We start from the raw sequence: 72,089 nt of genomic DNA, 5'->3' as shown, positions 1-72,089 counted from the left end.
CATTTGTAGTGTGACGTGGGTATTAACACTGTGTTGGCTCCCTCCACCTCTCTATTCTCAGCCCCATTCCCAGCACAGATATTGAGCCTGGGGGCAGAGCCTGGGAGAAGGGAGTTTCCTGTTCCTGCCTTCAACAGCAGCCAGTTTGACTTGGGTTGGTCCTCTGTTGGTTGACCCATGGAAGATGGGCTGCCTACTGGTTCCAGAGTTGGGCTCTCCTCTGGGATCTTGGATTGGTTCTTTGGCTGGTGGAGGTAGAAAGAGGATGAGTCTGAATCACCTTTTCTCACTGCACAGTGTGGGTCCACTCCTCAGCCTTTTGCCACTCTGACCGCTTATCCTTTTTTTTTTTTTTAAGAAGAGATTTTTTATTATTTTTAAAGCTTTTATTTATTTATTATTTGACACAGAGAGAAAAAGAGAAAGAGAGAGAGCACACACACGCACAAGTAAGGAGAGCAGCAGGCAGAAGGAGAGGGAGAAGCAAGTGTCCCGCTGAGCAAGGAGGCTGATGCAGGGCTCAATCCCAGATCATGACCTGAGCTGAAGGTGGATGCTTAACCAACTAAGCCACCCAGCTGCCCCTGGTCTCTTATTCTTGATGTGAGGACTTAGAAGGGGCCATATCAGGATGGCCAAGTCCCAGCTCACCAATTGACTGACCCATATTAGGGAAGTTACTGTCTTTGTTTCTGAACAGGGTGGTAGAAAATCAGACTGTCTCTATCCCTTCCCTGCCTCCTCAACCCACCTTCTTTCCATGCTGTTCTTTCTAGTCCACCTTCTCCCATACTGTGGCATCACCAGGCACACCTGCCAGTTTAGTGGGAGGATGAAAGAAGATGAGGGAGACATGTTGGAAGCTCTTGATTGCATAGAAAGGGAATAAGAAGCCCCCCAAAGTGAACTCTCTATTCTTTTCTCTTGCCTTCTTAATGAAGATGAGTGGAAAGTTATCATAAAGGTTTTGTTGGCTTGCTTCCTCTTAGAAACCCTATGGTGGGATATAGACCCTTCTGTTCTTAGCTGTAAGCTATCTGTCCAGCCTTACACTGGGTTTCTTTGGGGGCAGGGTGCCCAATCCATATGGAAAAGCCAAAACCCAAATCCAGGCTTATGTGGCTCCAAAGCCCATGCTCTAGCCTCTACATGATGTTACCTTCACTGTGTACCATATTTTATTTAGAGTGGGAATATGCTTTGAAAAAAAAAAATCCCAAACCAAGAAAAAGAACATAGATATGTGTGTTGTGTGATAAAGAGTGGAGGTGGATTCCTATTTTTTAAGTCCTTGCACAAAATCTAGGTAGAAGAAACTAAATGGGGTGAATTTGAAGGAGCTAAAGTGAAAATAGTTGAATTGCTGATACGAACACTAGGTGCTTTGCCCAGGGGGCCTTGGGCTGACCATACATAAGTGGAATAGAAACTAGCCCCATCCTACTTCCACTTATGGTAGATGGCTCCAATATGTGCTTTCTTCTTGACTAAGCATGCCTATAAGTGCGGAATTGCAGGGAGAAGGCAGACATCTATGCAAGACTGCTGAAGGAATGTCACTGCCAGAACTTGAAGCCATGTTGAACTGATAGTGTTCAAGTCACAGATCTCTAACTACCACACTGGTAATACAAGAGAATGGAGGTTTTGATTCTAAAAGCAGACATGGGACAGAGTGGTGTTAGTGATGGGGAAAGGAGACAGTGACAAGATAGAGGAGCTTCCACTGACAGAAGTGAGAGCACCATTCAAGGATCCATTAGATTCTTTTCTCATCCTTGTCATTAAATATTGTCCCATCTGGGACACCCAATTCACTCTTATCTGATACATCAGACTGATGCGCTTAGATTCTTTTTTTTTTAAATTAAATCATTTTTTAAATTTATTTTCAGCATAACAGTATTCATTGTTTTTGTACCACACCCAGTGCTCCATGCAATCCGTGTCCTCTATAATACCCACCACCTGGTTCCCCCAACCTCCCACCCCCCCACCACTTCAAACCCCTCAGAATGTTTTTCAGAGTCCATAGTCTCTCATGGTTCACCTCCCCTTCCAATTTCCCCCAACTCCCTTCTCCTAACTCCCCATGTCCTCCATGCTATTTGTTATGCTCCACAAATAAGTGAAACCATATGATAATTGACTCTCTCTGCTTGGCTTATTTCACTCAGCATAATCTCTTCCAGTCCCGTCCATGTTGCTACAAACAAAAGTTGGGTATTCATCCTTTCTGATGGAGGCATAATACTCCTTAGTGTATATGGACCACATTTTCCTTATCCATTTGTCCGTTGAAGGGCATCTTGGTTCTTTCCACAGTTTGGCAACCGTGGCCATTGCTGCTATAAACATTGGGGTACAGATGGCCCTTCTTTTCACTACATCTGTATCTTTGGGGTAAATACCCAGTAGTGCAATTGCAGGGTCATAGGGAAGTTCTAAAGGTATCCAAATTGGCAATGAAGAAGTCAAACTCTCTCTCTTTGCAGATGACATGATTCTTTATATGGAAAACCCAAAAGACTCCACCCCCACACTACTAGAACTCATACAGCAATTCAGTAACATGGCAGGATACAAAGTCAATGTACAGAAATCAGTGGCTTTCTTATACACTAACAATGAAAATACAGAAAGGGAAATTAGAGAATCGATTCCATTTACTATAGCATCAAGAACCATAAGATACCTGGGAATAAACCTGACCAAGGAGGTAAAGGATCTGTACTTGAGAAACTACAGAACACTCATGAAAGAAATTCAAGAAGACACAAAAAGATGGAAGACCATTCCATGCTCTTGAATAAACATTAAAGAATAAACATTGTTAAAATGTCTATACAGCCTAGAGCAATCTATACTTTTAATGCCATTCCGATCAAAATTCCACCGGTATTCTTCAAATAATCCAAAAATTTGTATGGAACCAGAAGAGACCCTGAATCGCTAAGGAAATGTTGAAAAATAAAAATAAAACTGGGGGCATCACGTTACCTGATTTCAAGCTTTACTACAAAGCTGTGATCACCAAGACAGCATGGTACTGTCATAAAAACAGACACATAGACCAGTGGAACAGAGTAGAAAGCCCAGATAAGGACCCTCAATTCTATGGTCAAATAATCTTCGACAAAACAGGAAAAAATACACAGTGGAAAAAAGACAGTCTCTTCAATAAATGGTGCTGGGAAAACTGAGCAGCTATATGTAGAAGAATGAAACTCGACCATTCTCTTACACTGTACACAAAGATAAACTCAAAATGGATAAAAGACCTCAACATGAGACAGGAATCCATCAGAATCCTAGAGGAGAACATAGGCAGTAATCTCTTCAATATCAGCCACAGCAACTTCTTTCAAGATATGTCTCCAAAGGCAAAGGAAACAAAAGCCAAACTAAACTTCTGGGACTTCATCAAAATCAAAAGCTTCTGCACAGCAAAGGAAACAGTCAAGAAAACAAAGAGGAAACCCACGGAATGGGAGAAGATATTTGCAAATGACAGTACAGACAAAAGGTTGATATCCAGGATCTATAAAGAACTCCTCAAACTCAACACACACAAAATGGATAATCGTATCAAAAAATGGGCAGAAGATATGAACAGACACTTCTCCAATAAACACATACAAATGGCTATTAGACACATGAAAAAATGTTCATCATCACTAGCCATCAAGGAAATTCAAATTAAAACCACATTGAGATGTCACCTTACACCAGTTAGAATGGCCACAGGAAACAACATGTGTTGGAGGGGATGTGGAGAAAGGGGAACCCTCTTACACTGATGGGGGGAATGCAAGTTGATGTGCTTAGATTCTTTACCAATTCTTCTTAGAGGCTGAATGGTTTCCTCTAAGTCTGTCAACTGATGAGAGTAAGTTATGTGATCTGAGTAAATATATGTTGAGTCAGAGTGTGAGCTAAAGTTGACTCACTGGGGTTATACGTTAAGGCAATCTGACTGTACATTACCAGGAAGTGCAGAGGCCCACCCTATCTTATTTTAATCAGATTGGGCCTTTAAATCTATGGCTGATTCATTCATTCAATTAGTTAAAAGAGTCCTTTCCAGAGACTTTATCTGCTTTATTTCTATCCATTTTCTGCCTATTCCTTAGGACTCTTTAGTGATGACAGGATTTCCTACTGCCATGGAGATTTCCTACTACAATGGTGATTTCCTACTGTCATAGAGAAGGACAATGAGGCAGAGAAGATTGTACATATGTAACACAAGATGACAGTGACTTGAAAAATTGAGTCATGAGAATTTAGCTAATCTTTCTAGGGTAAGATGACGATGATGATAATGCTGAAGACTACTGACACTATTGTTTGCTTTGTGCAGGACACTGTGATAAGTGTTTTACATGTTGAGTAGGATCACAACTTGCGAGGTGGAGCAATAGCATTCTAGGCAGAAGGACCAACATGAACAAAGGCATGAAGAGAAGGCTCAGCACACATGTACAAATAGAGCAATGTGGCCAGAATGTAGCATATGTGAAGGGGAATAGGGGTAACAAGGCAGACAATGTAGCTGGTATGTGGAAGATCTTTTTCCTATAGGTGATGAGTAGCTATGGATTTTGAGTGATTTCTATGATTGCCCCCCTATCAGCTTGTAGAATTTGCATTTTTTCCCTTGTGCCATTGTACCTTGTACAGTTTGTAGAAGCATCTGTAGTTTTTGTATGTTTCCAGGTATGCCCCTTTGCTTAGTTAGAATCTTCCTTGAGAGCAGTGGCTGGTGAAAAATAAGCTCTTCTGTGTTGGCCGAGGGAGTCAACATGCTATCAAGCCAACTCTGGCTACAGTGAATAGAAAGAACAGAGGAGGAAGCAGCCCAAGGGCAAAGAGACCAACAAGACACAACATGGACAAAGAAGGGTGGACTGGGATAGTGGTAACTTGAATTGAGAGAGGGAAGCCTATAACCTGTGAGAGGCATTTTGAAAATTAATGTTGGCAAGATACAGCAACTTTGATTTGAACTACGTTGGGTCTGGGATAGAGTGAGGCTAAGTCAAGGGATTATTAAAGGCTCCCAGAGGATATATTGCCAAGGTAGGCCAAAAGAATCCTACTTAAGGAGGACAGGACACTTGGGACGCCTGGGTGGCTCAGTTGGTTAAGCAGCTGCCTTCGGCTCAGGTCATGATCCCAGCGTCCTGGGATCGAGTCCCACATCGGGCTCCTTGCTCGGCAGGGAGCCTGCTTCTCCCTCTGCCTCTGCCTGCCATTCTGTTTGCTTGTGCTTGCTTTCTCCACCCCCCCTCTCTCTGATAAATAAATAAAATCTTAAAAAAAAAAAAAGGAGGATGGGACACTAACCAAGAAGAGTGATGTCTTGTTCAGCAGCTTCCTTCACCTAAAATTTCCCCCACTCTTCCTAAGCCCTCAAATCATTACTATCCTTCAGGATCATCTCAAAAGCTTCTGTTCTTCTATATACCCCCAAACTTCTCTGTCTCTAGGTATGATCATTCCCTCCTTTCAATGCTTATAGCATTCTGCATTTCTCATTTGGCATTTCAGTTTTGTGTTATACTTACTGTTTTTCTTACCTCTCCCTAACAGAATATATACTCCCTTTTTTCTGTACTCATACAAATTTATTCATTTGAGTGGAACAAATACCCTGATTCTAGAGTTTTAACTTTAGATCCAGAGAAGAGAGGAAGAAGTCAAGAATGACTCCCAAGTTTTGCCTCAACAATCACAAGGGCAGAGTTGCCATTAACTGAGATGGGGAAAACTAAGGATACAGCATGATTGGTAGGAAAGATCAAGAGGTCAACTTTGGACAAGATATGTTTGGAATTTCTATTAGACAACTGATTAGAAATGTTGAGAGGGCAGTTTGACATAAGAATTTAGAACAGAGGAAAGAGTTACAAGCTAGAGGCATACATTTGGGAGTTATCAGCTCATAAATGACATTTAAAGTCTTGAAACTAGATGAAATCATCAATGAATTGCATGTGCCTAGGAAAGGGAGGACATCCAAGGAACTCTGGGTTACTCTAGAGTTTGGGGATAAAAGGAAGAATTAGCAAAGGAGACTGAAAAATGGCTGATGAGAAAGAACAAAAACAAGGAAAATGTGGAGTCCTGAATGCCAAGGGTTAAAAGGATTTCATGGAGAAGGGAATGATCTACTACACCTCATTCTGCTAAAATGCCAAGATGGTGACTGAGAGTTAACAATGTAGAGGTTACTGGTGACCTGGAAAACAGTGGTTGTGGAAGAATGGTGAGGACAAAGGTTTGATTGGACTATGCATAAGAAAGGGGGACTGGGAGGCCGAAACTTTCAGAAGTTTTCTGTAAAGAAAACAGAAAAGTGAAGCAGTAGATGAATAGGAAGAGGAATTGAGGCTTTTTTAAGATAGGAGAAATAACTATATTTATACCCATAGGAGTAGTCCAGAAAGAAGAGGACTTAATGCAGGAGATGGAGAGAGAATTATTGGAGTGATGTCATTGAATAACTGAAACGGAATGGGAGCTGGTGACAAGGTAGAGGGACTGGCCTTACAGACACAGATGGTTTATTCATAGTAATAGGAGGAAAGGTGGAGGAGAGTTGCTTGTAGGTAAGTAGATGTGCAATGGAAGTTTGTGTAAGTTCTCTTGTGTCTGATTTAATTTTCAAGAAGGAATGAGAATTACCTGGGTGCCAAAAATAAAGAGAAAATTCAAACCCTAGGAAAACAAGCTTGTGTGTTAATGCTGCAGCCAGTGTGGGGAGGTAATGGGAGTCACTCAGGTACTGTCTTGCATTGGATTTTAATGGCTATGCAGGGACAGAGACAAGATTATGGTCTGGCACAGAAGTGGCATATCTGCTTAACACCCAAACTCTTAAAGGGTATCAGTGAAAGTTTGGACTACAAAGCAGTCACTTAGTGGGCTAGGGAGATCACAGGGAAGCTCATCTAGCTCTGTTGAGGTTCTGAGTGAATAAAAGCACTCTGAAAAATGGAAATCCCTGGATTGAGCACCTAGCAAATTAGTAGCTCAAAATATGCAAACACCATGGTACAGATGCTCCAAAGCCAGAGCGAGTGATGCCTATGAGACATCTGCAGAAGCAAAAGAAGAGAAAATTACCCCTATTTCCCTTCATATCCCCCTGGAGGATTTCTCCCACAATCAAGGCTGCAGGGAATTCTCACAGAAAACAATTCCCGCTAATGATGAACTCACAGTAGAAAGTTATAAAACACAGGAAGTTAAAAAAAAAATCCAACATGAGTGAGAACAAGAGGACCCAGCTAATAGTACTGCAGGCTCAAATACCTCAGATAATAGAACAATTGCCTAGAGACTTCCAAATAAGTGGATTTAAATGATTAAAGTGGATTCCAAATAAGTGGATTATCAAAGAAAAAATCAGAAGTATAAAAAAAGAACAAAACAATGAAAATAGAATTTCTGAAAGCAAAAATTAATATAAAATTATTAATATTAACATAAAATTATTAATATTAAATGTTAATATTACTAATATTGATATTTAGGTATTTCCATCTATCTATAGCTGTATAGCTTCTGGCTACCACCTTCATAGATCTTCAAGAAATTAGGACCTAGACTTTGGTTAATTCTGAAGATAGTTTTCTTCTCAATAAACAAATGAAATAGCAGATTAGATCTGGATGAAGAGAAATCAACAAATGAAAAGACATATTTGAGGTGAATTAACATTGAAAAATAAAGAAACCCAAACTATGAAATAGACATGAAAAGCATGGGGGAGAAAATAAGATGCTTAACCTGTACCTAATAGGAGTTTAAGAAGAGGAAAAGGACATTTTATTTAAAACCAAAAATACCCTAATGAGTGGGAATTTCCATAACTGATGACATGGCATAAGAAGTACAGGGAGTCCCAAAGAGGATAAAGTCAGATTAACATCTAGATGCCTCAGGGAACATCAATAAGAAAAAGAAGCTCTTGAAAGAAACTTGATATGAGACATTCATATATAAAAAAGGGAATATTTAGACTTATAAGAGACATCTTACCAGCCACAATAGAGACCAGATGACAGTGGAGTCATACATCATTGTACTGAACAAAACAAAAACCTTACTAGAATTCTACAGCTAGCTAAATTGTCACACAAGAAGGAGGAGAAAATTTTGACATTTTTGACAAAAACTCTGAGTTTATTATTTGAGGTATTGCTGAAAGAACTACTAAAGGATATGCTCCAAAAGGAAGGTAAGGTGTAAAAGAAGCAATGTTGTCTGTTTTATTAGTTTTGGGATATTTCTATTATGTTTCCAAAATGAAATAAAAATTCCTTATCTACTTAGGTATCTCCATCTATCTATAGCTGTATAACTTCTGGCTACCACCTTCATAGATCTTCAAAAAATTAGGTCCTAGACTTTGGCCAATTCTGAAGATAGTTTTCTTACTTCACTGAGACTGTTCTTTTTTTAAGAAGAAGGAAAGAAAGAGGAAAAGCAGAACCTAGGAATCAATCCCTTGAGAATTACTCAGTTCAAAATCTGTGAGTCTCAAAACTTTTGAAAGATGTGATTCCAGAGGCAACCTCTGGCTGAAAACCAAAGACTATTACCAAAAAATTACTGAAATTGTCCACAAGCAGGTGAATCATTCATTTAGAAGGCAGCCGAAGGCTCAGGAGACCTGGCTAATGCAGATGAATGAGTTGAAAAGAATGCTAAGCCTTTGGTTCACATATTTTATTTTTCTGACTAGATACTTCTCTGGGGGTAGTGGGAAGTGGCTTTCTGGGACAGTTAGAGTTTGTAAACATGAAATTCATGGGACATTCCTGAGGAAAGTGTAAGAGAACATTTTTGTGTGTGGAAAGTGGAAGAGGGTTTGTAAAAATGATGGATGTTGGGAAACTGAAGTTTAAAAACCTGTAAGGGATATAAAGGTACCAATAAAGAGAACAGTACCATACTGGGAGATGAAATGTGGCAATAAAAACCTCTATTCGGGAAAGGAGCTTTCCAAGGAGTCTGTAATTCTATCATTTGGCAAGGGTTGGAGCCCTCTCTTGGGTTGCCAGGAAAGATGCTTAAATCACAATTTTTATAGTTTCCTTCAATGGAACTTCAGGAAAATAGCCAAATATGCATGACTGAATATGGATTCAAATCTGATGGGCTGAGTCGTGCACTATATTGGGACTTGGATTCTCAAGTTGGCTCCTTCCTTAGGTTCTTGGGTCATCTTTCATCCAGGGAAGATTTATTAAGTCTGATTCTGGGCCAGACAGTATGCAAGGTGGCCAGCGGTCCTATTTCATTGCTCTGGGCCATGATTCTCCTTAGCTATCATTTCACAATTCTTCTCACTCTACTATCTTCCAATACTTTATCCATTCTGTTCTCTCACAGCTAATGCCCTTTCTCCTCATCTCTCTGAGAAAGGAGTTAGTAGAAGAGAACTTTCACCATTTCTGCCAACTATATCTACACAACCATGCTCAGCCTGCTTTCTGGTTACAATGAATTAACTGTCTGGGATCCTTTGTGGAACCAAACCCTCCATAGGATCAATGGATTCCTTCTCCTCTCTTAAACTCATGGATATGCATCCAGCCACTGTCCTGTCTCTCCTGCATTTTCCGTACAGGGACCATTTCGGACATACCCAAGTATCTCCCTTGATTCCGTGTGTACTTCCAGTTCCAATTTCTCTGTTCTTCTATAATCTTCTTCCCCTTCTTCCCCTTCTTCTCTTCCTCCTCTTCCTTCCTTTCTTCCTTCCTCATCTCTGTCCTCCTCCTCCTCCTCCTCTTCTTCTTCTTCTCCTCCTTCTTCTACAAAGAATTATCTGCATGTATAGTCACCACTTGCTTTTCTCCTATTCTTCCTTGAAAACTTTCAATCAGGCTTTTAGCATCACAGCTCTATCAGGACAGCTCTTGCCAGATACACTGATGACTGTCATTCTGGCAAGTCTATGGTCAAATCTCAGTCCTCATCATTTGATCTAGTTCATCACTCTTTTCTTTTTGAAACAGCTTTTTTCACTTAGCTCCTAGTTCACTACTCCTCTTGGTTCTTCTTCCTATTTCAGTTAATTACTTTCTCATTGTCCTTTGCTTTATAGAGTTCTTCATATTCCTAATCTCTAGCTTCTGGAATGCCCAGGATTTGGTCCTGGGAATTCTTCTGTAAAAATGATCCCTCCAAGGTTATTTTATATAGTCCCAAGAATATAAATACCATCTCTCCATTGATAATTTCCAAATTTATAAATCCAACCTGTCCTTCCTCTTGAACTCCAGATTTAATCCAGTTTCCCACTTGACATCTACACATAAATATCCAATATGAATGTTGAACTACATTTCCAAATACCATATTTTTATTCCTACCCCTACCCCCAATCACCTTCTCCCTCAATTCTCCCCACTTCTTTTAACAGAGGTTCATTTCTATGTGCTCTTTGGTCAAAAGCCTTAAAGTCATCTCTGACTCCTTCCCGCCTCTCAACCCACTTCCAGTTTGTGACAAATTCTATTAGTTTTCCTGCTAAATATATCCCAAATCTGACAACTTCTTATCACTTCCAGTACTCCTACTCTATCATAATTACCATCAACACTTGACTTCTAACTGGTTCTCTCTGAACACCTTCTCCCCTATAGATTGTACTCCACAGAGCCATCAGATTTTTCTAAAATGTAAATCAGACCACTTTCCTGTTTTGCTCAAAACCCTACATGACTGTTAGCTCATCTAGGTAAAGTATCCAATACTTACTGAGATCCTACTTCTCCTGGTATGTAAGAGGATGTTACGACTGACCTCATGTTCTCCCTCTCTTCCTTTCTTCTCCATGGCAGCCAGGATGGCCTGAGTATGCCCCCAGCTTTGCCTTCATCTTCACTGTTCTCTCTGCCTGAATTCTGTTTCCTGGATACTTGCAGAGTATCTCTTCTTTCAAGTCTCTACTTAAATGTCACCCCCACCCAAGAGACCTTTGCAGATCATCCTGTGTAAATGGCACCCACTCCCTGTCACTCTCTATCACTTACCATGTTATACTGGAATGTCTTGAGAGTATAAAATTTTCTTTGAATTTCAAGATAGTCCTTACTCTCAATTAATTAAAAATTTAAAAACAATTTAGGTTTCATTGATTTGGAACTCTGATAATTTCAGATGGAATTAACATCTTATATATTTGCATCACTTCTCTTTATATTTTTTCCTCTAAGTAAGTGCAAACAAGATGTGAGGGGCTGTGGTGTGCGATGGAAGGACAACTGGACTGAGATTTAGATGGTCTGGATTCTAGTCTGAGGTCCACCACCCAAGACTGTGTGCTTATGGGCCTGTTGGCTGACCTCTCTCATCCACTGACTTCTCCCCTTCCCATTCCTTCCTCTGTAAAATGAGGATGTGCAGTTGTGCTGCCACTAGGAAATGGTGCTCTAAGTAAGCACCATTTACAATGAACTCAGTTCCATTCCATCCCATAAATATACGTCAAATATCTACCATGCCCAAGGAATTATGTTAATGACAATGAGAAAAAAGGTACCCTTTATCCTTATAACATAACTCATAATGAAGACATTGCATATTAAAATTGAAGTAAATATATTGTTAAAAATGATGTAGCAGGGTTTTATTCCCTATCTTCATTTATTTATTTGAGAGAGAGAGAGAGAGTGAGTGGGGTGGGGGGAGTGTGGAAGAGGCAGAGGAAGAAAGAGAGAGAATTTTAAATAGACTCCCAGCTGAGTACAGACTCCAACATGGGGCTCGATCTCATGACCCTGAGATCATGACCTGAGCCAAAACTAGAAGTTGGACACTTAATTGACTGAGTACCCCCTTAATTGACCCAAGTACCCCCTTTCCCACATCTTTATTTTTTTATTTTTATTATTTTATTTATTTTTATTTTTATTATTAAAAAAAGATTTTCACTTATTTATTTGACAGACAGAGATCACAAGTAGGCAGAGAGAGAGAGAGGAGGAAGCAGGCTCCCCGCTGAGCAGAGACACCCCCCCACCATGCGGGGCTCGATTCCAGGATCCTAGGATCATGACCTGAGCCGAAGGCAGAGGCTTTAACCTGCTGAGCGACCAGGTGTGCCCCCCTGCCCCACATCTTTAGATGAAGAAACTGAACTGATGTTCAGAGAAATAGTTTATTCAAGAATACACAGCAAGTAGTAGGATTGGGGCTTTCCAAAGAGGTCAACAAGTTTCTTAATTTCAAAGACAGAATTCAGTTTGTTCCTTAATATTAGCCACTTAAAAATATCAGAATATAGATTCCAAAGCTGAATGCTTCTTTTCTATTTTGATAACCTGTAAGAAGCAGTAGGAGAGGTCTCTTTGGGAGAAGATCCTTATATTTTTGCAGCTTGATAATCTATCTCTACTAATATGTAATAGTAGGCAGGATTTAAATGCCTAAAGATGACTATCCTGTCACCTGTGTACACAGTTCAGTGTTTGGACAGGATGAGCTATGAGTAATTTAAATCAATAACTGTAAAACAAGCCCACCACCACTCCACCCATCCCAGAAGAGAGGATCATGAAATTCACAAAAGACACCTGAAACAGCCCATAAAAAACAGTCATAGTTAATGCCTGGGTCAACACAATTCACCTTTGGTTTAATTTATAAAAACTATGAGAAAGAAAGCCATAGGGGTCTTGACACGCCCATCCTAACTATGAACGCATTTCCTCCAGACAATCAGGAAACACTTTTCTAAGGAATTCAGTTCCTTGAGCTTGACCTTGCGTAGTGACTTTAGAGTGAAGTAGAAAATGACTGCCAGATTGAAAGAGAAATCCTTTGATTTTTTGGCCAGACTCTGATCAGCAGAGAAATAAGATAATAATGCCTGTTGAGTGAGTACCCCTGAGGAGCCTTCCCTCATCTCTAGCTGTGGGAAAGGGGGAGTAGCCACGTGGAGCGGCTGGGCTGCTGGAGACTTTGCAAGGCCGGTCTCTAGGAAATGAGGTCACTGCCTCCGAAAATGTCTTAGCTAAAAGGGACCTGCATCACCACCTGTGGACTCCTTTGCTTCATAAATATGTTCTCCAGCTTAAAAAGCACCGGCCCGGCATTATCACATTGAGCTGGAGGGTCACGTAGGCAGAGGTATTTCCATTTTAGATGAGAAAATGAACTCAGAGAAGGTTCAATGACTCATCCAAGGTCATACACAGCTAGTCTGTCAACAAGAAGGTGCCTGAACTAGGGCTGTATTCTCTGAGTCTGGTAACGGGCCATTGCTAACCTTACAAACTAGAGCCTGAAGCTCATCAGGATAAGGTAACTTCCCACTATCACCTGGGGAATGAGCACCAGGGCTTCCAATTATTGCGCAAAGCTGAGGTGAGCAGTCCTCGTCCATTCCATGGACAAAGATCTCCCAGGACAACATCTTACTTCCTTCCTTCCTGTCCTAGGAAATGTCTATGAGATTTGCCCGCCTGTCTTTTCTACTCCTACCACCTGTTTTCCCACTTGAAGTCTGATGAAGAAAATGCCTCAGAACCTTGACATACACACACTCCCTTCCTCCCCTTATTCTGAGAATCAGGAAACCCTTTCAGTTCAGGGAGTTTTGTTTGGTTTTCAAATTTAAAAAACCATGTGGAAAAATAGGTCAAGTTAATGAGGCACCAAAGCTTTCAGTTACTAGAAAATTTTAAAATAATGGTAATCATTTTCCTAGGATAACCATCCCAAGGGCTTAGCATAGGGCCTGACCTTCTAGGTGCTCAGTCAATGGTAGATATCTTCTTCCTTATTCTAATTACTCTTAGCCATTCAGCAATTAGAATCATAAACAGTCTTCAGACTCCTTGCAAAGTGCTCTATTATAGTTGCTTCCCTAGGTTGTGACGCTTGAACTAGGCAGGGGCAAGAGAAAGGTTGTGAACTTAGAGGAAGGGTCTATGAGGCTACAAATGAGGCAACAACAGTTTACCAGCTACTCAGGGCCTCTAGGAAGGGTTCAGCTCAAGTGAGAGGTATATATTGCTTGGCTCCTCAACAGGACTGGAAAAGCTGAAGGGTTTATTTAGCTAGAAAGGAAAGGATTGATGAGACTGGGGCAGAAACTACCCCTTGTGCTGTCTGCTCTGCCAGGTGCAAACCTTTTCCCCTTTGGGTGAAGAGTAAAAGGAGGACATAGTAAGAAAGGAAGATCTGGGCAGTCTGGAGGGGATTAGAGGTTGGAGGAAAGGAAAAGTTGCCTTCCATAGCTCTGGTCTGTTTCTAGAGTCTACCTCATCGTATACTGGCCAAGAAGTCGTCCCACTTCCCCCAACCATGCCCTCCTCCCTGCTCCAATGCACATTGCCCCCACACCCTCCAATTTATCCCCATCTCTGTCCCAGATGGCTGCAAAGCCCTGTGATTCCACATTTCCCTCGGCTTCTCCCCTCCAAGCCTTTTCCAGTCCTCCCCTCCCCAGGGATGCCCCACCCTCCCCCAGGCTGGCCATGTGGAGTCTGTCTTTTTCCTCCCATCTCTTTACACTTGTGTATTTGGTCTTTGACGCAGGGGCTGACCCCACATGTTATATTACTGTGTGCAGAGAACATTCTGCGGGCGAATGACTTACAGCACATGCTTTGTCTTCTGTTCTTTCTATTAGGGGCGTGATTTAGAAGATGAATGTTTATAACATGACCTAAGGAATTTCATCCTCCTCTGGAAAACTGTGTAGGAGAGAATCCTAATGGATAAAGAGTAATGTCTTCTGGGCTCCTGCCAAACGTTTGGACTTGTGAAAAGCCTCTGCATTCACCTTTTACTGTTTATTGTAAACTCGCTACTTCACCATAGTTGCTGGCTCTTTCTGAAGGGAGTGGTCACAAGTAAGTGAGCATCTCACTGGTTCTCACAGAGAAACAAATGGTAACGGCTGAGATGGTGTATTAATTCTGTACTAAGTGCCTTCTTGACCAGGCACCTTAAAAGGCCGTGCAGCTCTCCACTCCTGCATCTCACTGGTGGTGGAGGTGCGACTGGGATAGGAGTAGCGGGGCAAATCTGAAAGACTAATCACATGGAAGTGTTGGGGATATGGAAGAACAGCTCTGGGAAAGAGGAAAGCAACTCAGCAGTGTTTCCCTCCTGCAGGCCCTTGGGAGGAGGGCTGGCATGATGGAAAGGCACAGGGCTTGCTGCTAATCCTGGTTCAGTCACTTGGGAAAGTGAGGTACCCACTCTGAATACCTCATTTGCAAATGAGGGTAATAATAAGCACTCCTCAGGGCTATTGCAAGGACTAGATAAAATAAAGTATCTGTAAAGAGAATAATAATAATAATAATAATAATAATAATAATACTTCCTGTTGTGTTTTCCTTTGACAGATTTCTTGCCTCACTATGACTCTGGGGAAGGAAGACAGTGGATGCTGCCTCAGGAAGGAGAAGAGCGTTATGTGGGAGAATCCATGTCAGAGAGGAAGGGGAATTGAAACTCCCAAAAGGAGTCTAAGAAATAAAATAACTTTAAGGGAGTCCTAGTGAAGATAGGTTTCCCTGAAAAGACTGAGGAAATGCTAAGTCTCTTTGAAGAATTCCTATATCAAACATGACATCTCTCAAGTGATGGATTAGAAAAGGTAAAGTGTTAGCATAACGATCTGGAATGAGGCATAGATTTTCTCCAGAAATGAGGCTAACATGTGTGAACTCCCAGATTTCCCAGAGCTGAGAGAAGATTGTACATGCCCTAAGTGAAGCTATTCCATGGGGAAAAAGCCCATACAATGGCTATGGAGTAGACTCAGTCTAGGTGTGGGGGAGAGAGAAGGTCATGCCTCCATAGTGCCGGGAAGCTATGTAGTAGACACTTAGCTACTTGTTCAAAAACAAGTGAACATAGTACATGATAGAGCCGACAGTTAGGTGCCACCAACACCCAAAACCAGACCATTTGAGGGACCCAGAACTAGAGGCAGTAATCAACAGACCAAGAGTTTCACCAACCATGGACTTTAGTCACAGATATCACACAAGTGCCCAGGGAACAGCCCTGGCTAACCACACTGGGTCAGAGACCCAGCTGGTACACCATCTTCCTCATCACCTTGAGGACACTGGGCATCCCTCTTCAGTCAAATGACATTTTGGTTGAGGGAGGTGGGAAACCTCGGTGGTAAAACGTTTTTCCAAAGATGGGCATGCACCTTGAAGAATCTCTTTAAATTTTAAGATACTGTTTTGAATCCAAAGACTCCTGAAAATGGAAAAATTTCTATCCCCTGTTGGTCCCTTCCACCAATGGGCCCAGCAGGATGGGGACTTATGGGGATTTGTTGCAGTGATTAGATACAGAGAAATAAACAGGCCTAATAAATTTGTATACTATATATTTAAACCCTTGTCTGAATTTAATAGCATCACAGATAGGAGACACTCAGTGCAGTTAAGTTCCCTTAAATACATCTGAAAAGATACATTTCTTAACTAAAGTTACTTTCAAAGAAGCTCATCATTTCTGGTGTGCTAAGTGCACCTAATACCCATTAGGAAGAAAGCTTGTACATTTTTGTTGGTCAAGAGATGATTTAACTTATTATAACACTGAAAGAAAAAAAATGGAAATACTTCCTAATGTATTTTATTTTATTTTATTATTTTTTGAGGATGTAGTGAGGGACAAAGGAAGAGCATCTTAAGTGGGCTCTGTAGTGGGTGTGGACGCAAGGCTTGAGATGATGAGCTGAGCCAAAATCAAGAGTCAAATGCTTGACCAACTGAGCCACCCAGAAGCCCATTTGTTAGTTTAGTTTTTATATTGAACATAGTTCAGATGTTTTTCTGTTGCTCCCTAAGTTTGAAGGGGGTGAAAACATTATAGTAATGTTCCCTTTTCCAGCGCAGTGAGATTTCCACCTCAGCTCTCTCCTTTCTAACACTCCAGATTTGGGACCATTCACCTCAGCCAAATGCCTATAATTTTTGCTACTGTCTCTTTCCACCTTTATCCAGACTCCTTCCTATTATTTTGTTATCCATCTTCACTTCATTATTCCAAATGTCTTCTGTGAAAGTATCTCTCTATTGCAGATAAGGAAACAATGAATCAATAGAGTTAAGATATTCCTAAATACTTATAGTATATCCAATGATGAGAAGTTTGGTATGAGCCCCCAAATCTTGTGAAAATGTGATTCTTAAAGGAGGCCTGACAGTCACAAACTATAATCTGGGAGGTGAAGGTAGATGTCATTGAGCTCTACCTGTCATGGAGCTCTAGGAATCGGGCTGAGATATGGTGGAGACCGAAAATGTGTTTACCCAACCTACACTTTCTCCTTCAGAAATTTCCCCAAAGAAGATCACCAATTAAGGCCAGTCAGTGACCCATTTTTAGATCACAGACTTTCATCTCTGAGAAAGAAAACCACAAACAGTGTCTTTTTCAAGACACAGAATAGCTACATCCCCCTTCCCATCACCAAAATAGAAGATGAGGATTGAAGTGAACTTCCACAAAGGTGAAGGAACTTCCCCATAGCCTGAAGTAAATCACAAACCTGCAACACTGCTTAGAAGGTGACCTTCAAATTCTCAGGTTCGTGCCAGATCTGAGCTCCATCTCCAGCTATGTCCGAAGGCTTGACAGGATTGTGGTGGTGATGGTGCGGTTACTCTCCCTTCACACCAGGGCTGTTGAGAGTTTTAATCATATTAGTGCCAAATTTATCAATTAAAAAATCTAATATGAGGGGTACCTGGGTGGCTCAGTGGGTTAGGCCTCTGCCTCAGGTCATGATTTCAGGATCCTGGGATCAAGCCCCACATTGGGTTCTCTGCTCAGCAGGGGGCCTGCTTCCCCCTCTCTGCCCACTGCTCTGCCTACTTGCGATCTCTCTCTGTAAGAGAAATAAATAAAATCTTTAAAAAAAAATTGAATATGGGATCATCTTCAATCCATTTCACCCAGAAATCCATTTCATAAGAGGAAACATGGAAGTGATTGTATTCCCTACCACTCTGAAGTGAGCAGAGAACGGCTTAATGGTGTTTAAATATCCCCCCCCCCAAAGGAAATATTACAGGGAAGTTCCATACATACAATAGTTAAGGGCCAGCAACTGGAAGGGCTGACAGGAGCCCCACCCTCTGTTCTCGCTGTTTCTGTCCTTCCCATACATCCCTGAGACATCCCTTCTGAACCCCATGTGTTCCACAGAGCGTAGTTTGGAAATCACTGCATATATAAAAAATGTAAGCAAGAAAACCGCACATGAAGAATTATTACTGAGGGTTCCCATAAGTGTCATGCTTTTACTTTGGGGAATTGTGATTCATTAACCAAATAAGAACTTACTGCCATTTTTCCAAGGGTACTTCATCCAGAAATACCATGTACACAGAATAGATGTATTGCCTTGCTATGGTGGTCATTTTAAATTTTAGTAAATACTGCCCCTTTGATTTGGTTCTGCTTAAATATGCAAATTAGGCACATTTTTGTTGACCCAGACACTATGGTAGACTCAATAGGAATCATTAAATTGTTCAGACACAGATGTGTCTCAGACAACTCCTGATACAGACAGTCTGAAAAAAACAAAAATCAATAAGAAGTGTAATAACAATGAAAAAATTAATGATTCAAGATAAATGAAGAGCTATCGTAGGACATGTGATTAAAAGCCAAAGTTATTGCCCAGGAAATAACCACTATACACACTCAGTGCTAAAATTACCTTGGATCAGAGTGGCATCTTGAATACAGTATCCAGGAAAACAAAAAGGTCAGCTTCCACTCTAGTTGGCTCTGGTCATGTGTTATCTCGAATGTTGACTTAGTTCTGGGTATCACGCTTTGCTTTCAGAGGAGCATGGTCCAAGGGTAATGAATGGGCTCCAAGGTGAATTCCTCTTCTGTGAAGAAGTGTTGATAGAATTGCAGCTGTTTCGCCTGGAGAAAGTAGGGCATCAGTGTGATCTTTTACATCACTAGGGATTTTGGTCGGGGGGGGGGGGGGTAGATACACACACACACACACACACACACACACACACACACAATCTCTCTACAACCATTCTTCCCCTCCATCCTTGCCAGTCTCCTCTCCCACAGGGCTAGCTAGCACCAGGGGGGGCAATTTACACAGATTACAATGTCAAGGGAGCCCCTCAGAGCCATGCCATGTGATGCCCCAGTCACCATCACAGAAAGGGTTGCCATTTTTTAAACTGTGGTTCCAAAAACATAGCTGGAAATGAAAAGACAGAAGAGAATGGGAGTGAAACTCTGGTTCAGAATGAAGACATTCTAACAGTGGGAGAAGACAGAATGGCAGCTCTGGATGGGAGCATTTGGAAAGGGGTCTTGCAAAGGGGAGCCCTGGCTTCTAAGATTGATAGTAATGACAGCAGTCAGTTCACTGGACTTTAATGACATGACTGGTCTTGTGGCATTTGACTTTTTTTTTTTTTTTCACAAATGTTCTCCTTCTCATTCATCACGACAATACTCCCAGGCAGGAATACAATGATCTTTATTTTATAATGAAAGAAATGAAGCTAAGACAAATAGCTTTACTTTTCTAAGGCTAGACAGAGAACTAGTAACAGAATTGGCATTTGAGCTCAGGTCTCTGACTCCAGAATGTACACTCTTAGCCTTTATCCACACTGACTCTCAACAATGAGTTAACAAAACCCCTTCTTCCTTCATGCGTTCGTCTGCTCGATTGTAGCTATACTTGATCTATGTGAATAAAACTGGATCTGGACATTGCACATCGAAGAATAAAATAATTTCTGTAGAACAAAGGTAGGTGAGATGGATCTGCCTTGCTCTCACGAGTCACCAGTATCTGCATCTTGGACTCTGGGGCAAGCCACACACCTGGGCCCCAGATGGGGAAAGCCATCTTGCACACAGCCTAGGTAGGCTTCCAGACCCGATCCCATCACAGCAGGCCCCTCCTGCGCTCACGCTGCATATTTTGATCATTTCCCAAATGCCCTCTCCAAAAATAACACCTCAAGGAGGCAAGGTGTAGCCTCAGAGGATATTTCAGAGCCTCTGATGAGAACTGAAGGGAGTGGCACCCATCAGAGCCCCCTCAATGGCCACTGTCATTTGGGAAATGCTGAGATGAAAGGGAGAGCCGGAGCCCTTCGCTCCGTGTGCACCGACAGCTGTCACTCTTCCATCACCAGAGCTGCATCCGCCAGGAAGCCCAGGGGAGGCCTCACTGAGGCCTGTTAGCACTACAACAGATGCTCCTTCCACACACACATCTAAGATGGCCCCTTCCACGGGGTGGAAAAGGATAATCTAAACCTTCCTGCTCTTGCCAAGATAACCATGTGTGGGTCTTTGTTCTGCTAGTCTCTGGAACACACAGATAGATTTCCAAGCAGTGGGAACCTCCTGTTCTGTTCAGTCTTTGGACAAACTCTTGTTCTGCCCATTTCACCCCAGTTTCCTGAAACTCTGGCTGTAGGGCTCCAGTGGCTGGAGCCCATGAGAGGTTCCTTTGTAAGGAGAGTGCTCACAGCCAAAGCCATCAAGGCAGGCAGCGAGGGACATCAGGTTCTAAGCCAATGACAGCTGTGACAGGTATTGGCTTGGCTTTCCTGGGCTGAGAGGTCACCCCCTGAAGGTCTGCTTGCCTCATCTGGCTCCTTTCCAGGAAGGAAGGTGGTAGAACCACTGCCCATGGGCTGCAGTGGGCACTGCCTAGCTGGGGGAAGGATGGCAGAGGACCAAACTGTTGCTGATCTAAATGTTTAGGGTTTCTTTTATCCCTTAAGCTGATGGAGAGAAGCTGTGGAGCAAGAAAGCTAATCCTTCCTTGCAAATAATCCAAACACAGAAGCCAGAATTCTATGTTCAAACCTTTCCTCCATTTTCCTTCTTTGTGAATTTAGGGTATTTGCCAAAGAGAATAAAAAAATGGAATGAGATGGATTTAGAAAAGAGAAAGAAGCCAGTTAGAGAGTTGTGTGGAGAGGCAATGTGATAAAATAAAATGAAAAATAGCCTTGGAGTGAGAAAACTCAGATTTGGCTCTCATCTCTGAGCCCGGGTGGCCCTAAGCAACTTGCCTTTCAGCTCCTGGATCTGGGTCTCTAAGGTCTCTTTCAGCTGTAAGACTGAGACCTAAGAGTTCTTGGTTATATAAAGAGAATTCTTCCAAGACCATAATTATTCCCATAATCAAGAACTATTTACTAAGTAATTCATGTTTGATTTTCTGGAGATGAGAGCAAGACATGGTCCTTACAGGCTAGATAACTGTGACAAAACCAACAACTAAGCATGTGAGAGTCTAAAAATTCAACTAGTTCATAGTAAAGAGTTAATAACATTAATACCGTATTTTCCCCAACCCCTGGCTTATCCACAGTTTTGCTTTGTGTAGGTCCAGCTACCTATGGTCAACCATGTGGTCTGGAAGCAGATGGGTCCTCCTTTTGAGGTAGCCATAGGTCAGTGGTAGCCTAAAGCCACATCACAAAGTCTACCTCATGCACCTCATTTCATCGCATCACACGGGCACTTTCTTGTCTCACATCCTCACAAGAAGTATAAGAGTGAATACAGTAGAGTAAGATGTTTGGGAAAGAGAGATCACATTTGCATGGCTTTTATTACAGTATAGTATAAAAATCGTTCTATTTTATTATTGTTTTTAATCTCTTACTATGTATAATTTATAAATTAAACTTTATCACATGCATGTATAGGAAAACATATCTTTATCTATGCATGTAGAGGAAAACAGAATATAAAAGATTTGGTACTATCTGTGGTTTCGGGCATTCACTGGGGACCTGGAAACATCTGCCCACAGATAAGGGGAGACTACTGTATTAAGAATTTGATAAGCCATGGTATCCCTTGGTGGGAGGTTTATATTTTCTGAGACTGCCCATGTATGAGGCAATACTTCCTAACTCTAGGCATACGTCCTAGCTGTTCTCATTAACCAAGGTGATATTTGGACCCCCTCTTTTGCCTTATTTCTTGACTATCTCTCAAATAGTTCAGAATTTAGATGGGGAGAAAGAGGTATACATTGATTTCTTAAATAAATCCCATCAGTTCTCTTTAGGGGTGTTTCAGTTAAGCGTCTGCCTTCAGTTCAGGTCATGATCTCAGGATCCTGGGATAGACCCCTGCATTGGGCTCCCTGCTCAGTGGAGAACCTGCTTCTCCTTTTCCCTCTGCCTCTCCCCCCATTCATGCACACATGCTCTCTCTGTCTCTCTCTTTTACTCTATCTCAAATAAATAAACAAATCTTTAAAAAAAATCCCATCAGTTCTATTTGAAAATGGCATTTCCCCCTAGTTGGGTCTGCACAAAGCAAAAGAAACAAGAAAACACTACCAATTCTCTTCCTACCCATACTATCCCAATGTTCTACTACAACCCTCATTATAATGCATTAGCTTTTTAGTGAAATAGTAATTACCAAACCATTTGTAATCCATATGCTTCTACCCAGGACTGGCAACCAGAACTTGAGGATTAATGGGAAGAGCTACAAAGAAGCCTTTGGACATTTACCCCGAGAGCCTCCATGAGTAACACCAAGACGAGTAGTCATGGCAAGCTTCCGCGCATGATTCCCACTGCCGTGTCCGGGTATGACACCTTCTTTCCAAACTAGAGGCCAAGAGAAAAGGCTTTTTGGGTCTTCCAGAGTATGTATGACATGAAAAGCTCATTCTAGTAAAGAGAACCAAAGCCTTGTCATCTGACACTAATGAGGTGCCCTTCCCTTGGCTTACAGGGATGTGGAGGAGGACGAGCAGATAACCTTCAGCCTAAATAAGTTATACCATCACCTCTCTGGAATCTCTCTGAAGCATGCCGGGTTACAATGAGGAATTCCACAGGGCATGTGTCCCTCTTGGACTCCTTCCAAAGGAGTAAGTTATCAGAAGGACCTCATTCTAACATGGGCCCCAGGGACAGTGTTAATTGGCCAAGCTTCAGGGTAGCTGGGAAAATTCTGGTGCTAGTCAGTTAATCACCTCATGTCTGTTCATACAGTCGAGCCTCAGACACTTCGAGAAACACCGGCCCAGCCTGCCACTCCCCTATCCCTCACTCCTTTGTTGCCCAGCGACCTTCTAGCTTGTCCATGGGGCACCTCTAAGTGTCTGACAAAATAACCCTTTTGCTCAAAATGCTTAATCCAGAGGATTTTCTCATGATCTGTTGCTTTCTGTTACCTGTCCTTCTGCTTTCTACCATTCTCTGTGCCCACTGAAGTCGCGTGAAGGGCACGAGGATCCTGCCGATGGACTCGGCCCTCCCACAAGGGTCAAGACACCCAAGGCAATGTCACCACAGTGAAAAGAAGAGCTCAGATGGCCAAGCTCAGGTGGTAAAAGGCCTTCAGAATCTGCCTTGAGGCTCACGCTGGCTTTAGACTGGAGACCATCTTGGCCCCATCCACCAGGGTAAGCGATTTAATGACAGCTTGAACAGCCCTGAATTTAAACAGAAAGATGAGCACAAGACAGGAATTTGGACTCCAGAAGAACTGCCTAAGCATGGATTATTTTTCTATGGTCTTTGATGAGAACAAACGAAGCTGAGGATTTCCCTTTTGTTCCTCTGGCATTGTTTACTTTCTTTTTATTATGCTGAAGAGCACTTAGAGCTCTGGCAGGGTTTCTGTCCTAAAATCTTATCATCAGAAGTTTATTTTTCCGCTGTTTCAAATCATATCTGATGGAGTGAGTTCTTTGCCTGGGCTCATCGCTTTACCTCAGAAGAAATACAGTTCACCCTTTTAAATGACAATACTGGTAGTCTACAGCTTTACGTTTTCTACACTTAAACTGCCGGCTTCATTTAAAAATCTGTTTTCCCTCATCAAAAAGGAGCTATGATAGAACTCCTCACTCTGCTGGTGTCTTGGTAATGACCTAACATGGTATTTTGGCCTCTCTCTGTGTTATGTCAAATTTTCACTGCATGTGGAGTAATTCTTTGTCAAAGGAGGTTTTGTCAACTGTGGTTTTGAGGCAATGGGGTTTTATGCTTGTGCTTGAAGTTTTAAAAATATACAAGCTTTTAACATGGGCAAAGTTTAGTTCAGTTCTCTTTAAAAAGTAGCCTAATTTGCTGTTATTCCTCCCCCTCTGTCTGGGCACGTGTGGGACAGCGTAGTAGCGTTGATGCACTGCCCTTCTGGAACGTGGACAGAATATCAGCACGGAGAAATCATCCCTTCAGCCTGGTGATGATTTGTGAAAAGCTCAGATTAATTTAGCAGGCATTTTCCTGACACCTGTGGAAAGTCCGCGTGTGTGAGGGGTGCTACAGAATGGAGATGAGGCCACCATCTGGAGCAAGACTGCCTGATCGAATCCCAGCTGCTTAGCTATAGTGGAATGAATGGTGACACTGACATACCTGCCTAACCCCCTGGAAACTGTGGATATGACCTTACTTAGGAAAAGTATTTTTGCTGATGTCAACCAAGAAGGATCTCTACATGACAGCATCCTGGATTATGGTGGTGGGAGGAGTGTCCTACATCCAATGACAAGTGTCCTCATGAGAGACAGAACAGAAAACAAACTCAGAGGAGGAGAAGACCACGTAAAGACTCAGCCAGACATTGGAACAATGCAGCCACAAGCCAAGGAACGACCAGAGCATCAGAAGCTGAAAGAGGCAAGGCCAAGAGTCTCTGTCAGAGCCTTTGGGGGCAAGCGTGACTCTGGTGATACCTTCACTTTGGACTTCCAATCCCAGAACTGTGAGAGAATAAATTTCTGTTGTCTGAAGCCACTCAGTTTGTGGCCATTTGTTACAGCACCCCTAGGAAATGAATACATCACTTCATGTCAGCTGAGTGACCTTAGACAAGTTATTTGACCTCCATAAATCAGTTCCTTCAAAAGAAAACTTTTGTCCCAGGCCTGTTGTAAGGATAAAATGCTTTCACCCAGCTGACTGCCTCAGAACAGTGCCATACCTAGCCTGCTCTAGCTGAGTGTTACTTCTGTCTAGTAGGATCCAGTAAGTGCTGGTTGAAAGAATCACCATGAGGAAAATAGAAAACTTCCAGAGGCCGCTTCCACTGATCTCAGTGCCTCTGCCATAGCTCTCAAAGAATATGAAAAAAGGCACAAGGAGCCCTAAAAGAGCCATGATTTAAATGCCTCTAAATCTAAGGGGTTTGGGAGAAGTAGGACTTCTGGAAGGTTCGTGCTAAGAGTTTACATGTATGCCTGTTAACAGACCATGTGTATAATTCCTCCGACCTTCTGCGCCAAAAGGTTTGAGCCTCCAGCATTGGTGGCTGTGAGGACTCCAGCTCAGAAGCAAGGGATGGCTGCTGCCCCTTAGCCTGGAGCCAGGAACAGTGGTGGGGATTTGTGAGGGCCCCAGGGAGTGGCCCGGGGGCTCAGAGGCTGCACTTCCCGTCTACAACCCCCAATACCCTCCAACCCTCCCCACTGTCCAATTCCCAGCATCGCAGCTCTGTTTTGCTATGAATCCTGGTCTCAGTCCATTCGGGCTACTGTAACAAAATAGCACAAACAGGCTTCCTTATACACAACAGAAATTTACTTCTTACAGTTCTGGAAGGTGGGAAGTCCAAGATCAGGGCGCTGGCAGATTTGGTGTCTTGTGAGTGTCCTTTTCCCAGGCGGCTGCCTTTTTACTCTAACCTCACCTGGTGGAATGGCTGAGCTAGCTTTCCTGGCATCTTTTATAAGGCACTAATCCCAATTATGAGGGCTCCACCACCAGGCCTCTAGGGGGGATCTAATACCATCCCCCTGGGGGATAACATTTCAAAATACTAATCTGGGGGAAACACAACCATTCAGACCATAGCACCTGGGAAGGCATGATTCTAAAATGAGAGCATCTTCTAAGAAGAAATCCTAGATATAAAACCCCATGTCAGGGGAGACTCAGGAGGTTTTAGAGCTCAGAAGATCATTGCTCAGATGTTCATTATGTTCAACTCATTTCGAACAACATTCTCATTTCACAGATGAGGAAAGTGGCTCTCAGCCAGCACAAAAGCGGACCCCACAGGCTCTGGCAGCAGAAGGCAGCTCTCTGTCCGACACCCCACTTCAGGGATGTTTGTTCTATGAAGCAGACCTAGGTGGGAAAGCCGTGAGGGACCAGAGCAAACATTAGGACTTGGATATTTATTTCTGCTAGCCCTGCAGCTTAGTCGGAGCATTGTACAAACCTGCACTTAGTTCTGTTACAAAGTGGGCCAACTCTCAGCTCTTCCAGCATCTCCCTGACCAGTTAGGCTCTCTAGAACACAGCCTGGGTCGGTGGAAGTAGGCATGTGAAATTCAGCCCTGAATCTCTGTATCTCTGAACATGTTTTCTAAAAGCAGCAGCAACACTACTTTCCTTTCAGGGTAATTGGGGGAAAGTAGAGGACCTACGCCTAGGACAGCACCTGTTGTATAGTGGGTGGGAGACCCATATTAGCTATTGTTCTTTTTATTTCTACTCACTATGGCTTTGCTTTGATCGAACTCAGCACTATAAAGTAAAGGTCGTAAAAATGGTCTACCAGAATAGAAGTCATGAGCATGAACTCAGGAACCAGACTGCCTGAGTTCAAATCTCAATGGTGTCCTTATAAGCTGTATAGCTTTAGGTACACTGTTTGATTTCCCTGTGCCTCGGTTTCTTCACCTATAAAGAAAAAAATAGCAAGATAACAGTAGTTTGTGGCATATGGAGTAGCAAGGAGTGACTGAATGAATACATGTAAAGTTCTTAAAAGGGTGCTTGGCAGATAGTATGTGTTCAATTAAGTGCTTACCATATGACTTTGACTTATCCCCCAGGATGGTGTGGTGAGACTCAAAGGAGAGGCTTATTTAGAAGCCTCTAGTGTATTCAACTGTTAATCATCACTATCACTATCATCATCATCATTGTCAGATGACTGAACCTCTCCCCCGCCATGGTCTGCCCTTGTATTTAATAGCTAATGCTTACTGAAACGAATTACTGATGCATTTGTGGAAAGCAGTGTGCAAAATCTGTTTACTTAGAACAATACTGCGCTGGAAGCTAGGGTTTTCAGGAGTTTTCTTAGGCAGCTTCTATCCTGTTGCTGGTGAGTCATTTAAGGTGAGACTAGCACCCTGGAGGGACACATCTATGGAAGACGCTAAGTGGAATGGCTCTGTGGTCCCCAGGGTTTCCACTTTATTGGAAGTGGACTCAATGCATAGTGTTTGCAATCCAGGGGCCATGTCTGTCTAACATGGTCCTATCCCCTGGCTGGTGCTGACCCACTCTGTGATGGGCCCCGACCCACTCTGTGATAGGCCCCAAACATCTCCCCAGTCCTGGATCTGAGGAAACAGGATCAGTCCACTTCCAGTGGCATAGTTGTGCAATGTGAAGTGGGGAGTCTTCAGCTGCCAAGTTTCCTGCCCAGTCTACAGTAGGAAAGAAAGAGATTGATATGCAGGAAGAAACAGAGTGAGCACATAGAGAGGGCCCTAAGAACATTCAAAGCCATGGGACTTCATTTATCTTTGTTCTTCCCAAGTAATGTGAGAAAGCCTATATCCTTCCAATACAACCCCTGTTTGGCCTAAGTGGTATTTCTGCTGCTTGCAACCAGAAAAATCTTCCTCTTCCTCTTCCTCCTAGAACCAGACCAAGTAGCTACAGTTCTACAAAAATTTTTCTGACCTCCTCCCCCACTAAGCCTAGTCTGGGCTCCAGCGTCTTGTACCTCCCTCCCCATGGCACTCCTTAGGGCACCAAGATTTTTAAGGACAGCGTCTAGATCTTCTTTGTCCCAAGTTTCCATCACCTGACCCAGTACTGGGGCCCAATAATAACTTGACCTTGTTTTTAAGTGAATATGTGAATGAGGGCATACAAATGACCTCTGAATGACAGGCCAGATTATCTCTATGATCTTCCCCAAATGAGACTCTGTGAGGTCATCCTAAATTCTTTGTAAAGGGAGACTCTGAAGGGGCTCAATGGAAGGTTCTAAAACTCCAGAGGTTAACAGTCTCCATTTTATGCTATTCAAACTGTACTTCCACTTCAACATCTTTCTGTTTCCTTGCCCCAGGTTGTCTCCAGCACCACTCAGGTGGTTTGGCATTATGAATCACTAGCGTCTCCCTTAGATTTACCAATGGAGTAAGAAGAGTTGAAGAAGGGAGAGAGATGCTGAAATGGAGAGAGGACTTCAAGAAGAGCTAAGAGGAAACTTATGCTGCATATGTGTGAGAAAGAAATCTCCAGAAGAGGAAGTGGACTGAACTACAAGCTATGAAAGTCAGGAGAGGAACTGGTACCTGAAAGAATGACGTCTGATCAATCAACTCAGTGAAACAACTAAATTGACCAAAGCTCTAAGATGTTAGAGTTCTCTGTTCCCAGCAACCTAAAGTTACTTTCATCTGCTTAGCTTGATCCAGGGAACAGACTGGCCAGGAACAACCTGGGTGCAAAGGGGCATGGATGACTAAGTCTACTCCACTCAGGGGGAGAGACATGGGGCTTTAGGCAATTTCTTTGAAGTCCCTCTAGAGGCTTCTAAAGATTGTTAGTGGCATCTGGTCTTTAATCCTGGACATCAAGCCTCGGACCATCTGTTTCTCAGCTTTGCATGAAACCTTTCCTTTGTGACAAGAAGGGAAAGAAATACTGTATTTTTTATTTCTTTCTGTTTTGCCTTTCATCCCAGTCACACCATTAGAAAGGGAGAGTTTACTTGCCTGCTGATGCTCTGAAAGATTAGACACAAAGTACTGACTTCAGTACATATAGGACATTTCCTCTGTCCTTCAGGCTGTGATGAAAAGTCAGGGAGACTGAGTGCATTCTTGTGACCATTTAATGTCTGTGCAAATAGCACTGTTTGCACTACTTGGAACCCATAGTTGTGAGGAGAGTGACTCTGGGACCTGTCTACCTATTTGGATTCTGACTGAGCCCTTTCCTAAGCAAGTTCATGGACAAGTTAGCTAACCCCTCAGCTCCTAGCTGACTAAGTGGGATAATGAGAGCACCTACCTCGCCCAGGCATTATGGAGGTCTGCCACTTGGCAAATTCCCATGCACATTAGTTATCATTGTTATCTAATATAGTAATAGTATTTCTGATATTAAAGTGGGAGTAAGCTTTGCACTTGCCAGAGAATTTGCGACCAGAAGGATGCTGGGTAGTCAAGCATGCTTTTCCTTGAATTTATCCCACTCCAAAGAATTTGGTGTGGATGTTTCCAAACTACTTCCAAACTGCTGAATGTTTTAGGGACTTTTCCTCCATAGCAATGGTTGTGCCCTCAGTTTTTAGTCACCAAGGTCATTCCAAACGATTCAGGAGTCGGTGGGGTGGGGGTGGGGGATATTGTTCTATGGTAAACCCAGTGCCACCCTGATCCAAGCTTCTCCAATTCTACAAACCCTAGTGGGAAGTGGGACAGTTGATGCAGGCTTTCTTGGCAAATGCTTGCTGGACATGTAGACATTCCCCTTCAAGGGGGCTACAGATAACCACTCTGGACACCAGAATGAAGGCTGTACTAATGGAGCCACTATTCTGGACAAAATGGCAGCTCTCTCATTTAAGATGTTAGGAAACTGATTTTTATTTTTCTCTTTGCAACCACTATTTATTGCATGAGATTTTAGAAGATGTAGCAAGTTTATAGAGACATCGTGATATTGTATAAATAAAATGAAGTCATATCTGGGACAGAAATACCAAAGAAAATTGAACCCAAAATGTCTAAATTGCAGTTCCTATTTGGCCAAGAGTCCTATTGAATTAAAGCACAGACTGCATAACTATGTACACAAAATGCCTTTAAAGTTCTTCCATAAATTTAGGGAAAAGTAATAGTCTGTTTAGAGCTACTAAAGCAAAATTCCTTACTGCGGATTTATAGGCACTAGTACAAGTGGTCCCTAAACACCCTTTTTAATTTTTTTAATTATAAATAAGAAAGAACAGATTGTACCCTCACAACTTCCACCCTAGTGCTTACAGCCTTCAGGCATGAAGGGCAGAGTTCTTGGAAATAAGGAAGTCTGAATTCCAGGCCTCTGATAGCAAAGTTATAGTCTAACTGAACATTAATTACATTTTAAATCCACTACAGAGCTACCCTATGACCCTGCAATTGTACTACTGGGTATTTACCCCAAAGATACAGATGCAGTTAAAGGAAGGTCATCTGTACCCCAATGTTCATAGCAGCAATAGCCACAGTCACCAAACTGTGGAAAGAACCAAGTACCCTTCAAAGGACAAATGGATAAAGAAGATATGGTTCATATACACAATGGAGTATTATGCCTCCATCAGAAAGGATGAATACCCAACTTCTGTATCAACACGGACGGGACTGAAGGAGATAATGCTGGGTGAAATAAGTCAAGCAGAGAAAGTCAATTATCATATGGTTTCACTTACTTGTGGAGCATAAGGAATAACATGGACATTAGGAGAAGGAAAGGAAAAGTGAGGAGACTGAACTCTGAGAGACAAACTGAGGGTTTTGGAAGGGAGCAGGGGATGGTGAGCCTGGTGTTGGGTATTAAGGAGGGTGTGGTGCATAAAAAATGAATCTTGGAACACTGAAAAAAAAAGAATTTAAATAAATAAATAAATAAATATCCGGGGGGGGGGTCCACTATATTCTTCCTTTGAAATCCACATATTATTCAACATCTTGGATGCTTTCTGTTGAATTTGTAGAAAAATTCTCCCAGAACTCTCAAGCCTTTATCATAATAGGTTTTACTTCTTAATTTTCTTTTTAAATTAAGTGAGAGAATCAAGTTGAATAAGCAATAATATATGTCATCCATTTAATACAGAAATTCTGAGAATTGTAGCTTTCTCTTGGTGCTTGCCATCACTAGGAGTGTTGTAATCAAGCAGTTTCTACGTCCAGGCAGACCAGTCCTAGACTATGTCAAAAGGGGCAATGTCTTAGTCCTTGCTGTAGGAGAGCTCACTGCTGCTGAGACCCACATGTGAGCAGTGACTCCAGGACATGGCTGGAGAAAGAAGAGGCAATGGCTAACAAGAGCTATTGTTAAATGGTTGAGGGCCATAAACAAACATTCATCCAACCAAGTCACTGCTCCCCTAATATCTGTCATCAGCAAGAGTAATAACACAGGGATATCCATGCTAGCTGCACAGGTCCATTTGCCATCTATGAGTATTCCTTCATCACAGCTTTTAGTGCTACTGGATTCAGATTACATGACATGGAAATGTGTGGGATGAAGAAAGACTGGGGAGGATCTACCCTCAATCCTACAGCCCCAGGATAGATTGACTTACCTACATGCAAAGTAGCTATCAAGTAAACTGAGACCATAGGAATTACATAAATGTATACCATCTCACTACGTTGGTAAAAAGAATTCATGATCATCATTTCATAAATCTTCTCAATAATCCTGTGTTGTGCATAAGCATTATCATTTTCAGTTTACCAATGAGGAGAGAATTTCAGTGCTCAATTTAGGAAAAGGGCTTCATCTTGCTAGCAATATAAGAAGTGTGCATTAAAAAAAGATAGCACATTTTAACTATCAAACTAACAAAGATATGTGGACCGTCAAATCAGCAATATTTTAAAAAAATTTTTGTCTTATGCTGGCAACATTGCATTGAGATGGAAATTCTCTTTCTACTGGGCGAAGTACACATTGGATAAGAATTTTTGGCAACATGCATCAGAACCTTTACAAGTATTCATACCTCTGGATGCAGTAATGTTATTTCTAAGATTTCCTTCTAAGAAAGTAATAGGGAATGTAAACAAATTTGTCTACAAAAATATTTTTCACAATATTCTTTATTAAGGTGAAAACTTGAAAATGAGCTGAAATATTTAACCATAGAGAAATAGTTCTGATGCACCTACATAATGGAATACTGGGGAGCCCCTAAAAGTAATGATTGGAAGAACTTTAATGCCATGAGAAAATGTTTAGGGTATGGTCTTAAGTGAAGGAGCAAAAAAGAAAAAGTAATAAAGCACGATCACAGTTTATAAAAACATGCATGTGAATCTATTCACACTGGACTGGAAGAAATAGGAGTACAGTTATCTCAGGTTTCTGGGTTATGTATAATTTTGGATTTTAAAAATACTTTTCTGTGAGTTCCATATTTTTAGAAGGATGCAGTATTATTTTTATAGTCAGGAGATAACCACAGCAAAAGATCTTAAAAATAAATTAAAATGTACAAGAAATACGCTCAGAGAGATAAGTTGACTTGTCCAAGTTCTCAGAGCTGCCAAGCACAGGAGCCAGCACCAGAATTCAGCTCTTCTTCTTCTTTTTTTTTTTTTTTTAAAGATTTTATTTATTTATTTGACAGAGAGAGATCATAGTAGGAGAGAGGAAGGGAAGAGATCACAGAGAGAGGAAGGGAAGCAGGCCCCCTGCTGAGCAGAGAGCCCGATGTGGGACTCGATCCCAGGACCCTGAGATCATGACCTGAGCCGAAGGCAGCGGCTTAACCACCTGAGCCACCCAGGCACCCCCAGAATTCAGCTCTTCTGACTCTAATCCCAATGTCTCCCTACCCATACCATGGTGTTCGTGAACACAGTTAGCTCCAGAAATGCATCAGTGATGTGAGAGTCACTAGAACACAAGCTATTTGTGGAATTATGCTCAAGTCCATTACTACTTTGTTTAGGCTCAGGAATACGGGCAAGCTTTGGCCTTGCTCAATTTTCCAAGTCTTGCAAGTTACTGACACCCACATTTCAAATACTCAAGTATGTTAAATTCACTGCTGGGACCCAGTTTCTAAAATGCATTGCCTGCGCTAGATGTGAAACTCCCTTAAGACAGACAGCCATGGAACTCCAATATAGAAGATGACCTGGAAAGTTTTTTTATTCCAGCCACTTCCAAATTGGACTAAACAGCAAAACTACCGGGACAATTTTCTAAAAATACAGATCCAGGTCCCACCCTAGAGATTCTATTTTTGTAAGTCTGGGATGGAGCCCTGGCCTCTGTATTTTTTTTTTTTTTTAACAAAGACTTCAACTTTATTTCATTGCAAGTGGCTTTTTGTTACTTTCTGACACAAAACAATCACATCTCTGAGAACAACTTATTAAGAAACATAGCTGGGAACTGTTTTGGCTATTTTTTTGTTTTATCTTCTCTAAGCATAAATTTTATTTTTTTCTGGTTTTATTGAGATATAATTGACATATAACACTGTGTATGTCTCACATATACTATATGTTGATTTGATACACTTACACATTACAAAATGATTACCACCATAATATTAGTTAATACCTCCATTACAGCATAAAAAATTATTAACATATAATGTATTATTTGTTTCAGGGGTACAGGTCTGTGAATCGTCAGTCTTACACAACACATACCCTCTCCAGTGTCTATCATTCCGCTACCCCATCCCTCCCACTCCCCTCAGTCCAGCCACCCTCAGTTTGTTTCCTGAGATTAAGAGTCTCTTATGGTTTGTCTCTCTCTCTGGTTTCTTCTTATTTTATTTTTGACTCTATTCCCCTATGATCCTCTGCCTTGTTTTTCAAATTCCATACATCAGTGAGATCATATGATAAGTGTCTTTCTCATATGATAATTGTCTTTCTCTTGATTGATTTATTTCACTTAGCATAATACCCTCTAGTTCCATCCACATCATTACAAATGGCAAGATTTCTCTTCTTTTCTTCTCTCTCTCTCTCTTTTTTTTTTTTTTTTTTTTTTTTTTGGTGGCTGCATAATTGGTCTCTGTATTTTTGAAAGCATTCTAAACAGGACCATCTTTAAACCATTCTAGACAGTGGCAGAAATGTGTCTGAAGAGGTCCCTGTATGCACGGTGAGTCACAGGTGGTGATTCACCATTTAAGTTTAAAAAAAAAAACTTTCTCAAAATGAGGATTCATTAGAACTTGAGTATACTGGCCACTGAGTCGTGTAAACACTTGGCTCATTCACTCAATGGTCAGTGGAGAGTCACCTTGTCTCCCCTTGCTGCATGTATTCTTTATCTATTGTCACTAAGCAAAGGACACCCAAAACTTACCATCTTTAAACAAAAACATTTATTATCTCATAGTTTCTGTCGATCAGGAATTTGGGCACGGCTTAACTGAGTGACTCTGGGTCAAGGGCTCTCTGAGGTGGCAGGCAAGCTGTTGGCCAGGACTGCGGTCTCATATGAATGCCAGAGAGGGGACAAAAGGAGGAGAGACTTTGTCTCCATGCCCACTTATGTAGTTACTGGCAGGTCTCTGTCCTTTTACAGCCTAAGTCACAACATGGCAGCTGACTCCATAGAAAGAATGATCAGAGAGAATAAGAGTAAGAGAGTGAGAGAGAGAGAGAGAGTGTTCATGTAAGCCGGAAGACACAGTCTTTATATGATCTACACTCAGATGTAACATGGCATGGCTGTTCTTTATTTGTTAGATATAAGGCAGTAAGTTCAGCATACAGTCAAGGGGAGAGAATGACCCAAGGATATGAATACCAGGTTATAGGGGTTCTGGGGGCCATCTTGGAGGATATTCTCCACATAAATCCTAGGCAAACAGCAGAGTCCAAATTCTATACCAGGCCACCTTCACCTTTATCCTTCAATGTCTACTTGGTAGGTAGGGAGAGGTGGGGCTGAAGTGAACTCTGCCTACTGATGGCAATTCAACCAGTGGGTCCAAAGCAGAAAGACAATAAATCTTTGAGTTTAGTGTAGGCTGATGCCTGAATTTCCACACATACAGCATGAGCTCTGGATTCACCCTAGGTATCATAGAGAGACTCCATTAGTGAACAGTTTTTTCTTTTAAAGGAAAGTACATTTCAAATGACTTTTGGAACTATCATTTTCAACTCCTATCTTTTTTGGTTCTGACTTGTGCAACAACACTCAATATTCCTAGAAAACATAGGACTGGAACTTCATGTCCTGACCTCAAATGCAACTTTCTCAGGGGTTAACATAACTACATCTTCCAACCTCTTTGGAAGATAGACAACAAACACTGAGTAAAAATAAATATGTTTATTTATATTTTATACATATATATGTGCATATACATATATATGCACATTGCATACATATGCCCCCTCACACACACACATACTTCATTGGGACCATCTGGGGAAACTCGGTTTAGCCCACTCTCTCCAGGTCAGCCTTGGTAGGAGAGCATTTCCAGTAACGTGGACAAAGCTAGGCATCCAGACACAACCAGTTGAGCCACTAGACCTGCCATTTAAAAGTTAATTTCAACTTGCCATCTGTTTGCCGGCTGACCACTACGACAGCATTTTCCAGCATCTCAACTCACTCTTGAGTCTGAGCCACACATTAAAGCAGTAAGTACAGCTGCGCCATGGCTGCTCTTAGGATGGGGTGTTTTCCAGCTCTCCCTGTGAAATCACTGGTGAGGAGGGAGTCCCCATTGTCACTTCAGCTGCCAAGGCATGTCATGCTAACGAACTGTGAAAGGGAAGTCGCTAATGATACGAAATCCCTTTTTATAGCCAGGGCTAGGCCAAGGCCACCAGACAGGCCATATTTTTCCCATGCTGCTGGACCACTAGGAGACGTTCTTCACAGCTAAGACTGATCCCTTGGTTCATGGGAAGTGGGGAAGGACAAGCCCGTTCACAAGCAGTGCCCAGGGACTTTGGGGACATTGGCATCATTCCAGAAGCCACTATTTCCTTCCTCCCCAACACCTCTAAGTTTTAGAAGGAAGCTCAAATTAGCTTCAGAGCAAAAGAGAAGGGGAAATACTTCTGGCAAATCACCTAGGAAAATGAAAAATAATTCCCAGAGTACCTGTTTGAGTTATGGAAAGTCACATAAATATTGCTATCCCAATGGAGCCCCTCTCCATCCCTAATTCAAGCCAGCTGATGGCCTGAAGGCCTGCACAGAGGAATTGCCAAGGGAAACACTTGTAGTCTGATGGAAAGACCCCTCCTCTGGAGTTAGAGGAACTGCTTCCATGTTTCACTTTTGTTATTTCCTGGCTATGTGATTTTGTAGAAAACACTGGAACTTTCTGAATTTTGTATTCTTATCTAGGTATCATTAACTACTTCAGATGATTGTTATGAAATTCAGTGAGGTCACAGCCATAGAAGGGAATATTAAAGCAATGTCACTATGAAGAATATCTTTTTTTATCATTATGGTCCTGTGACAGAAATTCTGCCATCAAAGATATGACTCTCTGATAAGGCATGTTCTCCTGGTACCCTTTTTTAAAAGCAAACCTTTTTTTTTCTTTTTTAAACAACACAGAATCTGTGAGTGATTAGTTAATAGATTTTGTTTCCCCAGGACATAGGTATTTTAAGGTACTGAAGGAATGAGGGTATGAGGGAACAGGGATTTGGGGGAGCATGGATACTGTATTTTATTTTATTTTTGGAAGATTATATTTATTTAAGGGAGAGAGAGCAGGAGCAGGGGTAGAGCGAGAGGAAGAAGCAGACCCTCACTGAGCAAGAAGTCTGATGTGGGGCTTGATCTCAGGACCCTGGGATCATGACCTAAGCCGAAGGCAGACACTTAACCAACTGAGCCACCCAGGTGCCCCCGGATACTGTCTTTAAGAAAGAAATGTGGTGAGGCATCTGCTCTTAACGGGCAGAGTTTGGGTGGTGCAATGACAAGGAATGCAGCCAAAGTACTCTGATGCTGCAGGGTGGGCCGTCTGTAACCAGGGAGTGGCACTGAAATATCAAGGGGCTGGTTTTGTTGAGAGGAGCAGAAATGACTGATTTGTAATGATCCTTCAGTCCAGACAAGGCAAGTAAACAAAACAAAGTGTGCCATTAGAATGATAGGCATTATCAAAAATATATTTTAACAAGTTTTCTCCCTGTCACTGAAACTCTGTTTTCTAGGAAGTGCCACTTCATTGGAAAGGGTTCTCAAACCAATTTCCGAATGTCCTTCTAGGCTGTCTCTAGTTCTGCCACACACCTGAGGCTCCAACAGCCTTTAGGTAGGGTCCACATGAAGCACACCACAGAAATAGGATCTTCCTGTCCTTTGCTCTTGTATCACTAATGAAAGTGAAGTGCAAGGCCCAGTGTGAAAATGATAAAAAACAAAACAAAACGAAAAACCCTCTATCCACCAAGCATAGACTGTATGCCAGGCACAGTGCTATGCTCCTTACATATATTATTTCATTTTTAAAAATGGATTTATTGACGTGTATTAGCATATATCAGGCTACAAATATTCAATGTATACAATTTGTTAAGTTTTGACCTATGTATATAGCCATGAAATTATCACCACAACCAATAATGAACATATCAATCACCTCCAAAGTTTGCTGATGACCCTTTTTAATCTCTTGCTTCTACCCGTGCCTGCCCCACAGCCCCATACTCAGAGAGTCAACTATTCATTTGCTTTCTCTCACTATAGATTAGTTTGTATTTTCTAGAATTGTATATAACTGGAATCATTCAGTATGGCCTTTTATTTGTCTGACTGCTTTACTCAGCATAATTACTTTGAGATTCATTAATTCTATCATATTTAAAAATACAGTTCATTTTCTACTGCTGAGTTATCTTCCATTTATATGGCTTCACCTTAATTTGTTTATCCAGTCACCTACTGACAAACATTTGGATCATTTCTAGTTTTAGAGCACAGTGTGAGACAAGGTTTATAACTGAGGTTACTTGTTTCCATCAGTTTCTACAGTGGAGAGTCAGAAAATCACTTTTTTAAGAGCCAGAAGTCCAAAAGTTTAGTCTAACTTCCTTGAAGAGATCAATCTCTTTTCATTAAGAGTCCAGGGATCCAGGGGCGCCTGGTGGCTCAGCTGGTTTAGTGCCTGACTTTTGATTTTGCCTCAGGTCATGATCTTAGGATCATGGGATCGAGCCCCATTTCAGGCTCTGCACTCAGTGGGAAGTCTGCTGGAGAGTGTTTCTCTCCCCTCTTCTTCTGAGGCTCCCCTGACATTGCAAATAAATAAATAAATCTTAAAAAAATAAAGAATACAGGTTTTCAAATACTTACAAGTATCCAGCTCAGTACTATCACAGAGTACTCCTCACAAAAAAGGGTTGCTGACAGAGCTGAGTTAACAGTACCCATGGCAGGCTGGTCCAGGGCACTGAAGTGGGACAGAGATCCACTTCCCTGCATCCCCAGCATGCTAGGCGCAAGGGCGCCATCTTGATTCAACATCTGGAATTCTTAAGGACCAGCCTGATTGACTTCCATGGATTCAGTGATGGTGGCTCCCAGTCTGGCTGGCTAGGTTCCTTCCCATGAAAGCTCTTCTGATTCCCCATACAGCCCCCAGCACATGGTATTAGGCTGCACCAGGGTGGTGGGAATAGAAAAGGTTCTGAAGTCAGTCCTCTTATGGGCATGAGCAATGGAGGAATAATGCCAGGGGAAGGTGAAGACACCATAGGCAAAGCTTGATTTTGGGACCACTGCTGGCAGAAGTTTCTTCTCTGGCAGCTCTGATAGGTGCTCATGGTACAGAGTCATAGTAGTTTTCAAGGCAAGGTGACCTTCCACATACTCAGCTTGGGTGATTTTGTAACCTCAGTCACCTGAGCCACAGTGATCAGCTTGTGGTTTTTCAGTTCATCACATAGTCATTCCTCAGGATGAACTAGTTTGTGTGAGAACTCATTGCCTTATCAGGATCCAGAACCATAGCTGCCTCCCATTGTGTCTCAGTGCTGGGCTAGTCCCCAGGTCCTATTACATCTTGAGCTAAGGAAATTATGCCAGCAGCCCATAAGTGGTTTAGAAATCTGTGTTCCTATCACCACATAGTAGGGGTAGAAATAAATTTCTCTATAAATGACCCTTGAGTATTAAGTAGTCAGTCAAGCAGGAGAGATATTTCTGCTAGTTGGAAGGATATGAACTACTATACTTCCAAATATGTACAAGGGACCAGGTAATATGTTCTAAGACTTCCAGGGAATGCCTGAAGCTGAGGATAGAAATGAACCTGATGGATACTACGTTTTTTCCTATACTCACACACTTTATTTAAAGTTTAATTTATAGATTAGGCACAGTAAGAGGTTAACAATAGCAAAGGATAAAACTGAAGAATTGTAACTACATTATAATAAAAGTTGATTTATTATATATAACTATACCATAATAAATAATTATGTGAACGTGGTCTCCCTCTCTCAAAATGTTTCATTGTACTATACTCACTCTACCTCTTCCTGTGATGGTATAAGATTAACAAAACACCTACGTGATGAGATGAAGGGAGGTGCATGATGAGGGCAGTGAGACCTAGCCTTAGGCTCCACTTGACCTTTTGATGAGAAGTCAGTAGGAGGATCTACTGACCTGTCTCAGGCTGTAATTGACCATAGGTAACAGAAACTGGCAATTGAAAACTCTGTTAAGGGGAGTACGGCAGTAGAGGACTACATGTGCCACGTGTCAGAAACATACATCCTGTGAGGAACATGTTTGTTGGGAATATATATGTCAGAAGGACATATGAAAGGAAGTATATACATCATGGGAGCAAGGTCCTCTGCTATTCTAAGCAAGTTAACCTCCTGCTTCTTGCTGGGGTGTGTGCTACATAGAATTGGTTTTTCCTAGGAAGTTTGGTTACCAAGTTCAAGAACTACCAAGAACCAGGATGGCCATGGAAACCTTCTCCAGTGCAGAGAACTATGTTCTTTGGAATGGGGCTCAGCCTGGGCCGCATGGCCTTGGGCAAATCAGTGTCATCTTTGCGTCTTGGTATTCTCATCAATAAAACCTCAAAAATAACTAGTTCTTCTCTGAGGCTTTATTGTGAGGCTTTAATGGGACAATGTACGTAGGGTTGAACATGTGTCTGTTGTGCTATAATGGGGCTGACTCTTACTCTGATGGGCCGTTCCTCCTGATGAAAGACTTGAGACCAAACAGGCACTCTCAGCAACATTCAGGGGCACACAGAGGACTGAAATGAGTTTCCTGTGTGGGTCTCTAGAGTTATCCCAGAGGAGGAGAGCAACTGGAACTCAGGACAGCATCACAGAGATATTTGTGTGTGTGGATAAACATTGTTTGCCTTAATCTACGGGGGCAGATAGGAAGTATCATCATTTGGTTCCTAGAAATTTTCTTTGTAAAGATGTTCATACTATATCCAGAGCAAGGTCTTTCTTGGCCTGTGTAAATAGAGATTACTCTGTTAGTGTGGAGAATCTGCAAGGCCAATTGTATATAAAGGAGTTTACATCTGTATTCTCTGTACTTTGTTTCTGAAAGTAAAATATTTTTCCATTGCATCACTAACTTCTTGAGATATTAATACTAGACCTCCATACACCCCATTCCACATGCACATACACACACACACACACACATACTACCTCAACTTGCTATAAAATAATTGAGATATTCTTTAGACTAAAGACCCAGACCTGGGACTTTAGGGCAGGAATGCTCCCTTCACTTAATACAAATTCACTTTTGTATGCATTCTTCTTACCCTTTCCCTAAACTGCTATAAGATATTGCTACTACATTTTTGAATGACTTACCAGTCACTCAAATCTCAGCCATAAATGGAAATTGCTGCCTTCAATGATATACTCAGATCTCATTCATATTAATTTTCTTGGTCTTTATTATATTCTGGGGGAGAGGGTTCATCCTTATTATGTTCATTACAGCTAGTCACTTTCTGCACTCTGCTAGCTTGGTTTACAATAAGCTTCCTCCAGAGCCCATCTGGAAGTGAATTCAGTCTCCCGTGTGTGGGTGAGCATGTGTATGTGTATTCTGTTTCCTTTTATTAGACTTAGGGACCATTTCTTACCTTGTTTTCTAGCTTTGCAGCCAAACTGAGTACAGGGCTCCTATTGATCTTTGTGGCCTGGAGTTGGGCTGCTCTCAGTGAAATGAAACATACTCAGATTTATCCCATGGAGCATGGAGCAAACAGAGAAATGAGGCATAAATTCAGGTGTACCCAAGTAGAGGATACAGTTAGATTTAGTTCTTGCTTTGAGTGTAGGCCAAATGTTGCAGTTGGGTTTAAACTGGCTGCCCAGCACAGATTCTTGGAGCTTGTGCTAGGAAACATAATTTCCATAATTCGCCCTACTCTTGCGAGTTCTATTAACAAAAGGAACTACTGCTACAGAATGCGTACAGATCAGCCTACCTGGGATATTTCCTTGAGACCAGGTAACTCGAAGGTGGGAGGAAATATGGGAAGGGAGTGGTTTTCTACTCTTCCTCTGTGTGCTTAACATCACTGGGCGTATCTGTGTAAGGGAAAAGAGAAAAGTCCTTATTCAGCTTTGAAGATGGCGTTACTGTGTATTTGATATGGTTTCATGTTCCAAAATCAACGGACATCAGCAACTTTTGGGAGGGATTTGAGCTGCATTTCTGCTGTTTCTGTTAGGCCAACTCAACTGAGTGACTTAATCTCTTTTGTTGGAGTATTGGACTTGGGACCCTGATTAGCATTCACCATAGCATATCGGTCTGTTTTGGGGGTGGAGTTTCACGTGATGGCACCTCCATATTTACGCAAGGTGAGTGCATTTCTCTCCTAGAAGGAGGGAACCAGCCAGGCCAACCATCAAGGCTCTGAGCACTTGGACCTTCCAATGAATTTCCAAAGAGACTAAATTCCATAAAACTTGTTAACCTCAGAATCTTATATGTTGAAAAGAGAAGAACCTGCAGAGATTGCTCATTTTAAATCTTTTTCTTTTAATTATTTTTCCAATGATATAAAAAGACTGCTGGCTGATTGTTTGTTGTTTTTTAGCGAAACTTCTGTAAGGAGAGTCAAGGTAGAATTTCCTCTCTGTATTTTGTTTGCTTCCTTTCTTCCCACTTCTCTTTGCTCATCTTGCCAAGACTAACGTTTCTCTATGGCTTTGGTATGCTTTATCCTCTAGCAGGACTTTTGATCTTTATAGATTTAAAGTTTGGAATAAACTTTGGTGGCCTTGAGTTTGGGGGGGGAAAAAAAAGAAAAAAAAAAGAAACTCTTCTTAATTTCCTTAATGTCTTCCCCTTTTGAACTTGTCATTGCCCAGTAATGTGGCTTCCTTTATGTAAGAGCCAATTAATCAATTCAAAGCAGTGTTGGGCAACTATCTGATGAATTTTTTTTAAAAGTATAGCTAGACTGAAATAAGCTTTTTGAGAAGTCATGAATTCCCCATATATGACTCTCAGACCTCTACTTAGCTTTATTCCCAGAGCCCTGGCTTGACAATGCAGATGGGGCCCTGAAGCAGAGAGAGACTCTCATTCTTAATTCTCATTGATATCAGTCCAGCAACTTCTTCTTCTTTTTTTTTTTTTTAAGCCCAACTTCTTAAAGAACCACTGTAATCTTTCTTTCTTTCTTTTTTCCCAATCAAGTGTTTATCTTTCTTTAGAGAAAAGGGAGGTCTAATTTCCTGATTATTTTATAGCATGTGAAGCATAAAACCAGTAAGACCAGTGCTCATGACTGATCTCCATGTGGCTAACACCTGTGTCCTGTCCCAGCACCTGGCCTCGTCCTGGCAACACCCCACCAGCTCAGACCCTGATCGTGAGACCTGAGGTAAGTGTGTGGGTAAATTGAGAAAATTCATTCCACTTCTGTAAACCTACCATCAGGGGAAATCAGGCTGTTTGAAAGCCTTTAGCAGGCTATTTCGAGTTTGTGTTAAGAATTATGAAAAGCCAGGGGCGCCTGGGTGGCTCAGTGGGTTAAAGCCTCTGCCTTCGACTCAGGTCATGATCTCAGGGTCCTGGGATCGAGCCCTGCATCGGGCTCTCTGCTCAGCAGGGAGCCTGCTTCCCCCACTTTTTCTCTGCCTGCCTCTTTGCCTACTTGTGATCTCTCTCTCTCTCTGTCAAATAAATAAATAAATAATCTAAAAAAAAAAATTCAGATGATAACAAGTGTTGGTGAGGATGTGGAGAAAAAGGAACCTTCACACACTGCTGTTGGAAATGCAACACATTGCACCCGCCTTGAAAAACAATCTGGCAGTTCTGCAAAAAGCCAAGCATAGAGTTACCATATGCCTCAGGAATTTTGCTCATAGGTGTACACTCAAGAGAACTGAAAACATAAGTCCACAAAAACCCTTCACATAGATGATCATGGAAGCATCTTTCAAAATAGTAAAAAAGTAGAAATAATACAAATGCCCACCAGCTAATGAATGGATTCAATGTGTGGTATTTTAGTGTTTATTTTTTGGTCATAAGAAGGAAAGAAGCACTGATACATGCTACAACATAGATGAACCTTTATGGCATTGGGCTAGGTGAAGGAATTTGGGCACAAGGGGCCATTTATGGTCTGATTCCATTAATATGAAATGTCTCTGAGCTAGTTTGGCAAGGGCCGCCACAACCAAGTGCCACAGATGGGTGGCCTCACCAGGAGAAATTTAATTTCACCAGTTCTGGAAGCTAGAAGTCCAAGATCAAGGTGTCAGCAGGGTTGGTTTCAACCTGAGGCCTCCCTCTTTGGAGAAGATGGGCATCTTCTTCAGTCAGAGAAAGGCAAATACCATATGATCTCACTCATATGTGGAGTTTAAGAAACTTAAAAAGCAAATGATCAAAGGAAAAAAAAAGAGGGACAAATGAAGAAACAAGACTCTTAACTATAGAGAACAAGCTGATGGTCACCAGAGGAGAGAGTGGGGATGGTGGACTAGGGGATGGGGATAAAAGAGCACACTTATCATGATGAAAATAAATAAATAGTGTTAAACTTAGAAAATTGTCTCTGTACAATGTAAGATTCAACAGAACCTGCTCTGGTTACCTATTTTTACTTTTTATAATGTTAGCCCTGAATCTTATTTGACCCTCTTGCTTTACAGAACTTTTGCTCTTCATCACTGTAACCTTACTCAGACTCTAGTCACCTCCTAATTGTGGTTTGTGGCATTTACTTTTTCTCCCTATGAATTTATTTGAAGTATCAGTAATGGATTAATGACTTGGAGTTAATTATTCTGTATCTTCCATGCACTTAAGCCTGATAAAGAACCTCTCCATCATTAAAAAGAAAAATAAAGCAGCTTAAAAACAGACTATGTTCTATTCATTGAACTTTCCTTCATCCAAACTATGAAAGATGAGTTGATGGGCTTTCTTGTCAGCTTGCCATTAATGGCCATTCTAACTTGATTTGCTCACCTGAATTAAGGAGAAGGAACAAGAAGGAGTGACTGGGTGGCTAAATCCTCTCAATTCAGCTCAAAATTGCAGAGGAATTTCTCAGTCCATTTTTTAATCTAAACACTTCCCTATACATGCCTGATAGAGAGAGTTGCTCTCTGTGAATAAAGAACTGTAGGTGTATCAAGAATATGTGAATGGCACACATAAGAAGGGAAATAATCAGGATTAGAGCAGAGATCAATGAGGTAGAAACCAGAGATACAGTAGAATATATCAATGAAACTAGAAGCTGGTTTTTTGAAAGAATTAATAAGATCGATAAACAATTGGCCACACTAATCCAAAAGAAAAGAGAGAAAGCTCAAATTAATACAATTATGAATGAAAAGGGAGAGTTCACAACTAACACCAAGGAAGTAGAAACAATCATCAGAAGTTATTATCAACAGTTATATGTCAATAAGTTAAGCTACCTAGATGAAATGGATACATTCCTGGAAAACTATAAACTCCCAAAATTGAACCAGGAAGAAACTGACAACCTGAATAGATTGATATCTAGGAACGAGATTGAAGCAATAATCAAAAACCTTCCAAAAAACAAGAATCCAGGACCTGACGGATTCCTTGGGGAATTCTACCAAACTTTCAAAGAAGAAATAACACCTATTCTCCTGAAGCTGTTTCAAAATATTGAAGTAGAAGGAAAACTTCTAGACTCTTTTTATGAAGCCAGCATTACCCTGATCCCCAAACCAGGCAAAGACCCTACCAAAAAGGAGAGTTTCAGACCAATATCACTGATGAATATGGATGCTAAGATTCTCAACAAGATCTTAGCAAACAGGATCCAACAGCACATTAAAAATATTATCCATCATGACCAGGTGGGATTCATCCCTGGGCAACAAGGATGGTTCAACATTCACAAATCAATCAATGTGATAGAACAAATCAGTAAGAGAAGAGAGAGGAACCACATGGTCCTCTCAATTGATGCAGAAAAAGCATTTGACAAAATCCAGCATCAATTCCTGACTAAAATGCTTCAAAGTATAGGGATAGAGGGAACATTCCTGAACTTCATAAAATCTAAATATGAAAGACCCACAGTAAATATCATCCTCAATGGGAAAAAGCTCACAACCTTCCCATTGAGGTCAGGAACACAACAAGGATGCCCACTCTCACCACTCTTGTTCAACATAGTATTAGAAGTCCTAGCAACAGCAATCAGACAACACAGAGAAATAAAAGGTATCCAAACTGGCAATGAAGAAGTCAAACTCTCTCTCTTTGCAGATGACATGATTCTTTATATGGAAAACCCAAAAGACTCCACCCCCACACTACTAGAACTCATACAGCAATTCAGTAACGTGACAGGATACAAAGTCAATGTACAGAAATCAGTGGCTTTCTTACACACTAATAATGAAAATACAGAAAGGGAAATTAGAGAATCGATTCCATTTACTATAGCACCAAGAACCATAAGATACCTGGGAATAAACCTAACAAAAGAGGTAAAGGATCTGTACTTGAGGAACTACAGAATACTCATGAAAGAAATTGAAGAAAACACAAAAAGATGGAAGACCATTCCATGCTCTTGGTTTGGAAGAATAAATATTGTTAAAATGTCTATACTGCCTAGAGCAATCTATAGTTCTAATGCCATTCTAATCAAATTCCACCAGTATTTTTCAAAGAGCTGGAGAAAAATAATCCTAAAATTTGTATGGAATCAGAAGAGACCCCGAATTGCTAAGGACATGTTGAAAAACAAAAATAAAACTGGCGGCATCATGTTACCTGATTTCAAGCTTTACTACAAAGCTGTGATCACTAAGACAGCATGGTACTGGCATAGAAATAGACACAAAGACCAGTGGAACAGAGTAGAGAGCCCAGATATGGACCCTCAACTCTATGGTCAAATAATCTTCAATAAAGCAGGAAAAAATACGCAGTGGAAAAAGTCTCTTCAATACATGGTGCTGGGAAAATTGGACAGCTATATGTAGAAGAATGAAACTCGAGCATTTTCTTACACCGTACACAAAGATAAACTCGAAATGGATAAAAGACCTCAACGTGACACAGGAATCCATCAGAATCCTAGAGCAAAACATAGACAGTAAACTCTTTGATATCAGCCACAGCAACTTCTTTCAAGATATGTCTCCAAAGGCAAAGGAAACAAAAGCGAAAATGAACTTTTGGGACTTCATCAAGATCAAAAGCTTCTGCACAGCAAAGAAAATAGTCAACAAAACAGTCAACCCACGGAATGGGAGAAGATATTTGCAAATGACAGTACAGACAAAAGATTGATATCCAGGATCTATAAAGAACTTCTCAAACTCAACACACACAAAACAGATAATCACATCAAAAAATGGGCAGAAGACATGAACAGATACTTCTCCAAAGAAGACATACAAATGGCTAACAGACACATGAAAAAATGTTCATCATCACTAGCTATCAGGGAGATTCAAATTAAAATCACATTGAGATACCACCTTACACCAGTTAGAATGGCCAAAATTAAGGAGACAGTAAACAACATGTGTTGGAGAGGATGTGGAGAAAGGGGAACCCTCTTGCTCTGTTGGTGAGAATGCAAGTTGGTACAGCCACTTTGGAAAACAGTGTAGAGATTCCTTAAGAAATTAAAAATAGAGCTTCCCTATGACCCTGCAATTGCACTGTTGGGTATTTACCCCAAAGATACAGATGTAGTGAAAGAAGGGCCATCTGTACCCCAATGTTCATAGCAGCAATGGCTACAGTTGCCAAACTGTGGAAAGAACCAAGATGCCCTTCAATGGACGAATGGATAAGGAAGATGTAGTCCATATACACTATGGAGTATTATGTCTCAATCAGACAGGATGAATACCCAACTTTTGTATCAACATGGATGGTACTGGAAAAGATAATGCTGAGTGAAATAAGTCAAGCAGAGAGAGTCAATTATCATACGGTTTTGCTTATTTGTGGGGCATAAGGAATAACACAGAGGACATGGGGAAATGGAGAGGAGAAGTGAGTTGGGGGAAACTGGAGGGGGAGATGAACCATGAGAGACTGTGGACTCTTGAGAAACAAATTGAGGGTTTTTGAGGGGAGAAGGGTGGGAGGTTGGGTGAGCCTGGTGGTGGGTATTATAGAGGGCATGTATTGCGTGGAGCACTGAGCGTGATGCATAAACAATGAATTCTGGAACACTGAAAAGAAATTTTAAAAAGAAACCAGATGAATGGATAAAGAAGATGTGACACACACACACACACACACACACACACACACACACACAATGGAATACTATGCAGCCATCAAAAGAAATGAAATCTTGCCATTTGCAACAACGTGGATGGAACTAGAAGGTATTATATGAGTGAAATAAGTCTATCAGAGAAATTATCATATAATCTCCCTGATACGAGGAATTTGAGAGGCAGAGTGGGGGGGTTGGGGAGTAGGGAAAGCAAAAATGAAATAATATGGGATCGGGAGGGAGACAAACCATAAGAGACTCCTAATCTCATGAAGCAAACTGAGGATTGCTGGGGGATAGGTGGTAGGGAGAGGGTGGTTGGGTTATGGACATTGGGGAGGGTATGTGATATGGTGAGTGCTGTGGAGAGTGTAAGCCTGACTATTTACAAACCTGTACCTGGGCAAATAATACATTTTATGTTAATAAAAACAATTAATAATAAAAAATGTGACTAAAGAGTAAATGTAAATGAACAACCTGGGGAAGCAGGGATTGATAGCTAAAGATGGCTGGGGAAGGAAGGAACAGCAGGAAAGAAACACCTGATGTGGGATTTGTGACCCTGAGTGAAGGAGTGTGAAGGACTATGATCTGAGTTATAGCTGGTGTGTATTAATGGAAGGCTGTATGGCATTTATCTCCTAGATTTAGGGGAAGGATTATGGAGAGAATAGCTAGATAGAAAATACAAATTACTCCAAAGAAACAAACAAACAAAAATTTGCTGTCAGCGGTTCTGTTAGGAAGGGAGGCTTTATTTACTGGAGGTTGGGAAGGTTAATTAAGAAGTAAAGATATTTATAAGTAAGATGTTTAGTAGAGGTGGTGATGTTCTTATCATTAAATGCTTCTCTGGTATAAAAATACTTTATTGAGACTAACAGAGAAGGTTGATTTTCATTACTAGACTTTTACTTATTCGTTGCAAAATTAAGCTTGTGTGTGTGTGTGTGTGTGTGTGTGTGTTCCCAACCAAAGATCAGAAGCAGAGGGTATACTACTTTATACATCAGGATTCAAAGCCTGGATGGGTGGGTGAATGGATGGGAGTGTGGATAACTTGTCATGACTGGAACCTCTAATTTCAGAAACTAGAAGGAGAGGATTCACAAGGATTAGAGGAGTATCATTAAAAACTTTTGCAAGAAACAACAACAAAAAAAGGAAAACACAGTCCCTGCCCATGAAGACTTTGTCACCTAGGAGTGAAAGGGAAAAAAAAGTGTGTGTGTGTATGAATGTGTGTGTGTGTGTGTGTGTGTGTGTGTGTGTGTGTATATATATATATATGTTTTTATATATTTGTATATATACATTCATGTATATTTATATGTATGTATACTTCTATATTTAGATATTCTATATTATATATAGAATCATCTAGCTATATATCTCTATCTCTCTCTATATAGAACCATTAGTGACAAGAAAGCATTACATTCGAAAGCCCAATGTAATAAAGTCTTCTTTGTTAAATAAATAAAATCAGAGAATATTATATTAGCAATATTCTTTCCTCTCCACTAATGAGAAATTCTAATTTATATGGATTTACTTCCACATTCTTTTCTGGCAGTTCTAAAGCTTAACTTCCAATTGATGATGTATGATGCAGTATTTATGTTTGTGAAGGTTGTAACCATAGCAGAGTAAACTGAGACTTTTTTTCCCCCTGGCCCCCTTTCCCTGGCTCTGCAGTTATGAGTAAAAACAAACAACAACAACAAAAAAATAAAATAAAACAACCCAATGCTTAGGGAGAAGCAATTTTAAAATGGCACCTCCATATTTACCTAATATAAGAAAACCTTATAATGGCATATGAGGTCAGGGCTCTAGATTCTCATGCATAAGAGTCCCATTAAGTCACTAAAATGCCTGCAGGGGACCTCAGTTGAGAGTCTCTGTAGAGAAATGAATGCAGTGAGATGTGTTTAATTTCAGAAAATTGCGGGGAGTAGTCTCAGCTCAGATAGGAGCCACCCATCCATAGAGGGAATCAGAAGCTCTCCCTCCCTCTCTCTTAACAACTGGGGCTGGGAGACAGAGGAGTAAGAACACAGGTGGAGAGTGGGGAAGACCTAAAAGCTTAGCGAGAGCTGAGGATAGCCAGACAGGGCCAAATAGGGAAGCCGCTGAAATTCAGACTGAGGACTTTCCCCATGAGTCATCACGAGAGGGAGTTCTTGAGTGTTCTAGTCTTAGTTTAAGTGACACAGCTTGTTCATCTCATTTAAGAATCCTTTCGGTCATTTCTCAAGTGACCGTCTTTGGCAACAATGATGTTGGCAGGAAGTAAGGAGGCATGGGTGTGGAGGGAGAGAGAATAGGAAAGAGGAAGTTGAGAGGGTGTGGTGGTTCAGTAGACAATATTTCTAAGGCTAAAGAAAAATATCTTTTTTTTTTTAAAGATTTTATTTATTTATTTGTCATAGAGAGAGAAGCGAGAGCAAGCACAGACAGACAGAGTGGCAGGCAGAGGCAGAGGGAGAAGCAGGCTCCCCGCCAAGCAAGGAGCCCGATGTGGGACTCGATCCCAGGATGCCGGGATCATGACCTGAGCTGAAGGCAGCCGCTTAACCAACTGAGCCACCCAGGCGTCCCTAAAGAAAAATATCTTGACAAATTTACAAATTTACTCTCATAAGAGAGTTTATCTATTCTGATTTCCCTGGGACAATATCAGGCCCTCTAAATGCAGAAGTGAAAAGGGGAGAGCAAACGAGTTCTCTTACTTCTGTGGAAACCTTTAGTGAAAACCTTTAGCATGAGTTCCACGGGGAGGTAGATGGCAGCCGTTATGCAGTTGAGCTGAGTGGTTTCCCTCCTAAGCTTGGAGCTCACTAGCTGGTCATTGCATCTGGCTTTGGTTCACAAATTAGCAATCCCACCTAGGGGGAGGTGAACACCTTGAGTGAACCTGTTTCAGAAGAACATTTCACCAGGGCAGTGAAGACTGATGGTTTGTATTAAGGGTTTCTGTGCCAGATGATTTTATATATGTTATGCCTTTTGGTCCCCCCAGTAACCCTGTGAAGTTATCATTTCTCAGTTATGGCTGTGGCTATAGGCTAAGAGCACTGCAGGTCACAAAGTCAGAAAGCAGAGAAGGATGTGAGCCTGCTTCTCTCTCCTTCAAGCCCAGTGCTCTGTCTCCCCCATTACTGTGAACTGGAGATTAAAAATGAACAAATCGAAGCAGAGGAGCGAGGTAAGAGGGAGAGGAAACACCAGGATGGGAATTCTCAGGGGAATAAAAAAAAAGAAATCTCAGAGGTTCGTCTTGCTGTTTAGATGCAAAACTAGATTTGGACCTCCCATTTGTGATGCCATGAGACCAGACCACATGGAGCAGAGGCTGGTGAATGTGCCGCTCTCCTCCAGAATTTTCTGGAAAAGTTTCTAAAAAGAATTTCTCCCTAGGGGCAACTGGGTGGCTCAGTGGGTTAAGCCTCTGCCTTCAGCTCAGGTCATGATCTCAGGGTTCTGGAATCGAGCCCCGCATGTGGCTCTCTGCTCAGCAGGGAGCCTGCTTCCCCCTCCCCCTCTGCCTGCCTCTCTGCCTGCTTGTGATCTCTCTCTCTGTCAAATAAATAAAATCTTAAAAAAAAAAAAAAAAAAAAAAAAAAAAGAATTTCTCCCTCAATCTCTCTGTCTCTCTTTCCCAGCCAGTGGCCCTGAAGAAGTCCTCATGATAGGAGCATGCTGAATCTTAATCCTGGGAGATTTATGACTGTGACTTCACTATGAAAACAACACTATTTTCCTTGACCTGTCAGGGGGCAAAAATTAGAAGAAGAATGTGAGGTTTACTTTTGACAAGGCATGTGGCTCATAATAGAGCCTCCATTACCGACTGGCTGATTTGTGGCTAAAATATGAAGGCCATGGGCTAAAAAGGAAAAGAACAGAGATAACGCAACAGAATTCCTGTTATCCCCCTCCAGAACAAGGAAACAAAGGGTAAGCTTTAGGAAGAGAATATAATACAGTTTTGTATATTTTTTCTGCATTAAGATGCAAGCTGGGTTTTGTATCAGTGCTCATAGGGTGGATCTCTTTTTCCCTGTTGTTATAACGATGTCTCTAGAAATGCATGACAGGTCTTCAGAGAAAGTCACCGACCACTGAATCACTGAAGATAACTGCACACTAACACAGATTGCACAAGGACTCGCTTTGATCATAATCTGCACCCATCAGGATTTCCAATCCACTGGCCAAGTAGGTGTAATGGCTTCAGGCAGTGTTAAGGCTCCCACAGTGTGACATCAGTGCGAAAGAGCAGTAGCAAGACTCCGGACTGAGAGTTTAGTCAGTTTGGAGGCTATGAAGCTCAGGATAGTAGCCTCAGCCCATGAAAGAGATAGACTCAGATCCTCTGAGGTCATGTTATCAGAGCTAGCAGAGAATCCCGGAGAGGGTCCTACAGGAAATAAGAAAAGCTCCATAGGAATTGGTGGGTATTTTAGGACCTGGAACTATGTGTCCCTTAAGAGCAGAAGCCATGTGTTATACCCAATTACATTCCCCCAATATCCACTATAGACCCCCACTCTGGAATAATGCACGTCAAGGGTTGGTTGAACATGTGAACTCTTTGGTTAATATTTATACCCACATGTGACCAAAAGGAAAAGAAATCCTGATGAGAAAAAGTAGTCTCTTAGCCTTTTCAGGTGGCAAAATTGTCCCCAAGCCCATGAGCTTTCTCTTTCCATGGCTGAAATCAGCATAGATTTCTCCACCTGGGTTAAGGTCAAGTTTGGTTGGCATGAGGTAGGTGCTTCAGTTTCTAAAACTAGAATGGTATGGTCTAAATTTAGTAACTGAAACCTTGACCTCTTTTTCAACAGAGAACTTTCTGCTCTGGAGATAGTTAACACTTAGCTAATCTATTCCAATCCATTTTGGAAGCCCGTCTAAGCAGCACATGAGATGTAGAGTAGAATGGCAGGATCCCTATCTGAGGGTAAAACAAAACAAAACAAAACAAAACAAAAATGCCAAAATTATTGTGTAGTTCTGACCTTCTTTTCCCAAGCTCCTTTAATAATTTGCATGCATTTCCATCAGTCCTTATCATATATTGTTTTCATTATTTGATTCTATTCATGTGAACTCTTGGTGGATATAGACAAAGTATAGTGCTTGGCATGTATTAGGGTACCCATAAACAGTTGCTGATGATGAATCAAAAAATAATAAATCAATGAAATTATCATATACCCTGGATAGAAATCTAGATCATTCCGATTTCAATCAGCTCAGTACATTCTCTTCTAGATAGGCAGAGTTTTGCAATACTTTTTCCACATCCGTTAAATCTTAGCATAAATTCCAAATGGCTTGGCATTTTATTATTTTATGGTCACCCCTACTGTAACAGCCAAGCTGCTCACAACTTCCTTCGAGAAAGAATTTGACATTAAGCTGTGCAAAGTGCAGTTAGCAGGCAGCCTCTTTCTCAGTGCCTTTGGATTCAAACCACAGGGGTAGAGTTGATTTCATGCTCTGCTGCAAGTCCTGGCCGTTTCTGTACAATGCAGGACTCCTCTAATGGGACAGTCTCTGTTCTGGACTATCCACTGGGTTTGCCTGAGGTTTTCCTCACCCAATTGTACTTCCTCCCTCCCTCCTTTCATTTCAGATAGCAGATCTGAATCACCAGCTGAAGACCTTCCCCGCCCAATACCCCCTTTACTTTTCACAGTCTTAATCTTCTTGTAAATCCCTTACCTGCTGTCTCTTAGCCCAGAGTCTGCTTCCTGGAGGATCTAAACAGAACCTCCCCCTCCCCCGCCACACACAATACCTCATCAGATTTGTTTTCTTCCTTAAATATGATGGGGAGATTTTATTAACTTGAATGTTTAGTGTCTCCCCACTATAACTGCAGCCTTATGGAAATGTGTCCCGAAGAAAACAGTTTATCGTAACAACAAAGCCTACTGCAACAAAGCCTACTGTGTTTTGGGGCCTCATGTTCATGCAAAAATGCCCTCTTGTGGGGGTAGCTCAACTAGAGACTGAGGCATTCTAAGTCAGTGCCCCCACACACTAGCTGTTCTGCAAGCCTCCTCAAGCTTGGATCATAGCCTGGAGGAAACCTGAGTGCTCCCCCGAGGGCAGGGAAGGGTTCCGAACATGTGGGGAGGTGATAATGAGAGCAATCATGTTTGAGTGAGGTTTATGAGGGCTTTCCAGTGGTGCCCTGGAGAAGTCTAGTGCTTTTCTCCCCCTTGGCATTTTGCATTTTTGGCACAAGATATGTTAAATCTTGGGATCTCACAAGCTATTTGTTTTGCCAAAGAACCAACTATTGCTTCAAGTCCTACGTTCCCTCATCTCCTGTTTTTCTGCCTTGCCAGGGAGATTGCTCTCATGTGGCTTCTGGTAGCCCCTCTGGTAGCCAACAGAGACAGGTGGAAGTTGAGTGAAGTATATAGCCAAGAAAATCAAAAGACCTGTGTCCTATTATCTATGCACTTGCTGCTTGCAATCTGGAATTCTTGTTGACTCTACTGGAACCCCCACCTCAACACATTATCATAAGGTATACCAGCTAGACAGTAGACACATACTTCTCACATTATATAATGCCTTAATGCTGTGCACTGAAAATACCAATTCCTTTAGCTGTGACTTTGGGTGCTTAATTACATGGAAAAAAGAAAAACATTTAAAAGCATCCATTCAGACATGCTTTAATTTAATGCACCAATAAGGTGGGCTGGTGTACCGTTTCAAGGAGCAGAATGCCTCCTCCAGAGAGCCTTTCCTTATCTCTCCTTGCCTTCTTCAGCCACTTCAGTTGTTCACCCACTGTTAGGCCCTGTGTAACTTTAGATGGCTTTATATAATTTTATGCCCTGTTTGGGAGTGAAAAGAACTGGAGAAGTCATATAGATCAACCTCTAACTGAAGCCAGGAAGCCCTTCTCATAAAGAGTAGACGTATCCTAAGAGTAGACTCTTCTCATAAAGAGTAGACATATCCTAAGCAGGCATAAGGTTCCAAAGTCAGCATGAAGGGTGAAATGAAGTACTGTTAACACCACCTTTGAAAATTGTAATATGACAGGCATTTGGGAAGTAGGGCAATAGGTAGAACCCTGTCTCTGATCTCACTCTTATCCCAAGGCACAAACAACCTTCCAAATGGAATGGCAGGGAGAATCATCTAAACTATGTCATCATTTTTAATTTGTATTTTTATCAAATATTTTATTGAATCAAACTTTTCTACAAGATTGGTCACAAAAATTATCAGTACCCCACCTTCACTTTCCCTTCACTAGAGGCAATGACTGACTCTCCATACAACTCTGAATAGCACACTTGTATTGCTACTTCTTGGTTTTTCATTTTTTAAGGCTTACTAGTTGACTTCCTGCCATAGAAGATGGAGAATTTAGTTCTCTTTCATCCCCTTCCCTGCTAACACATACCCTTCCAGTTCCTGCATTCGCCCACTGCAGTTCTACTATAGTTTTGGTGAGATCAATATTCAGTGTTTACATTTTTATGACTGTGTAAATAATGTTCACAGCTGAGCTATTTGATAAACTTTTTAGTTTCCTTTCATGAACAACTTTTTATTTTCCATGGAGCTAATAATCATCATATGTGTGTATTTGTAGATAGATATATAAATATATATATTTATAAATATTAAATATATATATATATATATATATATATATATATATATATATATATATATAGTCTTTTGTTTCCTTGGTTTTCTATGCACATATGCTAATGCAACCTTGAACTCTCTACCAGTTGTCCAAATCTCCTGCCAGTCTGTTTTAACACATCACATGGTATTAGCTTGGAGAAATATCCTGGAGCCCTCTAACCCGTTTATGGGGTCTGGCTACCCTTCAAAGCTGAATCAAAGCAGTTGTCCTATGTCATGCTTCCACATCATCCCAGGAGTATCATGACCCTTTTCTTGAGTTGGATCTCCTTTTTCCTGTACCCCATGCCTTCCTCTTCTTTGGCTTAGTCCTCCATTGGGGTAGAATATATCCTACAAAAACTCCCTGAGAGAGTATGAGGAGGAAATTAATTTTTTAAAATCCTGGATGTTTGAAAATGTCCCCCTTCTAGCCTCACCTTTATTGATGATTTGTCTGCCGTAGAATTTTTGGTTGCAAATCCTCTGCTTTCAGAAATATGAAGGCATGGCTTCACAGTTCTAACTTCCAACATGGCTTCTGGAAAAGATGATGTCATTCTGATAACTATTTCTTTTTAAGTGTGTTTTCTCCCTGAAAGCCTGTAGGATCTTAACTTTGTCCCATGTGCTCTGAAATTTCACAATGATTTGCAATGTTATGGGTCTATTTTTATTCGTTGGGCTGGGCACTTGCGTCCTTTCAATACGGACACTCATATCTTTCAGTTCTGGAAAAAGATTTTTTTTTCTTGATTTCGTCTCCTCATTTTGTCTCTTCTCTTTTTCCAGGACTCTTAGAGTTTTCATATTGGATGTCTTTGAGTCATTTTCTTCTTTTCTTAAATCTTCTTGGGGCAACTGGGTGGCTCAGTGGGTTAAGCCTCTGCCTTTGGCTCAGGTCATGGTCTTAGGGTCCTGGGATCGAGCCCCTGGGCTCTCTGCTCAGCAGAGAGCCTGCTTCCCCCATTCTCTCTGCCTGCCTCTCTGCCCATTTGTGATCTCTCTGTGTCAAATAAATAAAATCTTTTTTAAAAAAATCTTCTCTATTATTTCTTTTTGCTCTATTTGGTATGAGGTCCTTCAACTTTTTCTTTTAACACCTTTGCTGAGTTTTTCATTTTTGCTCTCATAATTTTTAAGAGCTCCTTTTTTTTCTCTGTGAATGTTTCATTTTAATAATGTTTCTTTTTCATTTGTTTCATGATTGCAATGTCTTATCTCCCTAAAGATATAAAGGCATAGAGTTAGGAAATACACACACCCACACACCCATTCTCTTCTTGACAAAGTTGCCACTTCCTTGAAATTGCTTTATTTTTTTTAAACTTGTTTTTTTAATAAATTTTTAATTATGTTATGTTAGTTACCATACACTACTTGCTTTGCTTTCTCTTTCATATGAGCCTTTCCTCATCTGCGTGATGGTCCTTGGTTATCTTTATAAAACTGGTTGGAAGCTTTAAAACATGAGTGGCCTTGGTTGAATGTTAGCTTCCTTGTAGGGTGATCTGGCTGGAACCCCAATATCTTGGGGTGTTTCCTCTTGAATTGGTCAGGTTTCTCAGATTAGACACGTCTATTCTTTTGCCTGGAGAGTGAAGATCTGGCTGCCAGTGTCCTGTCAGCTGACTGCTTCAGAAATTTGGTGGGATAAATTGGGCTTCCTCTCCACTTTCCCACAGCTACCCAAGGATTCAGCTTCCTCAGGCTTACCGTCATTCCTTCCACCATGTTGCTACCATGGTATCATGGTCTATTTCCACATTTTCCAACTCTCATCGGCTTATGACTTTAAAAAATTTTAAATATTTTGAGAGGTAGTGAAAATAGATGTATGGATTCCACTGATCATCTTAATCAGTTGGAATCCACTATTGTCTTCTCTCTTCATTTTTGGCTTAGTCACAACAACAAAAAAATTGGATTTATTTAAATAAAGGCTCATATGTTCTGCCTCCCCGGGGATTATAATGATATTTGTTGAGTACCCTCTAGTTAACAGTTATTTTTCTCACTCTCGAACTTAACTGGGTTTTCACCATGACCTAGTAAGGTAGCTATTAGTCCTCATTTTTAAGTATAAGAAAATCGAGGCCAAGAAAGGTTGAGTCTTACCCAGTTTCCATTAGTTGGTAAGGAGCTGAGACAAGACTCCAAACCAGATTTCCTGGTACAAATCTGACTTTTCTTTTATTATCACCTACATCAGGCTTTTTTGGCAAACACCTTCTGTAGACAACAGGCAAAGCACCCTCTCTCAGCAGGGATGGCTGTGTCAGGAAGTTCCTTCTGATTAACAGCTGAAAGCTGTCTCTTTAAGGTCTTCCCATGGATACTGGGTCTGCCACCTTTGGCTACATAGCGCCTTTGGTTTGTCTTCCCCATGCGAGGCCTTTCACTATTTGTACTCAGCTGTCATGGGGTATAGATGAAGGGCAGTGATGTTGTAAAAGTTAAGGAATTCTGAAGAGAAGAGGAGTGCTGAAGCTGTCCTTGTTCATGGCAGGAAGATGTGAGTGAGCTCCCAGAATCCTCCAAGAAGGATAGTGCGTGGACCCCAGCAGCGAGGAGGGGAGAGAGGCTATGGTGCATCTGAGTGTCAGGAAGCTCAAAAGAGGAGATCTTGCCTATGGGTGGATGGCACATGAGCCATGAGAAGTATGGAGAAGCTGCCTCTGCCTCCTGGCCATAACATTAGGTCATAAAAAAATCATGCGTCAGATAAGACACGGAGGTGGTGGAAAAGAGTGGTTATAAATGTTAAAGATGGGGAAGAGCTTATTATAAGGGAATCAGGTTCAAAAGGTGAAGTGAAAAGAATTGAGAAGAGAGTTGGTGAAAGGCAGAGTTGGGAAAAAGCAATCTCAGAACAATTCAAGGGTGTATGTGTGACCTTGAGTCAATGAAAAACCGTGCAATTCCTCCATCCCTGACCCCAGGCAATTGAGGAAAACACCAAGCCGCTGGAACCTTGCTACAGTCTCTCCCTTCTTCTGATGGAAGCATAGACTGTGGGGGAAGCCTGTGTCCTCACCTGTGGCATGCCCAGGCTCGCCACCTGGCCCACGGGGTTCTTTTCTGTCCATCACCGCTAAAGGCTCTGGCTAGAGGATTTGGTCTGAAGCCAAAGCAAATAGCAGCTGAGAGACACACAACAGTTGGTGTCTGGCTCTAATGATTCTGGCGCCTTCTTAGACCACCCCCTTTCCTCCAAAGAAGTCTGCCCAGCTCGATGAAAACTACAACTGACATGTATGCAGTGCTTTGGGCTTTCACAGGCACTTCCACGTATGGGGTCTCATTCTATCCTCCCGGCTGTGCTGGTGGTAAGTTTCATGATTCCCATTGTACAGATGAAGGAACGTCCAGCTCCAGCCCTTATAACCAAGTGACACTGAGTAAGTCATTAACTCTCTCTAAACCCCAACATTTTAGTAATCAAATGCAAATAAGACTTCTGCAGAAGTTGTTTTCAGTGTTAGATAGGATGACTTATGTACAGAACTTGCACAGAGCTGGGACCCCATAAACAATCATTCTATATTCCCAGTAAATGATTTACTCCAGTTCACTTACCCAGAGAAATGCAGAGTTAGGGTCCCCACCTGTCCTTGCCACTGAGGGGTAGGCCATTCCTTGAGGGAGAGAGGAGTAATTTATAAATATAGCTTCAGTGACTGTGACAGATTCTAAGGATGACCTCAGTAATTTCTTCCATCCCTAGGTACATGCCTCTTTGCAATGTGAGCTTCTCCCTTCCAATAAAAGGTTGATCTTATTTCCACTCCCCCTTGAATCTGGGCTGGCTGTGTGACTTGTTTTGATCAACAGCATGTGGAAGAAATGACCTTAGACGTTGAATGCCTGCTCTCTCCTTCTTGTCTGTGATTCCCATGTAAGGAAGGTCCAGGCTGGTCTCCTTGAGAATGAGCAACCACACAGAGCAACCACATAGAGAAATTCAGTCATCTCGGCAGTTTAAGCCATCATCACAGAGGCACCAGATGTGGGACTAGAACAGCTAGGCAAGGCGGCCCCTTTGTTGTCATTTCTTTGCTCCCCATCCCCTCACTTGTGGCTCACTGCAACTGCAACGTCCCCAGTGAGACCAGGAGAGGGGCTGCCTGATTGAGGCTGGCCCAATTACAGACTCCTGAACAAATATATGATCTTTGTTTGAAGCCACTAAATTTGGAGGTAGACTGTTCTGCAGAAATTGATGACTGATTCCTTAGATAAGACACTGGGAAAATGTCAGTAAAAGCGCATAGATACTGAAATCAGGGGGCACCTGTATGGCTCAGTCGGTTAAGTATCTGCCTTCAGCTCTCAGGGTTCTGGGATCAAGATCAAGCCCCACATCAGACTCCTTGATTAGCAGAGGGTCTGCTTCTTCTCCCTCTCTCTCTGACTCTCCTGACTTGTTCATTCTCTCTCTCTCACCAAAAAAAAAAAAAAAAAAAAAAAAAAAAAAAAGCAGATACAAAAGGTACTTTTTTTTTTTTTAAGATTTTATTTATTTATTTGACAGAGAGAGAGATCACAAATAGGCAGAGAGACAGACAGAGAGAGAGATGAGGAGAAGCAGGCTCCCTGCTGAGCAGAGAGCCCAATGCGGGACTCGATCCCAGGCCCCTGGGATCATGACCCGAGCCGAAGGCAGAGGCTTAACCCACTGAGCCACCCAGGCGCCCCCAAAAGGTACTCTTGGCATCATCTTTCTCCTTTAAATTATGTTTGATCTTCCACCATCTTGTGGTCCTTTTGACCAAAGTTAGAACTATGAACCTGATGAATTCACGAAGACCTGTTCTTCTGATACATGTAATTCTTCGGAGAAATGGACATAGTGTGATCTTATATCCAGGGCTCAGGCTCAGACTCTCATTGGTTCCTACTTCATCTTTCTAACCAATAAAGGACTGGAACATATATACTTGATAGAGGGTCTTGAGAATATTCCTAATGCCAAGTTGGGAGTCTGCAGTAAACCTTGGGGCCAAATCTCTGCATCCTTGACCCCTTCCAGTCTGTTTGAACACATGGTGAGAGCACGCTTGCCTCTTCATCCAATCAGCATCTCAGAGACTTCTCAATTGTTCTGGAGCAAATAACGCTTAGAAAAGAGGTACAGACCCAGAGAGGGTGAAAACAAGGTATTTTAGGATAGGCTTAACTGATGACTCCAGCCATGACCCTGCCTAGATCAACTTGAATGTTTCAAAGGAACTTTGTGCTGAAGAGTTTGAGATGATTCTGGAACAACTTCACAGTCAAAATGAAACATCCAGAGCAAGCTATTCTCTGAACAAGAAGAGCCGTGGTGTTCTTTTTAGGTCACTTGGCAGTTCCTGGCCTGAATTTGCCCCAGAACAAGGGCGAAGACTGAAGTGACTTCATGCAATGGAGAGCCGACCGCATTGTCCTTGCAAGCCAGAAAAGAAGCTGGCTTCAGAGAAATTAAAATCTGCAGGTCAATGGGAACAATGCTTGTAAAACATTCACCTGCTCATCAGCTCATCTTTAAGTAAAGTGAGAAGGATAATGTGAGTCACAAGCCAACTGTGAAGCTTACTTTGCAATCTGGGGTGCAGGTAGCTGTGTAGACTCTAACATTCCTCTCTCCCCTTCCTAGGCTGAGTCCTGGTGGCCCTGTCCCTAGTGTACTAGGATCTGTTGCCCTCAATCTCTCTCATACTCCTTGTTCTCATTGCCAACAGCAGCAATGAGGCAAAGGAGTCAGGGACAGCTGAAACGACTAATTTCTGAGCTCTGCTTTCTCTGTGCACTCCCTCTGTCCATGGAAAGCCGGCAGGAGACAGGGTGTCAGGGAGGGTGGCAGGCTGGGGGACCCCTGTTGCTCAATGCTGGGTGCCCAGAGCTGTGCTATGCAGCCTTCTCATTCAGCCCGCAGGCAGTCAGTTGCATGTATGGAGGCTCTGAGCGGTCTCTGGAGGAAAACACAGACCATTCGAAAGGACACCAGGGGTAAGGAAACCCAGCTCTAGGACTGGCCTACTGCCTAAGTTTACATGCAATAATAAATGAACATTTTGGGGCATACATTACAGTATGCTTTCAAAAGTACTTTTGATTAATTATGTGACATGTGTGATAGACAATGTATTATTCCTATTTAAGAGATGAAGAAGCTCAGAATCAGAGAAGCAAAGCCATTTTCCCAAAGGTACACGGCAAATAGAACTAGAATCCACTGCCTCCAACCCCTCTGCTTCTCCCACCATGCTTCACCACCCTTGGGTATTAACTTCTCTGAGCCCAAGCTCCAGCATCATTGAAATAATGACAATTTTACTGGGCATTTTCTCTGCGTGAGGTAAGCATGTTACCCCATGTTAGCTCATTTAATCCTTAAAATAACCTATGGGCAGAAACTATGTTTATCCCTGTTTTAGAGATGAGAGAGCTGAGGCTTACAGAGATCAGCAACCTGCCCAGCCAAAGCTCAAGTTCTAAGCCACCTTGCCATATACGTTCCCATTGGTGGTTGGAATGATCTTCCCCACCCACTTACCTCACCAGGCAATACTGAAGACAAAATTAGATGATGGATGTGAAAACACTGTTTGAAAGTCAAACACACAGGGCACAAATATAAGGAAAAATTAAAGAATCCCCACTTCTGTGGACTTTATACTATAACAAAGCCCAAACTTACTTCCAACAACCTGACATAACAAGTCCTCACTGACATAAAGCAGCAGACACAGTTCTAGAAAGGAGTTGCAAGGGAAGGGTGATAGAGGTCAGAAGTCCCAGTCCTGGAAGTAACTTCAGAGAGGGGAGTTTTGCTTAGGGGAGTTTTGCTTAGGTTGCTGGCAATAAAGCAGGGCACCGAACCTAAGAGAGGAGAAGAATTCTAAGCAGAAACTTTGGCCAGTGGGGCCAGGCTGCCCTGTGTAGGGGAATGCAGGCAGGAGTCCAGGCAGAGATGGAGATTCTAATAGAAGTGGCTAGAAGCATGCTTGAGGCCATGGTGATGAGTATGTGTGCATGTGTATGAGAGCATATGAGCACGTATGTGTGTGAGAACACGCATTCCTGTGTGTGTGAGCGCATGTGTGAAAGGCAGTGTCATTCTCCCTCCCCCCCCCCATAGTGTCATGCACAATAGCTTGCTTCCCCATTATCTCAAACACAGACCAAAAACTCATCTTCCACTAAGCACTTCTTGCTGCCACAATCCTTGATCCCCCACAGAATCAAAATATACTCTCTGATCTTGGCACTGACTCTTGCACTCACTTGTGGGCCTTTGCTATGGACTTTTATGTCTCTGTTTATTTTGTGTGTTTCTTGAGTGGCTCATGCCTTTAAAGGAAATACAGCAGCTGTGGCCTGTCATTATATCCCTTTGCTGGCCGTGGGCTGTGCTTGCCCTGCTCTGGGGATGGGTGAGCCTGGGCTTTTAATTTGCTGTGACAGGAGATAATTGTTGCTTGAGTTTCCACCTCTGAAAATAAACCAGGGTGGTGCTTCGTGGCTGGAAATCCACAGAGGCAAGCTCATCCCTGGGGCTTATGCCAGGGGAGGCTTAGCCAGGGCTCAAGTGGCTGGTCTCAATGTCCTTCACCCCCTTTCCTTTTCTGGATCTCCAAACGTACAATTAGTGTTTTCTTTAAGATCTCAGGATGGCAAAGTTAAGAAAGTTTAGGGAGATTTTCTGATAATGTGTGCAAGAATTCTAGAGGTGGGATTCTGTGAGATTTTAGACTCTGAGGATACAAAACAATCCACTCTGGCCTAATCCCCAGTTACAGCTGCATTCAAGTTCAAGCACATCCTAGCCTGTCCACCAGGGCTACACTCTATGCCTTTTTCTTCTTTTTAAAATATGATATCATGCATAAAGAATAGCTGGGCTAAGTCCCACCAAACAAAGCACTCTGAATTGCAAGTCAGGTCATGGGTTTTGGATAAAAAGCAAGACCCTTCTTATCTATAAAGTGAGGTATCTGGACTTGACCTTCGAAGGTTACCTCTGCCATAAGGAACCGTTTCTCTTGGACTCTGCTTGTCTCACTAGAGCTGAACTGAGCACCAGGTATTGTAAGGCTTGCATGGGTTGTACCAGTTAAGATGATATAAAAATGTCTGGGAGTAGTACTTTTTAGTTATGTCTTTGGATGAATATAATACAGAAGGAGAACCCACAAGTAGGAAAACTTGTGGTAGTAGAGAAAAGTGTGTCCATGAGAATACTGGCTTATATGTTCTAGAGCCCTGCAGAATAATCCTCCTGTGCTTTACATTTCTCTGTTCAAATCTTGTCCCTCTACTCATTAGCTGCCTGACCTTGGCAAAGTTCCTTAACCTCTCTTAGTTTCCCATCCATAACATGGAGAAGATGAGAGGTCTGCCTCACAGAGCCAAGGTTTAAGATAGTTTAAGTATATGGTTATTTACGCCACTAGCTAAAAATCTTAACTTTCCTCCTTTTAGGCACATGGTGAGACTGCATTTCCTTAGCCCCTCTAAGTTGGACTTATCAGGGTGACTTGCTTTGGCCAATGAAATGAGAGTAGAAGGGCTCTGTGTTGCTCTGTGCAGAAGCACTTAATAGCCAGTATAAGACACTGTCGTGAGCCCCCTACTACAGCAACAAGCAAGGCAGCAGATGGAGTAGCTGGAAGCTCTTTTATTTCAGGTTGAGATGTGAAGAAATGTGGAGTGGAGCCTCCTTGCTAACCTGCAGCAGACATTTAATGAGATCAAGAAGTAAACTTATTATTAGCTATTAAGACTTTGGTGTCTTTGTTATTGCAACATATACTGGCCTACCCTGACTTTAGTAATATACGTGAAGTGCCTAGCATAGCCCCTAGAACACACTAATCTAATAATAAATGATAGGTCCTATGTTGATTCTATGACAAAGGCCAGGACCGCTATCATTTGAAGCAACCACACAGAATCTAGCACAGTTCTGAGCAAACAAATGTACACTCTTTTATAGTGATCCTGGATGATGCAAAGTCATTGAAAGTTACCAGAACCCAGGAAAACACTGTGCCAAGGAAAAAGGAAACTCTTTCCAGCAGCTGGAAATAGAAGACCAGTACCTGCTCAAAGTGTAGACTTGTCACCAAGTTTTCACCAACCAGAAAGTAAGTAGCGGACAACTGGTTCCTGCCCCTACTCTCAGGGAAATTATTTCTGGGGCATAAGCCTAACACACTCTTTGCTCAGAGTAACAGGTAACGGATGCTGGGTACTTGATTCCAGTATTTGGCTTTGATTACTTAATGCAGGCACCAAGATCTTTGTTCACGTCAATACATGTCATGGGAATATCTTCCTCTTAAACTCAGTAAATTATAAAAGCATGAGAATCTCAGTTACATTCAAGCAAAGAGAGCCACAGTTAAAGAACCTCATCATGGGGCGCCTGGGTGGCTCAGTGGGTTAAAGCCTCTGCCTTCGGCTCTATGATGGGTTGGCTGATCATTTTTTTATAGTTCTATTATTGCTTTAGTTAATTCATTCAAAAAATATTTGCTTCAATCTTTTTCCTGTGCCAAAACCCCATTTAACTCTTCCAGTAACATTAGGGGAGGATCAGTAATATTGTTCTCATTTTATAAGTAATTAAATTGAGGCACAGAGACAGTAAGAATCTCAAGACCACATAGCTAGTTAAGTGGTAGAGTTAGGCTCGAAAGCCAGATGTAAAATAGTGAAGTCCCACAAAGTCATAGTCTACAGAAACGGGCACTTGGGGGTAAATTCCAAAAGCCACACACCTCCTAAAGAGAAAGAAGAGGATCTTTTAATACCCCCAGCCCACTCGAAAGCCCAGTGAGTATAAACTTGATGGGGTATTTAATATAGAAAGGTATGCTGACAAAGAGTGTGAGTCATCTCCTGGGCAGAAATACCATCTGTGCAGGGAATGTGTGGTTAAATAGGGGAAGTATGTCTCATTAAAAAGTATCCAACTCCCCTTGAAGCCATGCAGACCCAACATGGCAGCTGAGGACCAGTGCTCCTTGCTCTGGGGTCCAATGGATCCCCAGAAGGAGCATGCTGACTTGGGGCTCTAAACCAATCTTTCAACAAGAGTCCAAAGCTTTTCCAGTAAGGTAAACACTTTCTTGGGCCCCTTACCTTCTCACATCTTCATTACATCATAAAGTGATTCTACCTCAGAAAAATCATGGTTAGGAGGGGATTTTCGTTTTTAAGAAACCAGTCAATTAACAATGCACATAAAGATCACCATCATTTCTTGGACTAAAGGGGAGTATAAAGGGCTGAATTCATTTTATGAATTTCCTTGGTAAGTTCAGGCTTCAAGTTTTACTAATTGCTGCCAAGCTGGAGAATTAGATGCATGCATTTCATGGACTTTCATTCATGGGTTCAACTGTTATTGCTTGAGCACCACCGAAACAGGATATGGCTAGATTCTGCAAGGGATGCAAAGATGAATTTTCTGCCCCAAGAGAGCTTGCCATCTGGTAGGGAAGAGAAGGACCCCCAAGGGAGGTTCTAGAAAGGGAGGCCCTAACACAAAGTCCTAGCTGTCCAGAAGTGAAAAGGACTCTGGGGTGGACAAAGACCCCAGCCTGGGCATCAGGTCTTAACAAAGTACCTATTTCACAGGTAAGCCAGTGTTCTCAGGCGTCCCCAGTTTGATGTAATCAGTGAGGCATGTTAACATGAACACCTCTGTTTCAGTGCCTCTTGGTCTTGCCTGCATACCTACAGGACCCTTGCACTTCTCTCAGAGCCTCCCCTGGGGACTTCCTGAGGAGTCCGTGCTCATCCCCTGGGAGGGAGGGAGCTAGAGTCCTGTGACACAACCTGCTTTCCCGACCCTGGGCTGCAGCATCTCCCAAGTCCTGTCAGATGTTTCGTCTGTTTCAGCACAAAAGTGTGAAGACTGCCCTGCTCCCCCAAATTTCACAAGATGCCTCACCAGTAGAGCCCCTGAGCCTGACTTGCCCAGTCTCGGGCTCAGACTGTGATGCCTGAGCGGGGAGAAGCCCCAGGACTCTGCCTTTGTCTTGAATCAACCTCACCCACCTGAACCCAGATGCTTCTCTTTCACCAAAGGGCCCCATGCCCATCAGTTCCTTCCAAAAAAGCCTGGGACTGGGTAAGTGACCTTCCCTCCAGTGGCACTATAATGCATCACCAAGCCAAGGGAGGTTGGAGAGAAACAAATGTAAACTGGATGGGACAGTCAGCATGACCCAGGGCTGTGTCAGGGGAGCTGGGACTGTTGCTTTTCTCTGTGGTCACCCTTGCTCCCCATCACACAGGGGCTGGGCCCCACCAGCCCTGTCCCCAACTCTGTGGCTTCAGTGCTTTCTTGGTGCCCCATTCATATTTGCTGGTAAAAGCTGCAAAATAACACCATGACCAAATTTCAACTGTTTGCCTAGAAATATAAGCCAATTCCCTGGGGTTGTGAGGGGAGGCTTGCTGCAGAGGTTTGAATTTCCACTGCATTGACTCAAGCACCATGGAAGCCGGAGGCCCCAGTTTAGGAGAGAGCTGTCTACAGCGTGGTTGGTAGCATTTTGGGGACCAAAGAAGAAGCCCCTCTTAGACTAGGGCACAGTTATCTTCACCTGCCTGAGATGCTCGTGCTCACTGAACAGATCTTACTTAGGACCAACCGGAGTCATTGGTTGCCCGCTGACACCTTGACAAGCTTTCCCCCTGGGCTGAAAAGCACAGGGTGTATAGACATTTGTCTTGCGGCTATTTCGGCAATCTTCCCCTACAGCTGGGTTTTCTCTGAGGAGACAGCTGTTTAAAGCTCAGTGCAACACTTACTGACTTTTCTGGGCTTCTGTCTCTGGGAATATTGCAGTCACCAGCTTGAACGGACAACTCAAGACCTATGACTCGTTGTCTGCACTCATCACCACTTTGCCAGAGATCAAAGCTGCAAGGCCACGGAGACAGGCTTTCAGCAGCTTTTCCTGCATCCTTTGCTGATCAGAGTGACTTAGCACCTAAATATCATGATCAGCACAAGGACTCTTTACTTTAGCTCTCTGGTAAAGACTCTGGTGTAGTCAATGATTTCATGGTTTGAGTGTAGGGTTAATATGCCTTCCATGTGAATCTGTGAAGTGGAAGGAGGGGATGCTTGCTTGGGAAATCCAAAAGGCCCCCATCTAGTCCTGGGGATAGGTGGACAAGCACGTGGTGAGGAGGAAGCACTGGGCCTGGCCAGGTGAAATACAGCCTGCACAGTGGGAACGAATGGGATCCTTTGGCACCAGCTCTCAGGAGAGAGGGCTCTGGGGGGACAAAGCATCCCCGTCCCTGGCCTCACCCTCCTAGCTGTGGGAAGGATACCCATGCGATGCCCCCAGACAGAGGAACCTCCAGGGCAAGACCCAAATATCAGGGCTCCTGTGATCTCTCGGCTGACATTCTCAGAGAATGAACCACAACCACCACTGAAGCATTTGGGTATCTTTCTATGCTGCCCCTGTGGGGGAGAAATGTCTGCTCTGCACCTATACCTGCCCTTCACATTTAGGCAACCTGGGCACGAGGGCGGGGCAAAGCATGGGGGGCAGCTGCTCAGTGGAGGGGGGCTGCAGACCAGCTTTCCTGGTCTCTATGACCACAGCCCCCCAGGAGCCCCACGGTATCAGCTTTCTCTCCATACCCCACCACCACCTGAGGGCTTCCTGGATACCATCCAACCTGGTGCCAACCACTGCCTGCCTCACTCTTGCGGAGCTGCACGATCTCCCAGGGCCTGACCTGGCCTGCCTGGTCTCCTCTGGAAAGTACCTTCCCCATAGTGTGGACACGGCACTTGGACCAGCTGGGTCACCAGGGGGGTTCCAGAGGCCCCCAGTAGCAGTTTCATAAAGATTTGGTGGATGGATGAATGAATGAATAAGTGAGTGGTAGAACTGCAGCTCCACTTCCTCCCAAGTCAGACTGGGATGGGGAGGGGAGTGGTTTGAGCTGCCCACCACCCACTCCAGTCTGAAGACCGGGAAGAGAGACTTAGAACCAAGGGAGCAACAGGAGGCTCCTTGCCAGGGATGCTTTCCCCAGGGCAGCCGCTGTAGGGCCAGGGCTAGGTTCTCTTGTCAAGATGAGGGAGGAAGAAGCATCTCCTCTGAAGCCCTGGCTAGGGGCAGACAACCTCAGCATTTCCCCTTTTAGAGCCTGGATTGTGTCAGGGACACAAAGGACACAAGCAATGAATGTTTTTCCTGGCTCTCAGAGCTCCCTCACTGGTTGTCTGTGCTGGGATGATCTCCCTGACTACATGATTCCTACAACTGTCACCTAGGTTCGGAAGAAGAGTTTCCACACACCCAGACTCCATCCGGGGCACTAGCCTGTTACACTCAAAACATCACAAGGTAAGGCAGGAGCGCCCCAGGCTCCTGACAGTAAGCCTGCTCTGTCTGCCTTAAAGACAGAACTTCATGGAAGCTGGGTGTGGAGCGAGGGTGTGCGAAACCAGGGTCTTCTGAATCCTTCCGGGGATGCTGTAGCCAGACTCACCATGTGGAGTCTGGTAAGTGCCAGAGATGGAAAGGGAGGGATGGTTGGGTGGTATCACAGTCAGTTACAGAACTGAAACACGGGGCACCCGGTGGCTTGGTTGGCAAAGCACCCAACTCTTGATTTCGCCTCAGGTCATGACCTCAGGGTTGTGGGATGGAGCCCAGTGTCTGATTGCTCCTCACTCAGAGCGGAGTCTGCTTCTCTCTCCCTCTTCCCCTCCCCCACTTCTCTCTCTCTCTCAAATAAATAAATGTTTAAAAAAGAATCAGTCATACAGCCCGTGTGTCCCTGACTTTTCTAAATGCTAACTGGTTAAGACCAATAGTCCAGAGGAGAGTCGGGCAATGGCAGGAGCTCACTAAACAGTTGCTGACAGACCAGGACAGCCTCGTCCCCAGCTCCCCGGGGGCCCGTGAGGCAGAGCCCTCTTCCCAGCGGCCCAGGCAGATCCCAGCCATGGCCCTGACCCGCCGCGGTCGTGAGGCACAGGTGGCCTCTCCGCTTCAGACAGCCATGCCCCATGTGGGTCAGAAGAGAAGCTCTGAATGGTCACTTTACCGTGTTTTTCTGTTAAAAAGAGCAAACTCTGGATAGGAGCTCAGAAGGTTACCTCTTTCCCTGTGGAAAAATGGGCTCTGCCTCAGGAAGCAAGCTCCTTTCTTGCCCAGAAGATTCGCAGTCAAATGCTTCTAGGGGAGATTGTAACACTCCCGATGGTCAGAAATGTCTCTGGCTTCTATCCGGGGTTCAGTCCAATCTGAGGGGTCGGCTCAGGAAGGCTTGGGAGCACCCTGGCTCAGGCGAGCCCCGGGGCCGCAGGAGGAACCGCACGCAGCAAGCCCTTGCGCGCCTGCGGAGGCCGCCATGACAGGTACGGGGGTCTGAAGAGAAGGCAAAAGGAGAGATGTTTTTGTGGAGCCTTGGGCTAGCTAGAAACCCCTACTGACACCAGCCTAGTACTCGGTGTGACCCCCAGGGCATCTTCAGGGAATCTCACCAGTGTCCTCCAGCGGTGGTATTTGTCACACGCTGGCATTTCCGGCACGCCCCCTCCCCCTGACGCATCTTGGGGGCTGCCGGGAGCCCACGCAGCTACCCCGGATGTCCAATGTCGAGTCGGCAAGCTGGCGTGCTTAAGAAGATGTTTGGCTCTGACGTGGGAGCTCCCAACTCCTCATTCCCTCTCCGATGCGTTATCCAACCCCCCAAATCCACCTTTCCTGAGGAAGAGCTTCTCCAGAAAATCTCTTAGCTCCTTCCGCCGTCCCTACCTTGTGGGCAGCCCCTGGGTGACAGCACTCACTGCCATTTCATGGGTGGGGGCACCGCACTGCTTGCATAAAGTTCGCCTAGGGAGTTTGATTAAAAATCCAGATTCCTAGGTCCCACACCAGACGTTTCCTGTGTTGGAGGTGGGACGTGGGGAACAGGAACTCCTATTCAGACTCAATCTCAGGTGCTTCGAGGACACTGCGGGGGCTGGGAATCACCAACAGTTGGATTATTAAAAACTTCAAAAGTGCATTCAAACATCCTTGCCTCTGTTAGGACCCGTGGAAAAGTCAATCTGAGACAAACCCCTCCCCTCCCCGACTGTTTTGCTTCCTGACAGCTTTAGAAAGAGCAGTTCTCTCTTTTCCTAAAACAAGGCTGTTCCCTGGCTTCTTTATATATCCAGGACCAGCAGGAATCTGTGAGTGGCTCCAAAGCAATGTGGCCAACAAACCGCCTTCCTAAGCATTCCAGACTCCCACGGAAGCAGCTCTCAGCACGTTTTCAAACTGCTGGAAACGAGTGAGTTTTCCTTCAGGGCTCACGGGATTCCAGAAGCTTCTAGAAGGGCCTTTCCTGGGCTAGCAAGCACTCGCGGCTCAAGAAGAGGTCAGGCTTGATGCATATTGCAGAATAAACTGCCGGAAATGGCTAAATTCTCCAGATTATGTGAGGGACAGACGCTCCACTTTAAAAAAAAAAAAAAAAAAAAAATCAGGGGGAAGCCAGAGTGTATGTTGCTAGCAACAAGACTGAATTAGGTTCTTAGATTCTGCTTGTTGCCAGTGCTAAGGCAGGAGATAATTCATTTTCCTTTAACTAATCTTTCTGTTTACATTGTTTCTTTTGCTCCACAGGGCTGGCCCAGAGAAGCCCTGTTTCTTTGTTTTGTTTTGCTTTGTTTTTTCAGTCCTTGGTCAGTAGGATTTGGTCCTGTTGCTCCTCAGCCCAGGGAGCCCTATGGTGACAGCAGTTGTCCGCACAACCCAACCCAACCACGGAATGAAGGAGGAAGATAGCCGAGGGCCAGCACAGATCTGGTCCTGCACCTGCCCTGTTCACCAACACTGTCCCTGACCGTTGCCAGCTAGGCCTGGTGGGACTGACCTGTGTACTGGGGGTGAAGGAAAGGGGAGGAGGAGCCATGCCTGCCTTCCTCATATTTGGACACCCTGTCCTTAGCAAGGGGTTAATGCATATTGAATACGAAAACGATAGAGTGAGGGAACAACAGATGATTTCCAAAGTGGGCTGGATGTATTTCTCTCTCTCAGCCTTTTCACGCACTTACACACACAGAGTCGTGGGATGGAGTGATGGGGGGAGGGAAGGAAAATGAGAGAGGCAGAAGAGGGGGAGACAGGCGGAGGGAGAGACAATGAGAAAAGCACAAATCATAGATGTTGCCAGTGGGTAAAGGGAGGGCCCCGTCGCCATGGCTCAAAGACGCCAAGCCCATTAGCTGTTCTCTCTCTCTCTCTCTCTCTCTCTCTCTCTTTTTTTTTTCCAGCAGCTGCTCTCTTCACTTCATCCATTCCTTACACACAGTACTGAGAGGTCAGAGCAGGCCATTGTAAATGGTTCCAGGCTGGAAGGACAATGTCTGTCCACCTCACTCCTCACCCATGGTCTCTGGCCTCAGCATGCAGTGGGGAAGCAGGTGAATTCCACTTCTTTCCCAGGTTGGTACTTTTTCTCTTTAAACTCAAGAAGCCACTGGTTTGGCCTCTGGTTTGCCCACTTCATGGCATGTGGGGGCATGGCAGGGCCCCACATCTCCTTAGGCTTGTCAAGGGTTGGGAGAGAAAGCACAGGAGCCAATGCTCACAGGGCAACGAGGTGGCATCCAACACGTGCGACTTCTCCCTTCCCGATCTGCACTCTTCTTAGCAGAGGCAGGTCGGGGCAACGTCAGCTTTGTCCGTCCACGTGCTCATGGCTCTGTGGTGTGGCAGATGCCCTCCGTGAAGAAAGCTGCCCTTCTCCTGTGCAGTGGAGAGATCCTACTTTATGTACATATTTCTCCTTTCAGATAAGAGGAGAAAATTGCTGTTCTTTTGGCTCAAGCAAAAATAAAACAGGGTTGCCTTTTTCTTTCTTTC

The 72,089-nt window shown here is 42.8% G+C and overlaps 1 long non-coding RNA gene across 1 annotated transcript; it reads right to left on the bottom strand.

Annotated features, from left to right (window-relative positions):
* Window positions 1-17,563: 17,563 nt before the first annotated feature.
* On the bottom strand, window positions 17,564-69,823 carry LOC309870790. The gene is made up of 4 exons (XR_014314814.1): window positions 69,326-69,823; window positions 18,737-18,951; window positions 18,355-18,587; window positions 17,564-17,690 (listed from the first exon to the last, which is right to left on the bottom strand). It is a non-coding gene; the product is annotated as an uncharacterized lncRNA (long non-coding RNA).
* Window positions 69,824-72,089: the final 2,266 nt, after the last annotated feature.

This window comes from Mustela nivalis, assembly GCF_964662115.1.
Source record: "Mustela nivalis genome assembly, chromosome: 8".
Lineage (NCBI taxonomy): Eukaryota > Metazoa > Chordata > Mammalia > Carnivora > Mustelidae > Mustela > Mustela nivalis.
This window is presented reverse-complemented; position numbering and strand designations above follow the sequence as displayed.